At 50.7% G+C, this 62,369-nt stretch overlaps 1 long non-coding RNA gene across 1 annotated transcript; it reads left to right on the top strand.

Annotated features, from left to right (window-relative positions):
* The first annotated feature begins 42,510 nt into the window (after positions 1 to 42,510).
* LOC144320148 (uncharacterized) lies at positions 42,511 to 48,595 on the top strand. The gene is made up of 4 exons (XR_013385717.1): positions 42,511 to 42,644; positions 44,586 to 44,727; positions 46,413 to 46,543; positions 47,965 to 48,595. It is a non-coding gene; the product is annotated as an uncharacterized LOC144320148 (long non-coding RNA).
* The last annotated feature ends 13,774 nt before the right edge of the window (positions 48,596 to 62,369 follow it).

The following is a 62,369-nucleotide window of genomic DNA, read 5'->3' as shown; positions in this document are numbered from 1 at the left end:
TCATTCCTAATAGAGAAGTTCTTTCAAATCAGGATGGCTGTGCTCACAGTGCTGGAGGGAGAAAATGTGAGGAGTGTAACATTGGGGAAGAAACCAACTGATTTTACGGAATGATGCCAAGGGGTAAATTGTAACTTTCTATGACTCGGAGAAGGTGAAGGGCAGCCGGAAGAAGGAGGAGGTGACGAAAAGGAAGACCATCTACTGCCAAGCAAAATTTCCTCATTAGGGCCAATTTGCTTAGTTGGAGCAGATTCAAATGGGCAGCAATTTTGAAACTAGCTGGATGAGCTTCAACGATTTCTGCAGTCACACCCAAGAAATCTGAGGGTCCTCCCTGTAGGTGGGAGGTGAGGGAGCATAACGAGCTCCCATAACTTCCTATTAACTTTCTCCCTCTCTGCTCCTGGTGGTTTGAAGGCCTTGGTGAGATCGAAGAGTTGGTTTTGTTTCCCTGTTTCTTCCAACATCAACAAATGCACATTTCCTTTCATTCCTTGGATCCTAGCTAAACTAGCCATTCAAGCAAAGAGACTCATTTCTTGCCCCAGGAGCAAAGGATGGGTCTTTCCAGAGACTCTTTTCCTTAACTCCTTAATGAAAGCCAACCAGCTGGTCCACCAGAGAGACTCATCCACAAGCAAGAATGTTTTTTACCTATGGGATCACAAAAGCATCATTTTAAAGCAATGGCTTTCAAACTTTACAAAAAGAGCCCCAAAGAGTCTTTCTTCAGGTGGAAACGTACACAGAAGTTTTGTCATATGAAACAGCCAAAGAGTAGCTTTTCTGGTTTAGGCAAGTGGGTCCTTCACCCCCACCATAGGAAATCCACTGGCCACCTCTATAGAATCCCTAGTTCTCCGTGGAGCACACTTTGAAAATCAAAAGGGTTTCTCCAAAATCAGTGTTCTCTAAACAGTATCGAGTCAACCAACTTGACCAAGCCTCCAAGATTAAGAAAGGGAGCAATAGACACATTTCTGAGGGTTGTCTGGGCAACAACTCTTTTTGGAGTCCCCAGGACCATGCGGGAGGAAGTGATGGTTAAAAAGTAGCAACCTGCCCAAACACTCCTGCTTTTTGTATCCACATCTTTTGCCATTCAGAATGAGAGGCCAACCCTACTTAGGTGGCTGGTCTTGCAGCACCCCTGTGACCGAGAACCAAAGTCCTCACCACAGCCAGTGCTGCATGGGGTTCTAGGCACCAGGATGTACACAGGTGGATTTCCTATCAAGGATGAAGACCGTTACTGAGAGTATTAACATTGGTAAAGTGGTCTCTCTCCTGAACTACTCGATGATATTAAACAGTATTTAATAATGTCACTTTCATTCGCTTGTGTAGGACATGCTTTCTTGAGTGGGAGCACAAGGGGTGAATCAAGACACTAACTAATGCTTTGTGAATTATAAGGAACAGTCTGTGTGCCAATGGGAGAATGTCTCTAGGTAAACGTGTCCTGTTGCAAGTACCTGGGGGGCGGGGGGGAGCAACTGAGAGGTTTTGGCAAAATAAGGAAGAGCGGACGCGCTCAAATCTTCACTCTGCCTATAATCAGCTTCATGACTCTGGGACACGTTTCCTCCCTGTTCAGTTTCCTTAAACCCTTACAATGGTTTGTTGCAGGGTAGTGTGTATACAGTACTGTGCGTCATGCCTGGCACGTAGTATTTGGTCAGCAGACTCTGGTCCCACTCCATGCTTTCGTAAACTGAGATCCTGACCTCAACTCTGAGAAGGGGAAGGCTGCCTCCCACGGTGATCTTCCTATGACATATCGTCCACATTATGCTCAGCCCCTGGAGGGGAGAGTACAACCGAGGCATTAGCCAGTGGCTGACTTTGTCCACTGTGACAACCCATATATGTTCAATTTTCCCGCTCCTTCTCCGTCCCATCTTATCTCCAAATCCCCGTGGATGTGGAGCAGCATCTTCTTGGCGATATTTGCAGCATGGCTCCTTAGGGTCCGGCCACCCTCTGCCCACCTCACCATTAGCTCCCTAACCTCATAACCCAAGTGCCGAATGCCTGGCCCATCATGGTGAGCTGCAGATGCTCGTGCAAGATTATGGTCAAGCCACACAGGACCACTCATGAGAGATTCGCTTGGGCGTGCTCTGAGTCTCTGTTGTGATTTAAACATGGAACCCCATGCTGACCTAACAGCTCACTGGGATCTGAGTTCTTCAAGCGGACTTAGAAGAATGGCCATTCCTGCAGCTTCAGGCTTATTCCATCCTTGGAAATCCTCCCTTCTCCTACACACCTATTAATAACACCAGGTGTTGCCCAGACACCCCTCGGAAGTATGCATGTTACTTCCATTTCTTAATCTTGGAGTTAGAGTCATCAATATGTAAAAATCCAAACACTGGCCATTTTTTCCCTCAAAGAATCTTTCAGGGGTAATGGAGAGACAAGGAGTTTTTAATCTCCCACAGCTGAGCTCACCTCACTTCACTGCTGTGGCAGAGAGGAAGCTAACTACCTTGAGGTCCCCTTTACACCCCAGCCTCCTCTCTCTGGGGACCCTTTAATGCAGCCACATTGAATAGCATCAGACAACAGCCCAAGCAGAGCGGCATACAAGCCCTGAGCCCACCTGTCTGGCCGCTGGGCAGCTAAGACATCTGGGATGTGTTGGGACCATCTCTGGTTGTAGGAACGTACAGTGCAATGAAAACACAGGGTTGGCTTCCCTAATGTGTCCTTTTATGATTCTACGACCAACAGCGTGAGAGAGCTCCCTGCCCAATGTCTGTAAGAGGAACCAGGTGGCAGCCTCTCTAAGCGCGGGTGGCAGCTGTCTGTCTGTAAGTTGCCTTGCCATTTTGCCATTTCAAAGCCCTCACTGGATAGTGTCTCAGGGATCTTGTTAGCTCAGGATCAGAGGCAGAATAGTGCCTTCCATCTGGCAAGGGGGAAATAAATAAAGTCAATCCACCCTCTGTGTGACACTCCTGGGTCCCTTCTTAGTGGGGGGGCTTATGGAATGAAAAGATAGTGAAGATTAATAGCACGTCCTTGGAGTTTGAGATGGAACAGCCCCAAAAGGTAAGCAAGGGCCTGGTCTCAGTGGGACAGGGCAATAGCACATCTTTATCATCTGTTAAGTCTTGTTATCCTCAGTGTCCACGAACACAACAGAGCCCCAGGATAAAGCAGTGGCAGAGCAGTGAGCTTGGTGAGGTGCCTAACACAGCGATATAGGCAAAAAAGAAAGACTCTCAACCCCCTGCCCCACATTGTCACCTCTGCCCTCAGGAGAGTTGTTAATCCCGTGGTCAGCGCCCAGGACATGCTCCGGGCCATGCTCTCCCAGAGGCAGGGCCGCTCCGTGTTAAAGCTAGGCACGCCTGCCCAGGACCCTTTCCTGCCCTCTCCATCTCCAGAGCTTCCGGCCTCTTACAGGCAGCTCTCCCTCTTTATTCTTCGACTTGCTCTGTCTGCAACCGAGCAGGTCAGGGGCTGCTGCAAAGGTCAGCGCATCTTGGAGTCAGTGGGGGAGGAAGCAGGGAGCAGGAGTGAAGAGCAAGCAGGCACAGGAGGAAACCCAGGGGTACCCACAGGAGCCCTACAAAGGTACACTAGCTTCGAGATGTGCCCCCGGGACAGGACTGGCACCCTCTCACGTGATCCCAAACACGGAGCATAGCAACAGGATGGTGCAACTGGGCTGCGAGCTGCCAGCAGGGCACTCTCGACCTGCTGTGCTCCCCCAGGGAAGGGAACAGGAGCAATCTTTGGAGGCCTCGAGGCAGGGCAGCAGGACCCTCAGGTGGCTAAAAACTAGCCCCGCCCCCATCCTGCCCACAGGGCCACCTGAGGGGCACCTTTACCCTCTTCATTTCTCTTTTTCTATGAAGTCCCTTGTAGACAGGCAGAAAATAAGGAGCTGCAGAGTTCTGAAGGCCCCGGATCCAGCCGCAGCTGAGGATAGGATCTGCAGACAAGTGGGGCTTTGGGGCTTCTGCTTCTGTGAGATGCTTGTCTTGCACTCCCAGGGGCTCGGCAAATACAGCCCATGCTACCTTGCTTCCTGGATCTTTTCTCACACCTTTCCTCCTCCTCCCTCCTCCTGCCTACCGTGCCCCTGGCCTACCTCCTCACCATCTCTTCCAGGGAAGCCATCCCTTCCCCAGTCTGCCCACGTAGACAGGCCTGGCCTCCCTCCTCCCCTGGCCACTTCCACAAGTGGTTCCAAGAGAGGGTGATTGTGCGTCCATCACCTCTGCCTGGGTTGGGCCCCAGGCTCTGGACGTGGCTTTCCATCCGTGTATGAGCTACTCAAACCTCGGAGTCTCTGGGCCATGGAGATAATGGTTGTATGGACTCTCTCCGGGGGTGGCTCTGAGGATGTTGTCTACAACTAGACAAGGTATATAGAACTCTCGGTCTCATGCCTGGCCTAGAGTAATCGCCCAATAAGTGTTTATTATTTCTTCACCCCTCAAAAAGCACTCGCTTGTGTTTAAAGGTATAATGCCAGAGTTTTACTCTGTACGTTCCCCACGCTGGAGGAATTTTGCCTCTATGTCCCTTTCACACCTGGCAGCACCAGTACCAGCCCTGGCAACAGTTTCGGAGGGCATCAACAGGGCCGGTCTAAACCAATTTGTTCTGCACAGAGCAGAGTGCCCGATGATCATGGGCACTTGCATCTTCTTGGATGATAGAATTATTATTATAATCAAGACCTAGCACCTGTTTCGGCTTTGCAGAAGGAAGACTGTGCCTCGATATCCATCAGCAATGGTCCTATCCTACCATCATGTGTGGGATTCTAGGGGGTTGGTTCAGAGCAGTGGTTCTCAAACTGGGTTCCACAGACCAGCAGTATCGCCATTGCCTGGGAACTTGTTGAAAATGCTAAGTCTTGGGCCCAGGCCAGGCTCGGGGTGGCGGGGGTAGCAATCTGTATTTTAACAAGGAGTCAAGTCATCCAGAAGGTCTGGATGCATGCACAGGTTTTGAAACCACTACTTTAAAGGTTTCTCAAACATTAAGTATTATAAGTCTATCTTCTTGCAGACCCTGTCTCCAGACCCTTGTCTTCAAACAAGCCCAGACAAAAGGACTTTTGAAAACAGTCATAACTAATTTTTAATAAGAATACATTTTAGGGGCAAAAAACCCTTTACTGATCATATAGGCTGCATTTCACAGTGTGTCTTATTGAACACAAGGAGATCACCTTTCTGTTTTTAAGATTTCATTTTTTTTCCTTTTATCTTTCAACTTCTGATTGAAGTACACATACAGAAATGCTCACGTATCTAAGGGTACAGTTCACTGAATTTTCATAAAATGAACACATCTAGGTACCCAGCACTCAGATCAAGACAACAAACACTGCTGGCAATCTGATGTTCCCCCTTCCTGTCACTATCCGCGCCCTCTTGCATTTATTTATTTTTTATTGTAGGGATATTTAAACAAGGAAAATTATTTTAAGGAAGGAGTCCGCAATCACCTTGCTTACACTATTATTTTAATTGTGCTCATTCCCTTCTGCACATATATTTTATGTACTTTTGCATACATGTATGTATTACATAGTTATATGTACACAGATTCCATGTGGTTAATACTTTTCATAAGCATCATTTAAAAGGACCCCACAAGGCAGCCCAGGTGGCTCAGCAGTTTAGTGTCACCTTCAGCCTAGGGCCAGGTCCTGAAGACCCGGGATCGAGTTCCACGTCAGGCTCCCTGCATGGAGCCTGCTTCTCCTTCTGCCTGTGTCTCTGCCTCTCTCTCTGTCTGTATCTCTCATGAATAAATAAATAAAATCTTTAAAAAAAAAAAGTAAAATAAAAGGACCCCACATCACACCATTGCACCAAAGCGCCCACCTGTTTCACTCTGCCCCCATATTTATGCTGCTTCTCATTGTCCACCTCTGCGGTGAACCTCTCTGAACCTCATGCTTCCTTCTTCTTCCCTGGAATAATCTCCTTAGAATCAGTTCTCGGAAGTGAAATTCCTGAGTCAAAGGCCCTGCACGGTTTATTAGACCTCTTTATTACTTACACTGTTTTTCAAACTCATCTGCCATCACATCTTGTTAATATTTTGTGCATCTCTGAGCTCTTCCCAGCATCTTAGAATCCTGGAATCCCATCCTCCTGTGAGCCCAGAAAAATACTTCTGGCTTCTTTGGGTAGAGGTGGAGAATGCTAGTAAATTAGCCACATGAGCTGGGCTGCAGCATGGCCAGACAACAGGAAGGAGCCAGGAGTTGGGACAACTTTCCCCTGGGGTTGGGGGTGGTTTGAGAATGTAAACCTTCCCCAGAGATCCCCAGAAGCAGCTCTTAATGGCCAGCCAAAGGCTCAACAAAGCCCCTCTTGTCTTCAGGAGAAATGAGAATTGTGGTGGAGGGGTGCAGTGTGGATAAGAGAGTAAGAGTGAGTTCAAACCCACAGAGTCCAGCTGCCCAGAGCCATCGAGAGGCCATGTGCTGATGGGGCAGGATAGGAGTGGCTATTTACTCACGCACTGCTTGTTCTCCATTCTCCAGGGGACTTGCCATTTCCCCTTGAAAGCTGGGCAGGGCCAGGAGGGTAAGATGAGTCTGCAGCGAGCTCAGAGTTGGGAGGTCTGGGGTGGGAGCACTCGCATGGGGCTGTTTGAGACTAGAAGAAATCAGGCTGTGGGGTTTACACGAAAATGTTTTTCTGCATCCTGGAGACATGGTCTAGCCATGGTAGGGGGCACAGTTTCCAGAGCTAGTTTGTCTCAGTTATCTTGTCTATAAAATGTGAGAAATACTGTACCTAGCTCCTAGGATTATTGTACAGATTAAGTGAGTTAATACAAGGAAACACTTAAGAGAATCACATTCAATAAACCTGCCCCTGCACACTCTGTGGGAACCAGTGTTTTGGCTTGAAGACACAGCCAGGTGGAGAAAGGGTACAAAGGGTCTGCTCATGCCCTTGTGCCATCGCTCACAAATATAGTGAGTGCCCAATCGGAAATCCCTGTCCCCAACTCCGCCACCCGTTTGTTCATCTGTCGCCTGTGGAGAAGGTGGCAAGAGACTCTGGAATAGGTCAAGTCAATGACAGCCACTCCCACAACTTGGACTTCTGGCTCCTAGGGCTACAGCTGGGCCTTGGGGGAACCACGAAGAGCCACTGAGGTCCTGGCCCGTTCCTGCCAGTCCTCTGAGGTGGGGGACCGGCATCCAGAGGAGAGGGCCTTGGACCTCTGAACACGGTTGGTCCGTCGTCTGGGTCTAGGGAGGAGGGAAAGAGCACACCTGCTACTCACCAAGGGTCATTCCCAGTCCAACAGGACGTTGGGGGCTGAGGGAGGCCTTTGTTGATGGGGAAGACATGGAACTAACACTGAGTAATTGCCTCTCAGGTGCTGGCCCCTGTACTAGGTACTCGGATGCATGGTCTCATATTTGCAAAAATATGTCCCCATTTTACGGGGGAGGATACTGAGACTCTGAGAAGCCCCTAATGGAGCATCTATTAGCTCCTGGCATTGTGCTGGCCACTGAGGGGTTGGCAGACAGAACAGAAGACCTGATCATACTCCCTAAGAAGAGCTCCTGGCATTGTGCTGGCCACTGAGGGGTTGGCAGACAGATCAGAAGACCTGATCATACTCCCTGCCGGAGCGGCTGGTGTGAGAATCACCTGCAGTGCTCCAGGCTGAGACAGACCCGAGTGCCCTGTGAGCTGGCTCAATGGGGTGCAGTGCGAGTGGGCCAGAAGGGGAGTGGGAGGCTTGGACTGGACCACGAGGGCTAGCAACCGTGGAGGGGGGAGGAGTGGGGAGTGAGGCAAACATTGCAGTCACTAAGGGGAAAGGGGTGAGGGCACACCAGGCCCTACCCAGGCACACACTCTGCCTTCTGGGTCGCCAGCCGCCTCTGGGGAGCAGCACCTCCACGCCTGGTAGGGTCTCTACTGCCTCAGACTGCAGAGAAGGCTGCCCGGGAAGGAGACACACCCAGAAGGAAGAGGTGCCCCTAGGATCAGGTCCTTCGAGGGGAGGCCCTGCAGAATAATACAAATGTTGCTTTCAAATTCTCTCCTCCGTGGCCTCTGCAGATAAAGCACAGGATCTCCCTGCACAGACACCCCTACGCTTCCACCCCCATGACCCATGCCGCAGGTCCTCATGGGGCATCCCCCAGGGGTCTCCCACCTGAGGCAGCTGAGCACAGAACAAGGGACCGTGTGATAACATCTCCTGTTTGGTCCACTCTGTGCAGTGGGTGGAACCCCTCACCCCCGTGACCTTGGTATTCCCATCTCTAAGGTGGGACTGATGCACTTTACCTCCCCACTTCAGAAGGCAGGGTATGTCCCTGGGAAAAGCCTGCTGCTGCCGGAACCTGGCTCCACCCAGTGAGCACCTGCTGTGTGCCCGCTGCTGCGCTCAGCAGTGGGGGAGCGAAGACACCTAGCAAACGACCCGGCTGTCAGCAAGCCCAGGGCCTCATAGCAGAGGCTAGCAAAGTACCAAAGGTGACAGGTGCATGGAGAGATGGGGTGAGAATGGGGGTCCTGGAGGCCACAGAGAGGCAGGAGAGGAGTCACAGAGGAGCTTGCCAGGGAGGCATCCTGGGCTCGAGGATGGGGCGCTTTCAATGGGAGATCAGGGCACCCAGATACACGGGCAGGGGAGCAAGACCAACTACGGAGAATTCGCCCGGGGGGGAGGGTCAGGGAGGTAGAGACATCAGCTTGGAGCCAGACTGCCGCACTCTGCACAAGTGAGGTACCTCTCTGAACCCCCTCCGAGGGGCCACTGTGCCTCTGGGTCCTACTGCGGTGGGAGCAAAGGAAGGCACCACATCCAGCACTTAGAACAGTATCTGGCCGGACCGTTAGAGACGCTGCTGCTCAAGATGCCAAACCCGTCCTCGCAGCCGCAGAGGCAGCCCGAACCCCCTCCCTCCTCCAGCCTCACGGTTGGAAATAGCTGGTGAGGCCAAGATCCGCCGTGCGAACCTTCAAACAGGCCCAGCGAGCCGCAGATCCTAGGCCCTTCAGGGGCCCGCGCGGCTTCAGCATCACGCGAGGGAGAACAGTAGCGGGGTGGGGGCTGCGAAAAGGGCCGCTCTCCGTCCGCCCTGTCCCCTCCTTGCAGCGGGCACCGGGGACCGACCCTGGCATCCCCGGGGGCAGGCGAGCAGGTGCTCCCTGCCCGGCGCTCTCTGCAGGGCCGCGGCACGCTCGCCGGGAAGGCCGCCGAGGGAGGCAGCTTCTCCCCCGGACCGCACGCAGGGAGCAGGCCCACGGCCGAGGGCGCCTCGGAACCGAGCCCGGGTGCGACCTGGGCGGGCCGCCCGGCAGCAGTGTCCCCCGCCCCCGCCCGCGCGGCCGGGCCGGGCCGAGCGCCACCAGAGGGCGCGCTGGGTCTCGGAGAGCGCGGAGCTCGGCGGGCGCGGGGCGGGCGCGCAGGTGCGCGGGGCGGGTGGGCAGGTGCGCGGACCCGAGCGAGCGCCCGCATCCCCGGAGTCAGCGCCACGCGAGGGGGAGGGGTTTCCAGCCATCCCGCTCCGAGCAAGCAGGGCGGGGGACTCGCCAGTGATCCTAATAAAATACTAACCTTACCCATTTGTCACCACGTGCCACGCACTGGAGTTGGTCCTCACCACGGCGCCACCAGGTCGGCTGTTACTGCCCCATTTCACAGTCGGAGGAACTGAGCCTCAGTGTGCCCAAGGCCACGCAGCTGGCAAGAGCCGGCGCTGGGGTCTGAACCCCAGAGCCTGTGCCCTGGTCCCGCCCTCTATGATAATCCCTCTCCAGGGGTGCATTCTCTTCCTTCCCCCTGAGGGTTAATCATCCCTCACTAGCAGACCTCTCCGGTTAAAGCAGCTCAGCCCTTCCCTGCAGAAAAGTGTGTAGCTACATTTTCACTCAGCAGGTTGGCATCGCTCCAGCTGTAAAACTCAAAGACCAAACCACAGCCGCTGACAGACCCCCATTCGATCAGCAGGCACGGACTACGGACTACTTACTATGGGCCCGAACTGAGCTGTCGCATTCACAAAGTTTCTCCAGCAATACTCCCAATAACGTGTCAGTTATGTGTGCTCCTTCCGATTTCCATTTTACATGGGAGGAGACAAAGTCAGGGAGGTAAGTGATTTTCCTTGGGTCGCACAGTTATAACCTGACAGCTTCTGGAGCTCCCACCACCAAACCCATTCATTCATTCATTCATTCACTCAGCAAACTTTTGCACCGGGCACTGGTTAGATGCTGGGGATTCACAATTGACAGGACAGCTAAAAACCCTTCCTTTCTTAGAGCTTATATTCTTCATCGGTTTAGAGGGAGGGCCCTGCTGACTTTAGCCCTATTCCTGTTTCTGGATAGCTTATGAGAAGAGGCCGTGTGTACAGAGCAGAAAGGAAAACCAGCGTTTTGCATATGACTCCATACAGGAGATAACATTCCTGTCCTTCACCTGGAAGATAAGATATAGTCTTTATGGGTAGGATTGTGTCCCCTAAAATTTGTGAAGTCTTAACCCCTCGTACTGTGGATGTGACCTCTTTAGGAAAGATGGTCTTTGCAGATGTAATGAGTTAAGATGAGGTCATAGAGAGTAGGGTGGGCCCTAATCCAATGTGACTAGCGTCCTTATAAGACCAGAACACACACACACACACACACACACACACACACGTGTGCCTCTGTGTGTGTGTGTGTAGGGGAGAGAACATCATGTGACCATGGAAGCAGAAATTAGAGAGCTGCATCTGTAAGCCAAGGAACTCCAGGGATTTCCAGCTACTGTCAGAAGCTAGGAAGAAGCAAGGAAGGATTTTCCCCAACTGTTTCAGAGAAAGCATGGCCCTGCTGATACCTTGCTTTCAGACTTCTAGGCTCCAGAGCTTGGAGACAACAAGTTTCTGTCATTTTAAAACACCCAGTGCGTGGCACTTTGTTAGAGCTGCCCTAGGAAACTACTATAATGGTATTAACTTTAATTTTTTTTCTCATGAATGAGGAAGAACCTGGCCTATCCACCCATGGTTTCTCTCACCCCATGGCCGCAGTGGTCATGGTCAAGGGGATTGCCACGGCCATGCCATGGTACAAAGCTCACTGGCTGCGATGGCATCCGTCCCAAGCCTGTGGTCTCATCGCTGTCCTCTACCTGTCTGAACTAGCCCATGGTTCCCCGTCAGGATGACAAAGGTGCATCTAGTTGGCAGAAGCAGGGCAGCCAGCAGGCAGGTGTGCCCAGGCCCCCCCACCTCACCTGTCAGTTTCCCTTTGCCAGCCTCACTCGGCATTGCCAAAGCCCCGTGTCGCTGATGTACTGTTCGTGGGTTCCTGGAGAGGGGAGGGGCAGAGGGAGAGGCAGCATCATGCCAGTCCATCCAGCTGTGTCCAGGTGGCCCACCACAGTGGCAAACAGAGGGCATCAGCCCCACGGGGAGTCATGCTTGGCCTGGTCTCTCTCACTCAGCAGTTACCCCTAAAAAGTGCCTTGATACATCTGTCATCGTGCCTGGTTCATCTGAGGGCTCCAGGTTCTGGAAGGCAGACTACTGACTCACTTGGCTTAGGATATTCCAGTTTGGAAGTACACAAAGTGCCAAATCTGTGGCACTGTGGAATGACCCAGTCCTTCGCTGTGGAGCTGCGGGTACATATGGCTGGTGGCTTCTACGATCCCTGCCGTGCTCACTTTGAAATCCTGAGCAGGCTTGCAAGCCTCTCTGTAAGCCCCTCAGCTAGCTAACTGGAATTCTGGGCATCCGGGCTTTTCATATGCAGGTCCCCTGTCTCTCTAGGAAGACAGCAAACTTTGCCGGGGCTGGGGCTCTTCTGGATTAGCTCTCGGTCTAGCACAGAGCCTTCCATGCAATCAAGGAAGCTGGGCACATGGCCTGCCCTCCCCGCAGCCTCAGCTGGCTTGAAGGGGGACAGGCTTTTGGGAGAAGCAGACGTTCCTTCTGGATTGTCCGGCCCAGTTTTACGAAGGAGGGAAAAAAGCAGATTCCATTTAGATGTCCCGTCTGGGATTGGAGACAACTCTCGACAGAAATCTCTTTTGGAGTGGATATTTCAGAAACTGGAGCAGGTTGGTAGGTGGCAGTAAGGGTGTGGGGGAAGAAAAGAAACCTCCGGTATCATTCACAAAGAGAATATCTGTCTTCCCTGTGAACAGGTGCCTGAGAAATGGGTGAGAAGGGATGGGTGGTAGAGAGAACAGTGTCGCTCTCACTAAGCTTCCCTGGTTTACATTAGACCTGCCCCAGGTGCATGGGTTCCCCGCCCCCCACTCTCCTCCCTCCCTCCCTCTCTTTTTTCTCCATTCTCTTATCATTTAACAAATCTTTTTTTTTAAAGATTTTATTTATTTATTCATGAGAGACACACAGAGAGAAAGGCAGAGACAGAGGCAGAGGGAGAAGCAGGCTTCACGCAGGGAACCCGATGTGGGACTCGATCCCAGAAGCACAGGATCATGACCTGAGCTGAAGGCAGATGCTCAACTGCTGAGCCACCCAGGCGCCCTTCATTTAACAAATCTTTAATGAGCTCTACTGAGCCAGGTGTTGTTCTAGATGCGCGGGACCTAGCAGGGAGAAAACACACTGAAGCCCTGCCTTTGTGGACTTACAGTCCAGTAGACCCATTTCGCTCTTGCCTTTTAATACCTCATTTCTTTCTGCTCTTCTCTAGCCACCCGCCCAGCTATCAATAGCTAGGATAAACCAAATAGAGAGTCTAAATCTCAATCATTCATTCAAAGCAGTCAATTAGGTGCCTACAATGTGCTGGACACATTCTAGCTTCTGGACATCTCAGGCACCTATCATAAGGGCATGCCTTCCTGGGTGAAAAGCAAGTCTAAGAGAATTATCCCTGGCCACCAGACTAGTCTATCTCACTGGGCATAGAGAAATCATAGGAAACTTTTGTTTGTTTGTGAATACTGTATAGAGAATCCAAAGGAAAATGGAAATAGCCAATATGAAGCCAAAGTGTTGAGCTTGTCTGGAAAGCTACCTCCCTCCTTCTCTCCACCTACCCGCCTAGACCCAGACCACCCCTCTCATGACCACAGCCCCTCCTGTGCCCTTTGCAGCCCAGCAGACCCCAGCCAGAAGCCCTGGCCCGCACTGGACCCCTTTCCCGATGGGAGTCATCTCCTGACCAGCGGCCAGGCCGCCCCAGACTCCAGCTGCCCCGCCAGCCCTTGCACTTTAATTAACTCAGCCCGGATGCGCTGACTCACTCGTGGGCTCCGTGACCCGCCTGGTCGCAGAGGACACCTCCTCAGACACAATTACATTTGAGGATGAAGCATTTCCTCTGGGCACAGAACAAGCCAATGAAAGCTTTTCTGGGGGAGCAGGGAGGGGCCTGGTTTGGAGATGACTCATGGAATAGGCATTGAGGTTGGTGGTTCCCCAAGGGCAGGTGCGGCTCCCTCAACCCTTATCTGTCCCTGGGCCTTATTACCCTGTGACATTTCTCTTCTTGGGGAAGGAAGAAAATGTGCCCACCTCCCAGAGAAAAGGAGCCTAATACATGCATTGACATGGGGCACATCAGGCCCTGGTAAAAGCGCCCATGCTTAGAATTCTGGAAGCTCCAGGTGGCAACCCAAAGCTCTACAATCGATCACGTACATGCATTTAACACACTCTATGTGCCTGTCAAGACACAGAAGAAATGAAATATGACCCTTTATCCTAGCCTTGGGGGGAACTCAAAGACCCCCAAGCCCCATAATGTCCCTGTGAGACAGATGTTCTTAGTCTCATTTTATGGATCAGGAAATCACAGCGACCTGCTTTCTCAGGAAACACACTGCCTTCTAGAATGAAATTAGTCAGGTGCCTGGGTGGCTCAGTCCATTAAGGATCTGCCTTCAGCTCAGGTCATGATCCCAGAGTCCTAGGATGGAGCCCCATGTTAGGATCCCTGCTCAGTGGGGAGTTTGCTTCTCCCTCTCCCTCTGACCCTCCACCTGCTCATGCTCTCTCTGTCAAATAAATATAAATAAATAAAACCTAAAAGAAAAAAAGAATGAAATTAGTCAAAAGTGATGCTAAGGTCTCGCATAGGAGTCTGGGGAACAGCCCAGAAAAGATGGAAGCCTCGGTCCCCTTTCCTGACCTATGTTTTGAAGATACAAGGAGAGGGGAGTAAGGAATCAGCCAATGGTGGCTGTGATGCAGCAGCACCCGAGTGGGGAAGGGCCTGCCATCTGCTGAGTCCAGCCCCAGCAAGTCTCATGGGAAAGGGGCAGTGGCATCAAGCCTCAGCCACCCACTCCTGGGCTGGTTCCGGCCCTGAACCCAGGGATAAAAGGTCATGGTGTTGCCTCTTCTGGGAGCCAGCATCTCTGTTTCAATTGAAGCAAAGGAATGTGTATTTTAATGATGATTTTCCTAGGTTTGTGCCACCTTGAAGTGGCTATTATTAGGAAACTGGACAAGAGAGGTTCAATGGGAAATGTGGCATATATTTTAAAATGCACCCAGACAGTTTTCTTATGAAGCTGGTAGGGATATATCCCTCCTTCCATCCATCCATCCATCCATCCATCCATCCATCCATCCAGGTACTTCCTTGTCCAATTATCAGGTATAGGAAGAACAGCGAGCTGGGCACACATGCTGCACACCCTCAGAACCTCAGTCTGGGGTGTGTCCTATAAGTGATAAAGATGCTCTATACAAAAAGACAAACATCTTCTAAGCTCCACCCCCGACCCCCACCAGCGCTGAGCAACAGGATAAGGGTTTAAGCTTTACAAGGAGGATAAATGTCCATCCAAGCAGCCCCTGCATGGGCAGGAGAGAGAAAGGAAGGGCCTGCTGCCTTAGCAACTGGACTGTTTGGTGGCTCAATGGAAGGGGGAAGAAGCTCCTTTTGAATTGTTTGCCTGGAGTCCTTGACCTCCAAGTGGGTCTACTGGAGATACCCTGGACCTTAGGACCAGACGGAGCTGGATTTGAGTGTAGGCTCCATCACTGCATAGTTGTGCAACTTGAACAAATTGCTTCACCCCCTCTGAGCCTGGAGTTCTTTATAGGCAAAATGGAGCCATACCCACCTGGAACAGTCGTCGGGCAGGCTGGTGGGCCAGCTCAGCATCTATGGTCGGCTGCACTCAGGCCGTGACCCATAGCACCACGAGGATAGCTGATGGCGGCTGGCCTTCCACACCATGCTGGGTGCTCTCAAGAGTTCTCAGTGAATTCTCCCATTATAGGCCCCCTCCCCCCCCACGTGTGCATTCATGAATGCTGTTATTACTTCATCCTACAGATAAGGAAACTCAGACAAGGAACACATAACCAGCCCAGGGTCCATAGGTATCAAGAGACCTTGCTGGGATTTAAGCCACATCTCTCTGGCAGCAGAGCCCATGCACAATACTAACCTTTCCTCACTGCCTATGTGCGTAGGTATAGGCCGGCGATGGGCTAGTCTGGGGTCAGGGACTCCCCTGTAAGCCCACAGAGAATAACTCCAAGTTGGATGCAGAAAAACGAAGGCTCAGTGAAGCAATCTCCCTATAGAGTGGGGCAGCAGCCCAGACGACTAGGCCCCTTGGTCATTCCAGAGGTCAGGGCCGGGGAGAAAGGCATGTGGGGAGCCTCACCCCACGCTACCTCCCAGCAGCAGGGTCTGCAGACCCAGCAGGGCCCCGCTCTGCGGGCAGTGTTTGCACCAGCACATGCCTGTGCGCGTGTGTGTTGGGGCGATGTTATTCACAGCCGCTGGCCAACAGTAAATAAGACAGTGGGGCTTGATTCATGAGGTCTGACAGGAAATCTATAGCATGTGGTGTCTATAATCCACACGCTACGACGTGGCAAAATGAAAGAACAACAGTCCAATTATGGGATCCTGGTTGATCCTGGGCATACTCCTCAGATGTTGCAGGGCCTTGGCTCAGCCCGGCTAGAGACAGCCTGTCGGAAGCATCTGGGGGCCGACACCCCCCAGGGCTGTGTGGGCACAGGGCCCCAGAGGTGGCGGGCCAGCAGGGGTGTGCGGGCAAAGGGGGCTGCCCGGGAAACAGGAAGGAGCGGCCGGCCACCCACTCCGCCAGGCTCCTGCCAGCGCACCTGCCACCCGGCCCCCCTGGGCCTCCCTGCTGGGGGTCTGGAGGCCTAGCCCCACAGGAGGTCCCCCTGGCTGACAAAACACTCCCATCCTCTCTATCTCTTGGTTTCAAACCCAGGAAACCAGGTGTGCCACCCTGGCTGGGGAGGGTCACTTCAGGGTCTGGAGGGTCTTGAGGTGTTTAGGGAAGGCCAGGTTCTGGGCAGCTCAGCGGGTGAGGGCTGTTCACTTCCCCACGGGGCACATCCTTTCCTACCAGTTCTGACAGCAGCCGATGTCGTGGTTTTCCTGAACCTTAAGGGCAGGACCTGCAGCGATTCAATCCCCTTGGCCCCAAGGACGGCGTTGCCAGTGAGCTGGATTGGATCCTCTCCCACCCAAGTTCACGTCCACCCCGTGAATGCGACCATTGCAGACGTAACCAAGGTAGGATGAAGTCATCCCGGACTTGGGAATGTCCTTAGAAGAGGAGGGAACCTTGGGCACGGACACACAGACACACAGAGATGAAGGCCACCTGGACACACAGGCAGAGACCCAAGGGGCGCATCGGCGAGCCGAGGGGTACCAAGCCTTTCCGGCAGCCTCGGGAAGCTAAGAGAAGAGGCCCGGAACCCATCCTTCCTTAAAGCCTTTGGAGGGAGCACGGCCCCGCCACACAGCTTGATTTGGGACTCTAGCCTCCAGGATGGCGGGAGAATTCATTTCTGATGTTTTAAGACACCCAACTGGTGGTCGTTTGTCACAGCGGCCCCAGGAGACTCACACTGGCAAGTATCTTGCACGCCGTAAACAGCTAGTCACCTCCAAGTGTGCAGAGCACCCGGAGGGTCTGCGTTGAGGTCTTGGCCCTACCATCTAAGCCGGCCTCCCTGGTCCTACCCTAGCGGCCCTATGATGCCTCCCCTACCGGGCAGCCGGCACAAGCGCTCCCAAGCATTAATCTAATAGCAACAGAGAAGGTTTTGAGCACGTGAGATGTGCCAGGCACAGTTCCAGTCCTTTACGAGAATTAAATGGATTTCCTCACGACAACCCTGTGAGGCAGGTACCATCACTAATCCCATTCACAGATGAGGAGACTGAGCCCAGAGAAGTTATGAAACATATCCAAAGTCACACAGCTCACGAGCAGCGCAGGCGCCACCGAAACGCAGGCAGCCTAATTCAAGAATCCGCGTTATCCCCCACTACACTCGCCATCACCTCCTATTTAAAATCATCCAGGGCAGCCCGGGTGGCTCAGCGGTTTAGCGCCGTCTTCAGCCCAGGGCCTGATCCTGGGGACCCGGGATCGAGTCCCACATCAGGCTCCTTGCATGGAGCCTGCTTCTCCCCTGCCTGTGTCTCTGCCTCTCTCTCTCTCTCTGTGTCTCTCATGAATAAATAGATAAAATCTTTTAAAATAAATAAATAAAATCATCCAATAACTTTCCACTGCTAAAAACTCCTTGGCACGCCCGACGAGGTTCTGCGTGACCTGTCTGACCTAACCTCTGACCTACCTCTCCCAACTCCTTAGTATGTGGCTACAAATTCTTCACTACGTCTCCTGTTTTGAAATGGTACCTATTGCTGTGCCCTTGAGTTTGGGCTGGCCCTGGCGACTAGCTTAAATGGATAGAGGCAGAAGGGATGAGGCAGGATTTCTAAGGCTGGACCAGAAGAAGCCATGCAGCCTGGAACATTCACCTTTGGAACCCAGCCACTAGGCTATGAGAAAGCCCAGGCCCACCTGGGGAGGAAGGAGGTCCGTGGCTGCCAGCCCCCCTCGCCCGAGCTCCCGGTTATACCAGCACCACCTGCCAGACGTGGGGGTCAGCCACGGACTCCTGCTCTGCCCCAGCCTGACGCTAACTGAGCAGAGAGGGACCACCCTCCCCAAGCTGCCCCCACATTCCAGATTTGTGAGCAAAATTAATGATTTTTGTTGCTTTAAGACACAAGTTCTGGGCAGGTATGTTTCCACAGGACTCAAATCCAGACAACCTGGCTCCAGTCCCATGCCTTCAAGCACCTGCAAAATGCCCTCACTGCGCTACTCGAAACCATGCAAGGACTTTGCGTCATGCTTAGAGTAAACTATGACTTACTAGGCCCTGCCTGGTCTGTCTGTCCAACTTCTCCCGGGACCATCTCTCCCTGAAGACCACCCTCCTCCTTACTGGGCTCTCTCATTTCTGTTCCTCGAATATTCTAAAGACCCCCAGCTTTGCACTTGCTCTTTCTCCTACCTGAGCTGCTCTTGGCATGACTGAATCATTCTTACACTTCAGGCCTGAGGCCAGGAAGATCTGAGAGGCCTTCCCTGAGCATCTCAAATAGAAGATTCCCTCATCATCACCACCCCCACTACCCTCTCCACCACCCTGTCTTTCCTTCATCACTGCTTATTCCACTTTGTAATGATCTCATTCTTTGTTTACTTGGTCACTGCCCATCTCCCCACTAGCACATAAGTGCCTCAAGAGTAGGACTTGGCTGTCATCTGCTGCTGTGATCCCAGGATGTGGCACCATGCCTGGCATGGGGTAGGTGCTTGACAAGTATTTTTCTCCATGAATGAACAAATGAACAAACAAGCGAATGAATGGATGGATGGATGGATGGATGGATGGATGGATGAGGAATCCAAGCAGTTACTATTCATCAAGTTTTTACTCTGTGCCAGGAAACACACTTAGTGATGGCCGTCTGACAACTCTGTCGATTAAGTATCACTATTCCCATTTTAAAGATGAGAAAATCAAGGCTCAGGTGGACCGAATTCAAACCAGAACTCATAGGCTCCACAGCTCATGTTCTTCCTTGCAACCCCCACCCCACCCCACACCCAGTCTCCCCCGCTCCTACAGAAGCCTCTTCACTTGCCTCGGTTTCCAAATCTGAACTAATGGGGTTGATCTTACCACCTACCCCTCAGGGTGGCTGGTGCCTGGGGAAGAATGCAAGTGGAAGTATGTGTAATGTGTTACGTGTCCGGTGAAGGAACACCTTTACAGGGATCAGCAGCATCTCCCTGGAAAGGTCCCAGAGCTCGGGGGGCATTGCCTGCAGCCTTGCCCAGGGCTCTCACCAGGTTCCCTGCTGACCCTCCACCTTTGTTCATCATGATCCCTCTTCCCTTCTAGAATGACACCTCTTCTGGAAGGTGTGCAATCTAGACAGGCAGAGGAGAGAAGGTAGCTCAGCACCCACCCCACGGTGCCCACTCCTTTCTGTGAGCTCTCATGATACCACCCATGAGCCCTTCGTTGTTCTCGTGCAGGGTCTTGTGTGTTAGCTCTGTGTCCCCACCCACAGCCTGATGTCTTTAAGGTGGGGCTGTTTCCCAACCTTCTGCACACCCCCATCTCCATCTCCACTGCCTGTCCTCCCATGTCCCAACCAGCCTGGCATTCTGAAACTCCTCCCTGGGGTCTCCATTGGCCCAAGTCCAGGGTCGTCCAGGCCAGTGGCCTCAGGGGTACTCTCAGGGACACGGTAACTCTTGCCTCCCAGAGTACTGTGTTCCCATACCATTCTCCCAACAGATCATGTGCTGTCAGCTTGGAGACATGTGAGCGTGGGCTTATCAATGCTTCTCATGAGAGTTCTCCAGGGACATGCTCGACTCCCCCTCTAGCCTATGCTGCCCAATCTCATTCTGGTTTGAATGCTCTCACTTTCCTAAGTAGTTTAAAGACTACCAGCTTAACCACTAGAACTAGGTTCCAGTTATGGCTCTGGGAGATAGTGGGTGAGTTGGTTTATCTCTCTAAGTGGGATGGAGATCTCTGTCTAGCAAGGCTGTTTTGACAGATTCAATGATTCATAAAGAACTAGCACTTAGCCTTCATTTCCCCATTCTACCCCTGGAACCCTACCACCCCCCCACCCAGGGCCTGAGCTTCCTTGCTAGGACTTGGTCCTTGACCCTAGAGGCCAGAAGCATTTAAAGCCTTCAAGCCAGGGCACCTGGGTGGCACAATTGGTTAAGTATCTGACTCTTGGTTTGGGCTCAGGTCGTGATCTCAAGGTTGTGACATTGAGCCCCATGTCCAGCTCTGGGCTCAGTGTGGAGTCTACTTAGGACCCTCTCTCTCCCTCTGTCCCTCTGCCCCCCAGTCTCTGTCTTTCTCTCTCCAGTAAACAAATAAATCTTTAAAAAATAATAATGAAGTGTTCAAGTGAAGTCCCTCCCTCAAGAGAAACACTGGCCTCTGGAGCCAGGGACCAAGGGCTCTGATGGAGTCAGAAGAGCCAGGAAGCTTTAGGGGCCAGGAAGCCATGGCGAGCCATCACAGAAACTGGTTATTGGAGGCTCAGCCAAACAGGTAAGCTTCTGAGGTATCTCTGCAAGAGGTTGGAGTGTGGGGGCCGGGGAGGGGACAGCAGGACACAAGGCCCCGGCCCAAGAACTGGTGAACAAAGAGCCAGGAAGGTGACCAGACAGGGTTAGCACCATGCAGGCTTCCCTGGGAGAAATGACAGGTCCCAACCCCTGGAGAAAGAGAGAAGGGAACATTCCACGTGCGGGAGGCTGGAGCACGTGTGTTAGAGCTGCGTCTGGGGCAGCCCCGTCTTGCTTAACCCACTGAGCAGCCACCTGGGTACAGGGCTGAGCCTGGTCTGTGTACTTCGTGTGCCCCTGCATGTGCCGGCCCCGAAAGGGATGATCACACCCCTGCCGCCCGTGAGGAGCCGGAGGCTCAGAGTGAATGCCTCAACTCATTGGGTTCCTAACAGAGCACACACATTCCAGTTCAGGCCCATGCCTCTGCGCGTGCTCTCTCCGTCACCTCTAAGCCAGAGGATGTCACTCGAGTCAGAGTCTGTCAACCTGCTGCTCTGGGCCTCATTTGCCACTCCTGGGCCCATTGTCTCTCATGATTGGTCCACACTGCTGAGCAGAAAACTCACCCCAGAAAGGCAGGAGCCATTATCTTTAGCGTTTGATGACCTAAACTGTCCCCCAAATCCCTAAATAAAACTGTTCACCAGCTAGACAGGATGGAGGGAAAGGCAGGGAAGGAGAACATACATTTCTGCACACACCTCATTTCACTTCATGGCCTCAGCAATCCTATGAGTAGGTGGGACTGTTCCCCTTCACCAGGGAAGGCAACTGAGCCCAGAGAGGTTAAGCTACCCAACTAAGGTCACACAAATTGGTCGACAGGGAGCCAAGCCATAGGATTCAAACTTAGAACTGCCTTGCTCTTTCTACTACGTCATTCAAAACACTGAGCAAAACTGAAATTCAGAGCTAAAGGAAAGAAAGAAGTGCGTGTCAGGAACTGGGGCCAGGGGATCCTATAGCTGTCCATCTTACTGACCTGACCATTCTCCACACCGCATCCCTGCAATCACTCTGAGGGCTCTTATCTGAGGCCTCATCCCCTGCCCCTGGGCATCAGAGCCAGAGCGATTCCTTCCAGGTTGCTTAGGAAGGACGTGCTCCTTGGGTGAATGGCCACTCTCTGGGCCCTGCTGTCCTTTCCCTGCCTCCTGGGCTCCCCACCCTGCCCCCCAATTGTTATCTGTCAGTACACAGTAATTAGAGATGTGGCACGCTTGATAAAGATTGCCGCCTGCCCCAAGATGGAACTGCCCTCTCGGACGTGTCTAATTAAAGTCCTGATTGATAAGATGAAGAAATCCCACCCGGATGCATGTGTGCCGGCCTAGCCCCTCCTCTGTGCTCTCAGCCTCTTCATTACAGCAGCGAGGGAGCGAGATATAAAGGACCCCAGGAAATGCTCCTACAAACCAATCAATATGTCCTTTTGTGCGACGTGATGGGGCATGCGGCATAGCCTTTTGAACCCTTCCTGGGGCCACGGAGGCGGCTGTGCAGCTGGAAGAGCCCCTTGCCTCAGGCTGGCCAGCAGCTGGGGGCTGCTCCTCTGCACCAGCCTGGGTCGGCCCAGGGGATGCGGGGCTGAGGGGCCAGACTGGCCAGCTTCTCCCACCCAGCCTGCTTTCTCCATACGGTGAACCGTAGAATTCCAGGACTCCTTGACAAGCTGGGTCTGTCTGGACTTTGCACACCGTGCATCCTTAGCAGCCTACAGCTGGGCAGGCGTGACCGTGTACAGTTGACATGGAGCCCAGGAGCCACCTCGAGGTGCACGTGGAGGGGGGAGAGAGGATGGCCGTGTGTGCATGTCACCCGTGCCAGGCGCTTTGCTATGTGCTTTACTCATTTTATCTTCGCAACACATCCTAAGGGGGTAGTGCTATTATTACACCCATTTCAGAGGTAGGGAGACTGAGGCATTGAGAAGTTAGGTCACTTGCCCAAGGGCCCAGAGCTACAACCTGCAGCTTGATGCCAGAGTCCCCACTGATACCTGTGATGCTGCAGAGTGGAGGTGGGCAACTGTACCCAATAGATTGTACCATCCTCGGATATATGTTATTTAAAAAGAATTTTTCAGGGCCTAGAAAAATACACAATAAATTCATAATACTTGTCACTGGAGAGGGGAGAGGAATAATGCAACTGGGGAACGGGTGCAAAGGAGTCTCTAACTTGCAGGCACTATTAGCTCTGTTATTAAAACGTGAAACAGACATAACAACATATCATCACTTGTCAGTTTGGGGTGATAGATACATACTATTTTCTGTAGTTGTTTTTTTCCTTAAAAATACTATTTTCTTGGGCAGCCCGGGTGGCTCAGCGGTTTGGTGCTGCCTTCAGCCCAGCCTGATCCTGGAGACCTGGGATCGAGTCCCACATCGGGCTGCCTGCATGGAGCCTGCTTCTCCCTCTGCCTGTGTCTCTGCCCATCTGTGTGTGTGTGTGTGTGTGTGTGTGTGTTTCTCATGAATAAATAAATAACATCTTTTTTAAAAAGTACTATTTTCTTAAAACAAACTGGGATCCCTGGGTGGCTCAGCGGTTTAGCACCACCTTCAGCCCAGGGCGTGATCCTGGGGACCCGGGATCAAGTCTCACGTTGGGCTCCCTGCATGGAGCCTGCTTCTCCCTCTGCCTGTGTCTCTGCCTCTCTCTGTTTCTCCTGGAATAAATAATCTTTAAAACAAACAAACAAACAAACAAACAAACCTATTTCCCAAAGGAAAACAAAATAGTCTATATTCTTTTTCTCCCCAGGTAGGGGAGAGTGTGCGTGTTCTTATAAAATCCACCACGATCCCTTGCCAGCTCTGCGGAGGACAGGCAGGCCGGGACTGAGACGCGCCCTGTGGCTAGGAGAGCACACAGGTCCCAGGTCCCCGTGTGGAGCCGTAGGGACGACTGCAGCCACAGCTCGTCCCTGCTCTGGCGGGCAGGACAGGTGCAAAGATGTCAGTTGGGGAGCAGAGAGGCTGGGCCGCGGGCAGCGGGCGGCCCAGCCCCCGGATGCTCTGGTCGCGCCCTCCCCAGCCGGAGCCGGGACCAGGACTTGATAGAATGACACACTGCTGTACCAGCTAATAAATAGAAGTAATTTGATTAGCTTTCTCTAACTGGCGATAAGATCCTGACAAACCCTTTGTAATGCGTTTCTGGAGCAGGATGAAATTGTTTCATTCGGAGAGTAGGGCCCCCCCGGGAGGCGCCTTGAAGCTCCTTTAGTGAGAGGTAAAAATATGCCAATCATTAATGAGGGGAGAATTACGGAGACTTTAATACAATCAGAAAGAGGAGCCCTCAGGCAGCTCGGGAATAAAACCTGCCCTTAAATCAGAGAGAGGCGGCTGGAGGCAGGAAGGAGGAGACAGCAGAAGCCCAGAAAGCAGAAGCCTCAGGCTCCGGGCAAAAGAGCCTTAGCCCTGTGGCTTGTCCCCACCAGACCCGAAGTGCCATTAGGACTCCCACCAAGGCTGTGAGCAGGAGGCCGCGTCCACTGAGCCAGTCCCTCCGGTCAGCCCCACCTCAGAACAATGACCGGGGCCTCCTAAATTCCTAGAAAAGTCAGGGATGGACTGTGGCCCTCCTTCCTCGGGAAGCGGCTATGGGAACAAGAGCTTTGGGAAGTCCTTCTCTGGAGCAAAGAGAAAGGTAATTCCCACTGTAAAGAGTTCTGGGTGATGGGGCTTCAGCCGGATGAAACACCAAGCACCTGCCTCCCACCCCGTCACGCACGCAGTACCTACTCTCTAGAAAGTTCTATGGATTCCCCCGCAGAGCCAAGGCAAGCGAGAGGAGGATGAGGGGGTGTGAGTGGACCAGGCTGTTCCTGGAATTCCCTTGGTGACGAGGCAGGGCTTGGAAAGAATAGGAACATCTTCCACGGTATGTGCTTTTTCACTGCCAGCTAGTTTCCACAAACCCCTCGTATGGATCCTGAGCCAAGCAGGGCAGCTCAGAGAGACTTGATGGAAGGCCTCTGCCTCCACCGGGTTTGATGCCAGATGCCTTCCTCTCTCGCTGGGGCACGAAGCCTCAGCCCCAGCAGAGTTTGGGCCAAGGTGAGTGATTTCTCTTTCTCTCTGGCACCTGTGGTCCGTGGCATCAGAGGGTGTCCACCTTGAGACGCTCATATCTCACTGCATCTTCCTTCTGTTCCACACCAGCCACTGGCCTCCTTGTTGTGCCTTTGGACGCGCTGGACCTGTTTCTACCTCAGGACCTTTGCACCTCCTGCGCATTCCCGATGCCTGAATGGCTCTTCTCCAGACCTTTGCAGGGCTCCCCCCCTCATTTCCTTCACATCTTTCCTCAACTGTAGTGAGGCTCCCCCGCTCCCTGTTCTTATCTCTCCATGACACTTACCCATCTAATATGCGAAATTAGCATCATATTATCATCCTAGGTTTTGTTTTGTCTTATTTTTATCTGCCGGCCACCCTCCAACACACAAATGAATGTAAGCTCCATGAGGCCAGAAACTGGTCTATGGCGTCCACTGTTGAATCCCCCGACACCCAGGACATGCTAGCACATATGTCGGAATGAATGCAAGAGTGAGGAGAGCCCTTGGGGCAGATTCAGCTTGTGGGGGGCAGCTGTCTCAATTCCCACCCCTGCCCTGGGTGGCTCTGGGGAGAAGCGCAGGTGCTGCCACCTGCCACCTCGGGGAGAAAACAATGGAAAGGAAGGGGAAGTGCCTGCTGTGCAGAAGGGCAGGAGGCCATGGGTCCCAGATTGCCCAGGAATGAGGGTCCCTGGAGTTTCAAGGACTGCCAGGAGGCAGGTGCAGGCTCAGGAAGTCAGGGGCCGCTTCTAAGCCTTTCTGCCCTCTTCACATGAGACCAGCTGTCTGCTGCCCAGTCACTACGAACCCACATGAAACCTGCTCAGGAGGTCAGCCTGGGGCTGTAGATAGCCTGGTTGGGAAAGCCCCTCGGTCAGGACTTACTTTGGAGACCCTGGATCAGTCCCTTCCCATCTCTGGGCCTTGGCTGCTTTGGCTGAAACATGAGAGGGATGCAGGAGGGGACCTCTGAGGGCCCCAGCAATTCCATGCTTTCCTGGGCCATGTATTCAGCGATGGCTCCCTGTCAACTAAAAGGTAGAGAATTTCTGTAAATGGGGTGAAAATAGGTCTTTCTGACCTGTTTTCTACGTGCTAGGATGCAGCTGCAGAATCCTCCGGCATGGTTCAGGGTACAGACTCTGAGGCCGGACTGCTTGGGTTTATATCTCAGTTCTGCCCATTGCTTATTGTGCAACCTCAGACAAGTGACTTAAACTCTCTGCACCCAATTCTCCTCTTTGATAGAAGAGATGACGTAATAGTACCTATTCCACGGGGTTGTTGCAAAGATTAAAGGTTGTATAACCTGTATTACCTGTAGTGGCCAAGTGTTTAGCCCCTGACACGTACCAGGCACCTAATAAAGGTTAGTGGTTGCTACTACTAACTTATTACACCTGAGATCAGAGCTAGTCAGAATCAGGATAGGGACTTCCTGGTGGCAAATGGCTAAAAAGCCCAACCTAGGAACCGGCCTTACAAACATAAAGCAAGGGGGAAAGAAAGCAGCACAGTCAGAGAATTAGCCACCTTGGAACCAACCAGCCAGCAAGCATTTATGGAGCACCTGCTGTGTGTAAGACCCAAGGGAGGGATGTAAAAAGAAACTCCGGGCACCTGTTGGTTTGTTTAATCTCTGCCTAACTGTGAGTTCTGTGAAGGTGGAGACTCCGTGGTCTTCGCCACTGTTGCTGCAGCACCTGGCACAGTGCCTGGCATGCAGGAAGTCCTTCATAAAGGTTAGTGGAACAAACAGCATGACGCATTTGCGTGTACTGGTCCCTGCGCTCCTAGAGCTTCTTACGGCCCCTGCTACAGTACTTTCCATACAGTGTAAAGGTTTGTGGGTTGTTTGCCTTCCCCACCATACCGAGCCTGCAGACATAGCCCCAGATACATACTGGGTGCCCAGAGATCGGAAGAGTGGACAGAGTGATGGTCGGAGGGCAGCAGAGGTGCCAAGAGTGGTGCAGACGTGGTTGGAAAGGAGACAGATTGCTTGCTGTTGCGATCGGCTGGTTAGGGAAGGCTCCCAGAGATGGGATTCGAGCTGGGCCCTCAGAGACATCAGAAAGATTAAAAGAGAACATTCCAGGTTGACTCAGTGCAAAGCCAGTCCCCAAACAGGGTGGGCCAGGACTCAGCAGCCCACAGAATGTGATCCGATTGGGAATGAAGGTGCCGCTTCCATCAGAAGAGGCCAGCTCATCACCAGCGACCAGCAAGGTGAGGTCAGCTCAGAAGTACCCGGCTGGCTCTGGGGTACCCCAACCCGAAGCCGCACAGAGGACTGGAAGAAAGAAGAATGACTCCAGGCCTCAGGGAGATGGGCAGGGAGAAGCCTCTTCTGTGGCCACCATCTCCACGGGGCCCCTCGCCACTGCCAGGCTTCTTCGTCCCTGCTGTGGAACAGCCAAAACCCTCAGGGGGATGGTCAAGTGTCTGCTACCCCCAGCTTACCAGTTCTGACCTGTGGGCACCCATGGGTGGGTGCTTCCCCAACCTGGTAGGTAGCTCCCTTCTGGAAGAGAGTCACTGCTCAGAGACAATGACTTGCATGGCTGTGGCAGGGCCCTGGGGCTGGGCCCATAGCCAGATTCTCTCTGAAGTTGGGGGCCAGAATGAGGACTGTCTTAGGGGCTGGGAAGCAGCTCCCCCTCCCTCCAGGCAGACCCTTGGGGTGGGGGGGTTGGCAGCCAGCAGGGGCTGCCTCACTGCAAATGACTCCCTTTGTCATTCTGTTTTGTTATGATTAAAAATGCATGTCGCAGGCGAGGCCCTGGAGTGGAACCCGGTTGAAAATTGAATCATTAATATTCCCCCTCCAGCTGATGCCCTGGCCTCTCAGTAGGCTGTGAGGGGGAGGAATGCAACAGTTTCGGAGGCAGAGCAAGATGGGGAAGACTGAGGGGTGCCCCAGGCCCCCCACCCAGGACTCACACCCCATCCCTTGGGAGGGCAACAGGTGTCAGACAAAGTCCTGGCCCCCTAGAATTTTTCTTTCTGGTTTCTCAGGCTCTGCTCTTGGAGCTGAAAAGGAACCCTTTTCAAGGCTGGGTATGATGGGTGCCACCCTACAGGCCTCCTCTGTGCCCCCTCACCACCCCTGCTTTGTGTACCCCCCACCTTCCTGCTCTTCCTTCTATTCTCTGTCGTCCGCCATGACTGCTTTTCCTTCAGAGATGTATTATTCTTATTTTTCTAATTCTTCTTATTAATAGCTAACATTTAAATAGCACTTTCTACCTGCCAGGCACTATTTTAGCTGTTTATGAGTTTATTTCATTCTCACAACAGCTCTAAGTGGTGGGTTCTATCGCTAACCGTTTTACAGATAGAGAAACTAAGGCACAGGGGAATGGGGAGACTGGGTGATGGGCACTGAGGGGGGCACTTGACGGGATGAGCACTGGGTGTTATGCTATATGTTGGCAAATCAAACTCCAATAAAAAAATATACAAAAAAAAAAAGAATAAGAAAAAAAGAAACCAAGGCACAGGGTGGTTCAGCAACTTGCCCAAGGTCACACAGCAAGTGGTGGTGCTCTGACTTCTAGCCTCACGCTGTCAGATACAGTGGCCGCTGAGCACTTGAAATGCTGCTAGTCTGAGTTGCAAAGTGCTGAGTGTAAAACAGACACCAGCTCAAAGATTTAGTAAAAGAAAAAGAAGGTACAATATCTTAATAATTTTTATATTGAGTCCAGGTTGAAATAATATTTTGATACATTGGGTTAAGTTAAATATATTATTAAAGTTAGTTTTCCCTGTTTCTTTTGACTTTTTAAAACTGTGGCTACTAGATAATGTAAAATTACCCAAGTGGTTCCCATTTGGGGCTTGCATTATATTATAGTTCCACAGGGCGGCATTCCTCTGGCCCCTATGGCTCCTAAATCGGCTCTCTCCCAGTCATTCAGGCTGAAGCTCACGTGTCACTCCCTCCCCAGAGAGAAGGGGATCACCAACTCGTCCCCTCATTCACTTGTTCGCACTGGGTTCTCTTGCTCACCACATAATAGACGCTCCCTACATAACTGTTGAAAGGCTGTTGTAGAAGGATCTATAAATCGAGGGGTGGATGAAGAAGAAAGCTGACTTGGTTTTCTGGACTCTGAAGCTAGTGTGAGAGGCAGGGATCAAAGCCCTGAGGAAATGTCCTTTGAGAGAGCTGGGGGCTGGGCACCAGGCCTCCCAAACTCAGGCCAGGGCCAGGAGGACCCCCCCCAAGTCAGCATAGCCACCCTCTTCCCCCCATGACTCACAGGTGCAGGGCTCAGGAACCAGCCCCAGGCCTCCCCACCCCCACCCCAGAACCACACAGACAGGGGCAGGGCTGGGCCTCAGCCCCCAACCCCTGATCAATGTAGAGACCCCCAGGTTAGCCCCAGACCAGAGGACAGGCTACAGCGCGGCCCCTCCCAGCGTTCTTCAACCTGAGAACCTTAGAGGATCCAAGTGCAGCCTCCCTCGTCCCACCTCAGAGATGAGGAAAACAACAGGTAGAAGAAGGAGCAGTGAATCCCCCCTCCCAGACCCCTCACATGCACTCCCCTCCCCGTTCTGAGTCTTTAAGAGCAGGAACTAGCACAGTGTGTTAACCCATGTGGGGTAGGGACTCCTCACCCCCATTTCACAGATGAGGGCACGAGGCAAAGTGGTGAGTTAGCTGCTAAAGCCAGGATCTGATCACAGGTCTGCTGATTCTAGAGCCCTCCATCCCAATCACCACGCACCAAGGCCCCAAGGAAATGTTCAGAGCTCAGAGCCAGGCTGTGAGGAGTCAGGCAAGGGCTATTCATCTCTCATGTCCCAAGACAAGTACCCCATGGCAGGGACTGGAGATTGCAGCTGCAGAGGGTGAGGGCGGAGGCTGGGGAACTGACCCCTTTCCCTCTGGTCCCCTGGAAGTCCCTGCTCTGGTCCAGGCCTTTTCTTTTGTACGTAAACTACGCCCAACATGGGGCTCAAATTCAAGACTCCAAGATCAAAAGTCCCATGTTCTACCAACTGAGCCAGCCAGGTGTCCCCTGTCCACGCCTTTCCTGAACAAGGGCTACTGCCGTGGAAAGCCCAGGGTTTACCCTAATGCCTTCCCTCTGGGGCAGAGCAAGTCCAATCAAGGGCTCTCCAGCAGGGGCTGTGGCTATGGATTTGGGGGCACAAGAAATAAAGACTGAGCCCTCAGCCCACCAGTCGGTCCAGGGGCTGGCCTCACTGTCCATTCCCAAATCCGAGTCCTTGGCAAGCCCTGCCCCCCATCCCCGCCCCCCAGGACCTGCCTCCTTCTACCCCAATCCCAGAATTCACCCTCCACCTTTGCCCCTTCAGCCCCACCCCAAGACATCTTCCCTCCCCACCTCTGTACCTGCATTTCAGTTTTGGATGGAGGCTCAGCTGGAGTCCCAACCCTCCACAGAGCCACCTGAGGGCCCAGCCCATGGGTCTTGGGGATGTCACCCATACCATTCTGCCAGTGCAAGTGCGAGGTGGCCCCTTGAGGCATTCTAACTGGTGACCCTCTGCCACTGTGCCCAGGTGGGATGACAGGCAAGGTCTAGGAGTTGACAGGCCTTGAGCCCTTGGTAGGATAGAGGGCAGCCTCCTTGGACCCCACCACAGGGCCCTGACCCTGACTTCTTCTAGATCTCAGCCCCTCAGGCCCCGAGGGTAACCAGAACCCAGAGCCCAGAGCCAGGAGCCTCCTCCAGAACTCAGGGCTCCCCCCCTCCCCGCACCAGGGAAATTCTGGACTTCTTGCCACTTGGCGGCCGCCGCAGAGGGCTGGCGAGGCCAGTCACTCACCCGCGGTGGGAGTGGGTGCAGCCAGGGGGCGGCAGGGGAGCCAGCAGGTGCCCTTTCATTCGCTCTTCTGTTTCCCACCCCTTTGCCCCAGACTCTCACCTCGCCCCACCCTCAGCCACTCGGCCCCCCCCCTCCCCTCCTTCCCCCCCCCCCCCACCTCCCCAAGGACAAGCAAAGTTATTACAATAATGAATTAGCCAGCCCGCTTACTGCCGCCACTGGCGAAGACAATTATCCCCCCGCACATCCCTAGCCGCTGCTGGCTCCCTCATAAAGACAGGCTTTTGGGGCCGCTTTGTGCTTTGATTGGAAATGAAGAGATTGCTAATTAGGGAACACCTGCTGGGACCCGGGCTGGCAGGAACAACGGCAGGACGGACTGAGTGGCCATTTGAGGCGGGGCCTGTGCAGGAGAGCGCGCCCTGGTCTGCGCGCCCACAAGGCTGGGGGCAGGCCGGGGAAGGAAGGAGAGCCAGCGCCACATGGGCACCCCAGTGATTTAATCCAAGGCTCTGTCACCCCCACCTAGAAGCCGTAAACAAAACCCAGACATTTTATGGAGCTTTTCACCTTTTAAAGGATGCTAATTTGTTTATGGGTGGCTATAATTCTGCTTGTGTTTGCATAGGTCAGTGCCTGGCTTGTGATGTGAAGCATCTGTGCTGTGCACAGCTGTTTCCAGCTGGGCCAGCCAGTGTTGGGGTGCACAGAGCCTCCAGCTCCCTGCAGAGGCCCAGGATAGGGAGCTGGCATGCAGAGGTGACCTGCCTGGCACCTGGACCACCTGGTGGCAGTGACAGTCAGGGACATGAGGTCAAAGGGGAAATAAACCTGAGGTTGACTTGATTATTTATTCTTGGGCCAGACACCACCCTCTTGTCCCTACTCCTTCCTGGGCCCTAGGAAAACCAGTTCGTTAGGGGCCCCTTTCCCAGAATGAAAATTTAATTTCACACTAGAGTTAGTGGGGCGTAGTGGCCAAAAAGATACCCAATTGCTTTCTCCTAAAGAACAAAAAGTCCTGGCTGATGAGCCCATTCCTCACTCTCCTACCCTCAGCCCATGCTAAGTGCTTAGCTCTCCTGACTTTTTAGCCACCGTTCCCTTTCTGAACTGGATTCACAAGTATATTGAGCAACTATTATGTGCACTGAGGATTATACACACACACGTGCACACATACACACACGTTCTTGAGGGCATTCTTTTGAATATTTGCAACACGATTCTTGGCTCAAGAGATCTCAGTCCTGGGAGAAAGATACACACAGGACTGTAACTTGGGGGCCACTGTGGAGGGGGCTGAGAGTACATGGGTAGACCAGGGCAGGAGAGATGAGTTCTACAAGAGCGGGTGCAGTGAAGGCGGCTCTGAGAAGTGGATAACCTCGCGAGTCATAAAGGCATCTGTGTGAGCCGGGACACAGGAGTGCCACCCATCCTGGCCCTTGTTCAGGAAAAGAGTGTCTCAGCATAGCTGGAGCATGGGACGCAAGGACAGTGAAGGACAGGGAAGAGTAGAGGTGGGCATGGAGCGCAGGGGGAGCTCTGGCCGTGGAGAAGCTCGAGTCTGTGATCACATACATGCTTCTTAAAGTTGCCCGCTGCACTTGTGTGTGGATTAGAGGCATCACCCACAGTCACCCAGAAGAGGGTGGTCCCAGAGCCTGGCTCGAGGGATTTAACTGGCCTCCCAAACCAGCACACCTCACTCCTGGGCCAGCTCCAGTTGCTTCCTCACTCCCTCTCATCTTCTACACTTTAGGTTTCCAAAGCACATGAGAGCATTTACCCACAGAATGGGACATTTGCTAAAATGCGGGAAGAGCATCCCACTGACCCCTCAGTTCACTCTAGGAGGTGAGGACCCTCACAGTATCCTGTATGGGCATGAGCACTGGACTGAGAGTGCTATGCCCACTGGCCTCCATTTTTCCAGCTACAGGATGGGGACGTGCTCCTTACTTGTTTGGGATCTCCTGCAGCTTTGATATTCCAAAAGTCTACTGAGCATTACAGAGTTTTGAGATGCAATGCAAGAAAGCGATTAAAGGTATGGGTGTTACCAAAAAGAAACCCTTGCATGATTTTTGACTAGGGTTTTGAGACCAATTAAGGAGTGTACAGTCTTTTCAACAAATGGTGTTGGGGAATCTGAATATCCATAGGCAGCAAAATGAAGTTGGACCCTTACCTAGCACTACACAAAATGTGTCAAGTCCTAAGTGTAAGAACCAAAATGATAAAACTCAGGGCACCTGGGTGGCTTAGTGGTTGAGCATCTGCCTTTGGCTCAGGTCATGGTCCCAGGATCCTGGGATAGAGTCCTGCATCGGGCTCCCTGTGGGGAGCCTACTTCTCCCTCTGCCTGTGTCTCTGCCTCTCTCTGTGTATCTCTCATGAATAAGTAGATAAAATCTTAAATAAAAAATAAAACGATAAAACTCTTAGAAGAAAACATAGGGCAAAGCTTCATGACATTGGATTTGGCACTGACCTCTTTACTATGACACCAAGGGAGGGCACAGACAAGAGAAAAAACTTTATAAAAACTTCTGTGCGTTAAAAGACACCATCAACAGAGTGAAAGGCAACCTATGGAATGAAAGAAACTATTTGCAAATCATACCTCTGATAAGAGATTACGATCTAGGATCTAGAGAAAACTCCTAAAACTCAACAGCCTCAAAAATCAAACAACCGATTAGAAAGTGGCCAAAGGACTTGAAATGATATTTCCCCAAAGAAGATAAATGAATGGCCAATAAGCACATGGAAAGATGCTCAATATCGCTGATCATCAGGGAAGTATGAGACAAAGCCACAAACACCACCTCACACCCATCAGGATGGCCACCATCAAAACACTAGAAAACAACAAGTATTGGTGAGGATGTGGAGAAATTGGACCCTCGTTCACTCCTGGCAGGAATGTAACATGGTGCAGCCATGGTGGGAAACCAGTACAGCGGTTCCTTGAAAAATGAGGGATAGATTTGTCATATAATCGAGCAATTCCACTGTATGTAACCGAAAAGGATTGAGAGCAGAGTCAAAAAGAGATACTTCCACACCCATGTCCATCGCAGCATTATTCAAAAAGCTATAATGTACACACAACCCAATTGTTCGTTGGCAGATGACTAGGTAAGCAAAATGTGGTATTATGCACACAATGGAATATTATCCAGCCCTAAAAAGGAAGGAAGTTCTCACCCCTGCTACAACTTGGGTGAGCCCTAAGGACATTACGCTCAGCGAAAAAAGCCAGTTATAATAAGGCGAACACTGTAGGATTCCACTCATATGGGGTACTTAGAGCCATCACATTCATAGAGACGGAGATAGAATGATGGCTATCCAGGCTGCGGGCAGGCAGGATGGCGAGTTAGTGTTTAATGGGGACAGAGTTTCTGTTTCATGAGACGAGAAGAATCCTGGCCATGGATGCTGATGACAGCTGCACCACAGTACGAAGGAACTTAGTACCACTGAACTCCACCCTTAAAAATGGTTAAAATGGTAAATTTTGTGTTATGTGTGTTTTACCACAATAAAAAACCCTGGCAAACAAAACAAAAACCTGCAACATCAGCTGTCAACCACTTAATTTTTAGAAATTCTTTAAGTTTTTGAGTATATATTTGTGGTTCAAATATTAAAATATATATAAAAGTATGTAAAAAAAGAGTGTATATTAGAGAGAGAGAGAGAGACACCCAGGTTCAAATCCCCTGTGGCCACTCAGCAGTTGTGTGGCCTAGGGCAAATCATTTAACCCTTCTGGCCCTCAGCTTTCTCACCTGTAAAATGGGGGAAATCACAGCACCTATTTCCTATGGTTGCTGAGTATGAGCAGGAACAACAGGAACAGGGCACCAAACGTGATGCCTGCCTCATTGTGTGTGCTGGGGCATGGTGCTGCCTCCTCTTCTTGCTCCTCCTCCTCCTCCTCCTCCTCCCCCCCTCCTCCCCCCCCCCTCAGTCCCCCTCCTCCCCCCCTTCATTATAAGCCATTCACTCTTCCACAGAGTCAGGGTAGAGAACTCATACCTTACTTAGTGTCAGTATCTTTTCACTACAATTTAACAAGTGTCTCTGTTTTCAGAACCACCTGCATGATTTTCCCCCTTGTCTCATATGAAACTAGATATCTTTCAAGGAGTTTCCAGACCTGTCAAAGAGAAATGGAAAAGCTGGCAAAGCCCTACCCCCATTTGGGGTCCCCATGCCTCTGGTGGGACAAGCAGGTGGCCACGGATGCAAGAGACACAGGGCCTCTTGGTTGAAAATCCTTTGCCAACTGCTGGCACAGGCCAGGCAATGTGAGCCTCTGGTATTGAAGGACAGTGGGCCTTCTGCCCGGCAGCCGGGATGGGCCCCTGAGAGAGACAGAGGCACAAGGCCCCGGGGAGCTGAAGGCACAGCTGCGAGGTCATCCAGCCCAGGCCTGGGCTCCCCTGACCCAGGCAGCTGCCAAAAGCTGGGGATGGGGTCCTCCCGGAGGCTGGGCTGGTGCTGGGCCCAGGCATGGCGGCTCCAGCAGATGGTGGCCTGGGCACCCCAGAGCCTCCCTATACCCAGGGAAGCAAACATGCCAGACACCGGGAAAGGCTGTTGGCAGGAAGGTGCTTTCTTCACCACTCTGTGCCTGCCACAGCCAGAAAAGAAAGCGGTGTGGCTTTTTCGAGTGTCCCGGGGTCCTGAATGTGGAGGAGGAGTGGACAATTATGTGGCACCAAATGTCTTCCAAAGCAAACCTCATTCCCACCCTCTTCCCATGCCTACTGTCAAATTCTTGAGTCAGCAACTTTTTTTTTTTTAAGATGTTATTTATTCATGAGAGACACAGAGAGTGACGCAGAGACCCAGGCAGAGGGAGAAGCAGGCTCCTCTGAGGAAGCCCGATGTGGGACTCGATCCCAGGACCCCGGGATCACGCCCTGAGCGGAAGGCAGAGGCTCAACCGCTGAATCACCCATGCGTCCCAAGCAACGTTTTAAATTAGACTAATATTGTCATCATCAGAACCCCACTCCCTGCCCCCCACCCCCCCGAGTTTGTACTCCTAAAAACTCCATGATGCTCCTTGTCTCTGAGTTTTAACCACCTCTGTCACAAGGACAGCAGAGTTCCTGAGCCCAGCCCCGACCTTGTGCTTCCTCCTGCCTCATCTCACTTGCTCCTCACAACCACCCGGGAGCCTGGACGTGACCACCCCCTTTGCACAGGAGAGAATACTGAGCGTAGAGGGACCGATTATCGTCCCGGGACCATGAAGCGGGTAAGCAGCAGAGCCGGAATCTGAAGCAGATTTGTCTTAGTCTGAGGTCAGGATGTTTGCCGTCCCTGCGCCCGCATCAGGCCACAAGGCTCCCGTGTGCGCGTGTAGGTTCTTTGAGTACGGGGACAGCATGGTGCTTTGAAGTCACTCTGTAGTTCGTTTCGACAGTGCAGAGCGCAGGGCAGGTGTTGAGGACAGACCTGCGAGTGGCAGCCCGAGTGGGTGTGCGAGGAAGCTCTGAGCAGCTGGCACACCAAGCCTGACCGCGCAGCTCCAGGGGCACGGGTGGGAACGGCTGTGTGCTCGGGGCTCGTGGGTGCTGGACATGCAGGATGGGGGCTATATCTCACCAGGGCAGCGTCAGGATGTGGTTTGGCCTGGGCCTGGGGAAGGGAGCCTGATGGCTGGGCGTTACAGGTGGGTGGTTGGGAGGAGGGGCTTCAGTAGGGTGAGGAGCAGACTCTGGGAGAAGTATCAAGCCCTGGGGCACAGGGATGACTGTGGTAATCTGGACACACAGTTCAGCGTGCCCTCAAGGACCTGCCCCGAGTGTTCCCAGAATTTAGTACCCAGACCCTCCTGGATTTGTGCTAAGATGACATGGAGTTATGGAGGCAATAAGGCTGGAGTTGAAAGCTCATTTTTACCATTTTGTAGGCGTGAAATGCCCCCAGGTAGACTGATGGGGGAGCCTCTGTTCCCTCGGCCATAAATCTGAGATACTAAGCCCCTCAGGGCTTGCAGTGGTCCTCAGAAGCAATAATGCAGTCTTTGGGCATTGGCATCTTCAGAGGCCCTGTCTTTGCAACCTGCCATCTTCAGCACCCACGGTCCTGATGCTTGATAATGGCTCTTCCCTGGGCTCAACCCAGAGAGTGATGGGAGCTCATCATCAAATTCCAGAGTGGCTCACATAGAAGCCCACACCAGGCCCCTGCCTCCTATAACCTCTGTGTAGTAGCTATTGGTAGCGCTCTGCTCAGTTCCCTTTGCCACCCATCCCCAGCTCTGAAGGGCTGCAGCCTTCTCCTGAGAACTTTCCTTGACCAGTGGGAGCCCCTTTGGGGAGGTTACCGAGGGCAGTTTGCAGCCAATGACTGATTGATACGAGGGTACAGCGGCCTAGTATGCTTGTCCCACATCAAGGCAGGACCACTCTGCGGTGGCATTTATGCTCCAGAACTCCCCATGGGAACCCTCATCCTTCTTTAGCCCCCTCCCCCGCCCAGTCCCTCTTTCCTTGCTCTTGACAGGTTTCTTCAGACAGCACTCCCTCGATGCGTCTCTTACCCAGAATCCCTGTTTCAGGCTCTGCTTCTAGGGACATTGACCAGGGCCACTCCCTCCCCCACCTCTCAGGAGTCTCCCCGAAACAGCCAGGATTAAACACACAAACGAGAGAAATGCCAGAACCATCTAGCAGAGACACTTGCATGCCCATCAGATGAAAAGGCAAAGATTTAGCCATAGGCTCACTCAATCTGGGGGGCATGTCTGCTTCTATCTGCAAAGGCCCCAAGAATGGGGGAGAACATCTGGTCTCCTCTGGGTCACTCCTATCTGGAGAACAAGGGCCAGGGTCAAGGCCACAGCTCAGGAAACCAACATATCCTACAGGTCACCCGAATCTCCTGTCTGATGCTGCCGTGGACCCAGTGGCCTCCACTGAGAGCACCCGTAGTCACATCAAACAGGCCTTCCCTCTCACCCTGGAGAGTTTTCATATTCTCCCCACAAAAAGAGAGATGGGAGACCGGAGACCCTAAGAATCTTAGACATGGTGGGAAACAAAGTCCCCAAGGAATATGAGTCCTTCAGAGACAGAAAATCTCCCCGCTAAATGATGTAAGGAACTTGAATGACCAGATAGAGGTTGTCCGTGCCACACTGTGGCTCAGGGATATGAGGGAAAGACAAAACATTGGGAATTGTACCAGCTACAATCAGATATTAGTGTTTCACTGCAAAGGCCAGGCCAGGGGCCCTGGCTGCCCCACCACTGCAGTCAGGAGGCAGACTGCAAACGGTGAGGGCCCCCTAAGAGTCAGGAAAGCCAGAGGAAAGACAGAAACCTGAGGAACCTCTCCCCAGGGAAGGTCACGAACAGGGAGATGACAAACACTCTCCCAAAGAGTGAGCGCATGCTGGACTTCATCCAAGGTGGGGAAATATTATAACTGTCCTCAGGGATGTGATTAGCATCCCAAGAGCCCAGATGGGTGGATCAGGAGGAGACAAAGGTCACAGGAGATTGGGCAAGGAGACCAGCCGTCAGAGGCAGTGGCATTGGCAAGAAACCACTCCTTCCTCGCCTTGCTCCCTCAATAAGAAAACCGTGTGGTGGATTATGGTTGGTGGAGAAACACAAAATAGGAAACAAAGGGAACAAGAAAACAGTGCTACTGGTTGAATGAAGGGAGGATGGGACATCAGAAGGGGAATGGAAGGAGCAGCCATAGTAAAGCAGGAGAAAACAGGGATGTGCTTCTGTAAGAGGACCCTATATCCCGGGAGCTCTTAAAGTCTACCCATTGTAGCCATGGGCCTCCATTTTACCAATATGGTCACTGGCTCCTCTGAAGAGAACTTTATTTTTTTTAACTTTTAAAAATATTTTATTTATTTATTTGACAAAGAGAAAGAGCACAAGTGCAGGGTGGGGAGCAGCAGAGGGAGAGGGAGAAGCAGTCTCCCCGCTGAGCAGGGAGCCTGATGTGGGGTTCTATCCCAGGACCTGGGATCATGACCTGAACCCAAGTCAGATGCTTAAACCAACTGAGCCACCCAGGTGTCCCTCTGGAGAGAATTTTAAATATTTATTTAGGAGGCCCAAGACGGTTAGCAGGGGCAAAGGAGAGATTTGATTAACAGGAGGCTCCCTGGAAGTGTGTGTGGTGGTACCTAACAAGGATGCAGAGACTTGGCGGATGGAAGCAAAAGCTGTAGGAACTCTCTTATGGTCTGTAAGATTGGGCCAAAGTTGGAAATGTTGGGTCAAAGTCAATGTTTATGTAAATGCTACCAAAGAGTACTGTTTCTTTTTTTTTTTTTTTTTAATTGGTTGCCTTCTTGCACTTAGCTCTGTAGTATATTGTGGAAGATGGTGTCATGATAATACTACCTACCACCTGGGTGACTTCAGCAAGGTCCCTAGCCTCTGTGTCTCTATTTCTTTTTCTGTAAAATAGGAATAATAATAATAATAATAATAATAATAATAATAATAATATTTTGGTTGTTATAAGGATCGGGGACGATAAACTGTGTAAAATTTCCAGCACATAACATGATCTTGATACATGCCTCCCTCTTTTTCCCACGCTCAGAAGAGTAGTAGTTGCAGAGGTAGGACACATGAAAACATCATGAAACTAGGCAAGCACTAAGCAACAACATAAAACACAATGGTAAAGAAGTGTCTCGAGGAGGGTATTAATATGCTGAATGAAATACAAAGACAAATACTGTAGGATTTCACTTCGCATATCAAACCTTAAAAAACAAAACAAATAAGCCAACGACAGAAGCCGACCCATAAATACACAGACCAAGCTGATGGCTGCTAGAGGGGAGGGCAGTGAGGGATGGGTAAAGGAGGGAAGGGATTAGGAGGTACCAACTTGTGGTTATAAAATAAATAAGTGAAGGAGGTGAAAAGTCCAGCACAGGGAATGCAGTCAGTAATACTGTAATGATGTCTGGTGACAGATGGTAGCTACACATACCGTGGTGAGCACCGCAGAGTGTATAGAATTGTCGAATTACTGCATCGTGCACCTGAAACTAACACAACATCGTATGTCAGCTATATGTCCAAAATAAAAATTGTTTTTTAAAATTGCAAGCCAAACATGTTTTGTATTGATGTTGTGGAATATTATTTAACAATAAAAAGGAATGAAGTACTGAAAAATAAAGCAGCAATGTCTCAAGGAGATATCACGCTTCGGTATCCGGTAATAGTACGGTTAACGTGTGCTGAGATTATTGTCAGGGGAGAAAAGTGGAATCTTTCACAACAGAGCACAAAAGAGAGATACTGAAGATTTTTTTAAGGCTTTCAATTCCTAATGTGGTTCATCCGCAGTGTGAAAGGTGCTAGTTGAAGGAAATATGAGGTTTTAGGCAGTAGAGAACAAAGCATGTCCCCAGGCTCAGTATGGAAATGATAGAGATCCAAGACCACCTGAGCAGTGAAAGTCCAATTGTAAGAGCCGTTCTTCTGGGAAATTGGGGGGTGGGGGTGGGGGCTAGGAAAGGGCTAGGATCAAGGGTCCAACATATAAAGGAATCCCTTTCTAAGTTTATGAAATGGCAAATACAGAAGTGAGAAGTGGCACAAGGGCTCAATCGAAGTAGAGGTAAGGACTTATGGGAGAATATTCTAGAAATAAGTTAGATGCAGTAAAAAGAATTGTCACACAGTGATTAATGATAGAAATCAAGGCCATTTAGTAAAAAATAAGAAAAAAAATCTTTACAGGGAAGCACATAGGGACCCAGAAAATGGATAAGGACACTTTGTGCTCCGAGATCTCTTTATTTAGCAAGCCTCCAAATGTAATATTTTTAAATTAATAGGATATGATAGAGAGAGGGGGGAAAAGAACAGAAACAGACAGTAGAATCGACAAGTAGAGAAGTAGTTGTGGCAGATGGGAAATAATGTCCTTCCTAAAAGGTGTTTTCGGTGGGTTGGTTTTAGGCAGCTCAATTTACATATTGCAAAAAGATTTTCCAATTTACACCATGGAGGCATGAACCACCAGTGAGGGGGACACAGAAAGTAGACACTGGAGCCATTAAGGATAATGGCATTTCTGAAACAGCCAAGTCGATACTGAGTTGGGTGGGGGTTGGGGGGCTGGCATTTACTTAAGTCCTTTATTTCATTAGAACATTCAAAGTCATGTTGAGAGACTCATGCTGAGGGATTGCCCTGGGGGATAGGACCACCAGTCCCTGCTCAGAGCCTTCATTCTGGAGGGGAAACCAGGAAACCACCCTGCAAACAGTTGTGAGACTGTTGTGAAGATGATCACTGCCTGGGTGGGACACAGAAGTTCAGCACCCAGAAGAGGTCAGCTAGTCTACTCATTCCTTTCATAGGTAAAGAGAAACAGAGGCAGCGAGAGATCAAGTGGCTTGGACAAAGCTATCAGGCAGTGTGAGAGCTAGGCCTAGAACAAGGGCCTTCTGGAAGTTCTTCTAAAGGCTTGCTCAATATGCTGCCATAAAAATCAGTTATGTTTCCGTAAACAGTTTGGTAGCCTCCACAACAGTGTCCAACTACATCAGTAGAGTGTCCTATTTCAAGGTAATATTTCTGATATTTTTAGCAAATAGATTCCACAGGTTTCATTATCAAGCATCCGCTTGCCTTCCCTCTACCCCCATTCCCGACCGTCATTGATGAGGCAAAATCATCCCCAAAAATAAATGGGGGAAGAAAGCAGGAGAGGAGGCTAAGGAAGCCAAAGAAGGACGCACACTTGGCAACTGGGCATAGAGAATGCACTCATGAGAGACAGAGAGAGAGACAGAAAGAGAGAGAGAAGCAGGCTCCCTGCAAGGAGCCTGATGTGGGACCTGATCCCAGATCCCAGGATCACGCCCTGGGCCAAAGGCAGCCGCTCAGCCACTGAGCCACTCAGGCGTCCCAAGAATGCACTCTAATAGGCTCTCAGCCTTCCTCTCCTGGAGTTGGTGTTTCTCACTCTCGTGTATGGCAATGTCTGACCCCTAGGCAATGCCGAGCATCTCTGCACGTTTCAACTTTATATAAATGCTACAGTCCTGTCTCTAGAATCTTTCTGAATGCCCTTCCCTTATCAATGCTGCTGACTGTCCAAATCCACCAACGCTGCCCATTAGACTAACAGTTGCTTCTGCTTTGAAGCTTCTATCACTAAGTGCAGAAATCTGAGTGAAAATTTTGCCCGAGAAGGATGCTACCACCATATTTCTGTTGCTCAAGAGTAAAGCCTGAACTCACAGGGACTAAGATCCACCTAGTGATCTTTTCCCCCGGGCTAAAGAGTGGTGCTTTGTTGCCACTGGTTTCCGAAGGAGCAACAGCAGATGGGCGTCTGAAGGCAGAATTAACTCAAGAGTCATTACATGAGGGTGTTCTCAGTTGAGTGCCCTAGAGTAAATAGTAATTACATGTTCAAGATTACTCTCAGCCTGAGGTGGGGGAAAGAAGAGAGTCATGGATGGCTGACCACGGTCCCCTTAACGTGCACACGTGTGCACAGAAACACAGGCCAGTCACAAGCCTGGATTCGGAATTTGCCCCTAAGAGTGTGATATCAGTTCTACAAGTCCCCTGAAGTATACAAATCGGACTGCCTCGGAGACATCAGAAACTGTCCTTACCTACTCGCATTCTTCTTTCCTCGAGGAGTATCCCCTAGAGATGCACCCCTGAATATGTGGAAGACAAGCCATCCATGCTTGGTCACACTGTACGAAGAGGAGGAATTCACCCTGTGCAGAAACTACACTCCAGTGACGGACTCCACAACACTTAGAGACGCACATTTCCAACTTTCACTCCTGGACTCTGCGAGGGAATGGAGAGCAAGTCTCCACGAAGGCTGGAAAGCTTGGCCACATCTCTCCAGACCCAGGCAGGCACTGGGAGGATGCTCACTTGGTTCCGGGATATGGAAGCAGGGAATTGTGGAGGGCTGGGGTGGGTCTCTAAACCACCTTGCGAGGAGCACTTTCTGCTGTATCTGTAAGCCGTCATCAGCACCAACATCAACAACAATGGTTCTGAGAGCTTATCACCTAGGAGCCACCGCTCTGAAGGCCTCTGTGTAGGTCTTTAATCCTCACAATGACCCCATGGGGAAGATGCTCTCATCATGCCCATTATACAGATGATGAAGTTGGGTGTGGGGTAGAGAGGCTGGGGAAATTGCTCAGGGTCACAACTAGTACAGGGGGACGGGAGTCCAGCGTGGCTCTAAAGCCTTATGTAGTCACCACCCAGACTACTTCATGGAGTTCATCTTAGGGGACCAAGTTAGTCTAAGACTGGTAAGCACTTTCTATTTCAATGTTGTTTTGTTTTTTTCCTTTTTAGATTTTACTTATTTATTTGAGAGAGAGAGAGAAAAAAAAAAAACACAAGCAGAGAGTAGGGGCAGAGGGAGAGGGAGAAGCAGACCCCCCTCTGCCCCCTGCCAAGCAGGGAGCCCGACACGGGACTTGATCCCAGAACCCTGAGATCATGACCTGAGCCAAAGGGAGATGCTTAACCGACTGAGCCACCCAGAGGCTCCCATGTCCCATTTCAAAGGAATGTTTACACTCTGATTCTTTTTTTAGCTTCACACCAATGTCCCTGAGGCACTCAGAGCAGGTTTCTGCCCCCTTCTCCGTGGGTGAAGGCAGGGAGGGGTTAGGTACTTGGTGAGGTCGCCCTGACTAGGAAGCCTCTTCCAAATCCCAGCATGCTCCTCTATTCTGAGGCTACAGAAGGACTTTGAGCAAACCCCAAGGAGCAGGTACCCAGAACTCCTGGGGTGGAGGATTGTGGGGAAGAATGTCAGGACCTCAGAGGTGTGAAACAATAATCTCTACAAATTAAAAACAAAATAAAAAATGCAGAGTTTATAAAGTGTTCTGGGGCAAGTGGGCCTGACCAGTTTTTCACTCACCGCCCAGATGTACTTCCATACAGGGGGAGCTGAGGAGAAAGAACAAACTGAGGAAAATGATAGATAATAGGAACTGTATGAGGTTGGTCAAGGCATGAAGCCAGAGAAAAGCCATGGGCCCGTGGCCTTGCATTAAAGGGACATAGGCTGGCAGACCTGTGGTTCAGTTAAGAGCACAATATGTTGGCTCCGTCATGAACCACAGTTTTAAGGGTCAACGTTTAGAGTGGGAGGGTCCAAGAGACCTCTTCCAGTCCATCATTTTATGATCAGGGAACTGAGGTCCTGAGAGCATGTGCATCTTAATTATCACTGGTCTGAGGTGGGACCTGGGCTGGGCCACCTGGTCCCTGCCTCTGTCCACGGCACCTGTCTGCTCCTCTGCCCACCGAAGCTATAGATGCAAGCAGCCCTCAACATTTGACCTCCTTCCAACAGACTTTGTTTTTTAGCTTTTTTAAAAAAGATTTTATTTATTCATTTAAGAGAAAGAGAGAGAACGTGAGTAGGGGGGATGGGTAGAGGGAGAAGCAGACCTCCCATGAAGCAGGGAACCCAAAGCAGGACTTGATCCCAGGACCCCCCCTGAGCCAAAAGCAGATGTTTAATCAACGAGCCACTCAGGAGCCACCCCCTTCCCTTTTCAAACTTTTTTTTTTTTTTTTTTTTTTTATGATAGTCACACAGAGAGAGAGAGAGAGAGGCAGAGACATAGGCAGAGGGAGAAGCAGGCTCCATGCACCGGGAGCCCGACGTGGGATTCGATCCCGGGTCTCCAGGATCGCGCCCTGGGCCAAAGGCAGGCGCCAAACCGCTGCGCCACCCAGGGATCCCCCTTTTCAAACTTTTTATTTCAAAATAATTCTAGATTTGCCAGAAGTTGTCTGTCCCCGGCTGACCTGTACACACACGAAGTCTCAATATAACTGTGGATGTATGTGGGGTGATGGGTCAGTTCTGGGACTGACTTAGGAACAAACAATTCTTCTTTCTCAGATCTTATCTTACCCCATCACTGCCTTGAACCCTAACACACACACACACACACACACACACACTCACACACACACACACTCACACATGGCCTAATCAGCAATAGTTTCACTCCTGAATATTGCTGGAAGGATCACTAAGCCAAGCTAATCAATTGTCTCAGCCAGCTCCCAGCCCCCAGGAGTTGCCTAGACCTTTCATTGCTATCATTTAACTCTTAGCAGCCTGAGTTTTTATCTACTGTCTTCCAAAAGAGAGCAGAAATACTCTTTTGGGAAGAATCTGGTGCCTAAGATGATGTTCCTCTCTTGCCACCTTTCAAAAGCCTTGTCTATGCTAATGGAAGCAGACACTCTGGAACACTTCAGAAGGCAGGCCTCCCTCTTATGTATACCACCCGGGACCACCGTGGTTAAAGCGGGAAGAGAACGAGGGCCCCCCAGAGTGTGAGCAGCCAGAGGAGGCAGGTAAGTATAGCCCAGAAAGGGGAGAGGACAGGGCATGACAAACGAGGGGAACAGTCACAGGAGAGATACCAGTTTAGCAATTAAATCTGACATTGGCTTAGACAAAGCTTCTTTACAGAACAGAATAAAATTCCTAGGAAGGTTTGTGCACATCTAAATAAAAGACATCCCTCTTTTTTTATTTTTATTTTTTATCTGGCCAGAGGAACATGAAAGCAGGAGGGACAGAGGGGAGAGGTGCTGAGGCAAGAACCACAATCCATGGGTCACAGTTTAATGTAGTTAAGGCAGCTGGACATTTGCAACTTCCAATCACTCCTCCCACAATTAAGGGATCAGAGATGCCCCCTTGAGACAAGCAACTCCATGCAACTCACTTTGCATGTGTTGATGGAACACACACTATGTGCCAGGCACTGTCCTAGGCACCGAGGAATTTCAAAGATGCATAGTGAGGAGGCAAAGGGGAGGCAGTGATGATTCCAGGGTTTTAGTAGTGGTACCCCCAAATCTAGGAGGGAGACCAAAGAAGGGGGCAGTGAGAACAATGTGGGCACTTCGTCAGTTTGAGTGGCACCGGGATTCACAGTCTGGATCCCTGCTTCAATCAGGAAATACATGGTTTATCAGTGGGGAAAGAAAAGGAGTAGGGCTCATTGCCTCGCAGCATAGGAAGTCCCTACACAGAGAAACAGAAGGAGTGTTGAGGACTTTGGAACCGGGGGCATCCATGAGAGGACAACTCTTCAGGAACTGCGGTGGGGCCCACTCAGCAATTGGATTCACTTGTCAAGCAATCGTGTTGAGAGGAGGACAGAAAAGGCACCTGCTGCTCTCACAACACAGCCCTGTTGACTTCACAACCAGGACTGGCCTGGCCTTGCTTGGTGGATAAAGCCCAAACTGCCCTCTAAGAGTGGAGGGTAGAGAGGGGTGCAGGAGTGACCTGGGGACCTTAGAACAAAACTGCTTGTCTCAATGTGAGCAAGGCCAGGAGAGCTGACCAGACTCTGGTTCTATGGAGCAAAAAAGAGCCTGGCTTTCTTCCCCACACCTAGGACTGCTGTCCAAAGCCCAGTTTCCATCCTCTGTTCTCCCACAGTGGTTTTTTTTTTTTTTTATTTCATTTATTTATTTATGAGACACACACACACACACACACACACACACACACACAGAGGCAGAGGCAGAGACACAGGCAGAGCGGGAAGCAGGCTCCTCACAGGGAGCCCAACGTGGGACTCGATCCCTGGTCTCCAGGATCACACCCTGGGCTGAAGGCAGGCGCTAAACTGCTCAGCCACCCGGGGACCCCCTCCCACAGTGGTTTAAAGGCTCTTAGTTCTTTCCAGATTGGTGGTGGTAGTGGTGGGTGTCCTGATAGGCCTTGATCTCTGGTTTACCTGTGGAATAGTTCATTGGCGGTTGAGACTGGAAGTCTTGCTGATCCAGGATTCCACCCACCAACATTCAGGAAAATAGCCTGTTACAAACTGAATGTTTGTATTCCCTCAAAGTTCATATGTTGAAGCTCTGATGTCTAATGCGATGGTCTTAGGAGGTGGGGCGTTGGGGAGGTGTTTAGGTTTAGATGAGGTCATGAGGGTGGGGGCTCCCATGATGGGATTAGTGTCTTTCTAAGAAGAGGAAGAGACCAGTGCCTTTGCTCTCTCCACCCTGTGAAGATGAATGAGAATGCCATTGGCTTATAAAGAGGGTCCTCACCCAACCTGATCACACCACCACCCTCATCTTGGGCTTTCTGGCTCCAGAACTATGAGAACTACATTCCTGTCATCTAAGCCACCTGGCTATGGTACGTTGTCATTGCAGCCCAAGCTGATTAAGACGTAGCTCCTTAGTGGGAGGTGTGGGAGCCTGTCTTTAGTGGTATGACAACCCTGTGAGGTAGGCTCTATAATGATGCCCAGTTAGCAGATAGGAAAACTCAGGCCTTAAGGGATTAATTAGCTCAAGTCTGGGAGCTGAGAAGAGGTGTGGTGCCAGGGTTCAGACCCTGGCTGCCTGCTCAGAGTGTGTGCTCTCGACCACAGCTCTGTGCCATCCATGAGAGGCACCTGGTAGGGAAGGGGCGGGAATGATCAGTGATGAGCTGGACGTAATGACATTGTAGCTGCCCTTGGGGAGTGTCTGGTGCAATGAGGGAGACCCACAATCACACCCTAGAGATGAATGCAATACTGGAGGGAGATGTGTTGAGTGCTCCAGGAAGAGGGGGATGTCACCCATGTAAGGTAGTTTTCACAGCAAAGCTGATGTAGATGGGCTATAAATCACATTTTTTTAAAAAGAAGATTTAATTTATTTGACACAGAGAGAGAGACAGTGAGCAAGAGCACAAACAGGCGGGAGGGGCAGACAGAGGGAGAAAGAAAAGCAGACTCCCTGTTGAGCAGAGCCCGACTAGGGGCTTGATCCCGGGACCCTGGGATAATGATCTGAACTGAAGGCAGATGCTGAACTGACTGAGCCACCCAGGCGTCCTTATAAATGCCATCTTGACTCCAGCAAGGGCAAGTGCAAGAGGACTCACGGGCCACTGAGCATGAAGTACTAAGAGAAGGAGCAGTGCCCAGGGAAAAGGGGGAAACAGAAAGCCAGGGGCCTCCACTGATAGAAAGTCCGCTGTCTGGAGCCTCTGCTAATCTCATGAAGCGGGGAAAATAGGCCCAGGTGAAAGGACTAGAAAGTGCTCACTTGGTTGGTGGCAGAAAAGAAAGGCGGGTGTCCACAGAGCATTCAGAATCCTTCTGTATCAGGGGTTCCTGCTTTTCCTTCCCAAGCAGGAGACCACACACTCCAGGAGAGCCAGGGCACGTTTGGGCAGCCATATGGCTCTGACTTTCCCCTCTCCTCCGCTGTACCCCAGAGAACGAGGGGAGAGGGCAGCCAGAATGTGTGGAGAACTTAGACTCCTGACCTCAGCTTTGCCTTGACATTGCTCGACCTTGGCCAGGTTGCTCCTCGCCTTCTCTGGCTGAAGATCCCTGAGATCTCCACCTAGCTTTCTTCCGGGGCACAGTGAACCAGACGGGCTTTGAGGTCCTGGTATACAGAGAGCAGGGCACGGGGACCAGGGACTCGGACCCAACCACAGAGCAAAAGGGAAAGGAGGGGCTGGTGGAGCTGTGAATTTGCTCCAGAAGGGGGGACAGCCCACAGAGGTTCAGCCTCAGGACCGAAGTGGGGGCGAATCCTCTCCACCTGCTCCACCAGGCAGCAGGGGAACTCTCCAGTTGCTGGAAAATTGAGCCGTACTCCTGTCTCCATGTTCTCACCTCTGGACTGGCGGAGGAGAATTGATTTGGGGAGTTGGAGGCGCACATCCCCTCCAGACCCTTGGTTAACGGAGGATCCGCATCTGCTGTGCTGCTGGGGACTTTTTCTGAGCACATCAGCTGACTCTGGCTTCAGAGCTCCTGCCATAGTTTCCATTCTTGCTTTGTAGAACGATTCCCCTCTCCCCATCTTCCACTTTGCTGAAGTTGTACAGCAGCCTGAAAATGCTGATGGCTTAACTGGTTTAATTTTTTTTTTTTCCCCAGCAGCCCTGAGGGGTTTTAACTCTTTCCTCCTGCAGAAACCCTGCTTTTGGAGTTGAATGTTTAAACTCTCACTGGGAGACTCATAAATATTCGGAGTCACTCTCTCCCTCTCTGTTTGATTAGGAAATGAGCCTTTAACTCAATGTAATCCCCAAGCCATTAACAAAAAAGCCCTCAACAGCTCCACTATTAGAATTTCACTCTTAACCCGCTGAGGATTGAATTAGATTAACATAACTACCCACAATCTGAGTTTATTTTCTGTGCCAGATAGAAATGTGTTTTTCAGGGAAGGCGAGAAGGGGGAGGGAAGGGAGGAGGGAGGGAGAGAGAGAGAGAGCAGGAGGGTAATGAAATGTAAAAATAGAGATAAGAAAAAGATGGACAGATACACTGTAGAAATGAAGGGATGGGGAGAAAGAGCGGTGCATGGTCTCTGGTTTAAAAATCCTGCCAGCTGCCGTCTTTTATTTACGGGGTATTTGGAGAGGCCTGAGCTATGTGAAATTGTTTGAATTAGGGGAGCGCTTTCCAGGTATTTGCAATTCCTTCTTCCTGGAGATTGATGGTCCTGCACCTGAGCCTGCTGTATTCCAAAGCACCTGCTCATTGGCCCCACTGTCCCCAATTTGGGAGGAGATCGGGCTGGGTTTCCATGCTCAAGGGAAAGGGGGGGGGACACATAAAACAACAGTGCAGGCACACAGGCGACTGCGCGTTTACAGTCAGAGAAATAAAACAACGACAAAGATGGAACGGGTTAGATTTTGCAGACATGAAGTCACAGACAGCCCCGTGACCAATTGCATTTAAGAAATCAGTGTGGAAAAAAAAAAATGAGTTTGACGGGAGCTGGGTCCACACAAAATTAATCGTTATTGAAGCAGAAACTAAGTAATCAGAGGCTGCCTTAGGCAAATGCATTGAAGTTTCCCCCAACTGCATCTCCAGAACTAAGCCCAAAGGGAAAAACCACCCTCACCCTCCTGAAGTTGGGGGTCAAAGTGAGGCCTTCTATCACACTGCCAAACAAAGCTTCCATCCCCCCCTAAAAGCATCCACAAGTAGCAAAAGGAAGGACTGGTTCTTGCCCAAATGTTCCAACAAACATTCTCAACCACTCCTGCTGATGAGAACACAGCACTTGTTCAGAAATGCCGGACTCTCTCCTACTGCCTGTAATCGTGGGCCAGCAGGCTTCGGTGTGCATGTTGGGGGTGTGGGGCACTGGGGGTGGTTTACTCTTGCATTAAAAGATTAAAAAATGTCACACTTTCTCTAAAAAGCCTTTGAGATCTGAGAGTCCTCGGCTAGAAGTTCAGTTGTGCAAACAGCTGACTGCTGCGATTTCTGAATGCTACGTCTCAATCGCTTGATTCGCTTGAGCCTTAATTAACAACAACCCACCAAATCTCACTTCGACATTATTGTGGGGAACCTTAGCAGGATATATTTATCAAAATGGAAGCCTGGAAATAGAAAAAAGCGATCATGCTACAGACAGAGGACATTCAACTTCTGTTTATTTTTTTCTTGATTCATGGGCTTTACCTTCCACACTAGGTTTTAAATAGTGACCAATTCTCCAACCCACTTGCCCTATTTTATACCAAACTCCTTATTCTGAATTTTCCCACCAGTACATGTGGTCTTACTAGCTGAACATGTGAGGCTGACCTTCTAATTTCTTATTCTTTCCTGATTCCCATGTTCCCCTCCAAAATAATAAATGAATGGATTAAAGACATCAGTAACCCTAAATAAAATGCGGCAGAGAGTAAAGAACCAAAAGTAGAAGTTTGAGAAAGGTCCGAAGTAAAAGGAGATCAAACTGGCTCTCTAAACATATGTGTGCTCATATTATTTAACTTTTGCCAAGTTAGATTTATTGTTAAAACTATTTCATTTTTAATCAAAAATAATGCAGGCCCATCTGTTTTGTTTAATGCTTTTAAATTGTTGGAAAGATTATTATTTTTTTTGTTAGGATATTGTTTTCCCGAACAAATCTAGGAGTAGTCCCTAGCAATAAACTATATGGTCACCATTGTATTAGTAAGTAGAAATCCAGGCGTTACTAGACTACTCATTCTAAAATTTGTATATGATATACATTAAACATCATCACATCCCCCCCCCAAAGTTAGGGCTACTATTCCTTTGTAAATAACGTACAGCAAACCTCCCCAACTGCAGGATTCTTAGTTAATACTCTGCATTATCCAAAAACCAAAGTCCCAAATCTTCCACAGGAAGCTGGTGGCACGTGGGCCCTGTGGACACATGACAATGTCTGAGGACTGTCAGCCCTGGGAGCCACTGATGTGCTCACAGAGCTTACACCCCGACTGTCTGCAACTGCAACAAGCAGATTTTTGACAAGAATTGCGATATTAAGTTTCTCTCTTTGGGGGAAGGATGCAGACAGAGCACCAGGCATCAACAGCACCGCCACACCTGAGTCCGTCCTTTCGAGAGGCGCTTTCTCCCCCACCCCCACCCAGTTCCCCTTTCAGGATGAAGAAAATACACTAAACACCAAAGGTGTGAGCCAACAAAAGCCTGGAAGGCAAGACCAATCATGAGCTCTCATCTGGACTCCTCAAAGCAAACTCACTCCGTGGAGGAAAAAAAAAAAGAGAGAGAGAGAGAGAGAGAGGGAGAGAGGGAGAGAGAAAGCAAGAAAACAAGAATAAAGTCCTTTTTTTTTGAGGTGCTCTAGCAAAACTGGTCACCGGGACTGCTCCGAGTGCCCCTGAACCTGCCGGGAGCCCTCCATCATCACCTGTCCTGGGTGAACTGGGTCCTGCCTCTGTAACCTTCTCAGTTCACCCAACGCTGGAGCTGCCAGCAAATAAAAGTTTTCACGCTGGGAGACATAACCACCCCCGCGGAGCCGCATGTAAACTTTCCCTTGCCCTTTTGATTTACTTACTTTTTCTCAGCGAAAACAAATAAAAATAACCGGGAACCTACGGGATTGCGAATGAGTTTGGGTAGCAGTCCCACCCAGCCGCCCGGTCCCTCTGACCTTCCCGGGACAGCCTGCCCAGGGCAACCCTTGCCCCCACCAGCCCCGCAGGGATGCTTTCCTGTGCCCAAAACCAGAATGAAAGAGCAGGCGCGGGGAGATATTTTTATCCATAAAAAGAGAGAGAGAGAGAGAGAGAGAGAGAGAGAGAGAGAAGGAGGGAAAGGAGGGGGGTGTGGAGGGCAAAGGACAGGCCGGTGCAGGGCAGCGCTGGGGCAGAGACAAGGGAGCAGTGGCGGTACTTACATGCTCGGGGCGCGCAGAGGACCGTCTACACTCAGGTGTTTCCACGGGCTGATGACTCGGTGCTCAGCGACTCCGGCACCAGCTGACAGTCCCCTGTCTGTGTCTCTTTGTGACTAAGGACACAGTACTCCCAACCTATAAATAGATCCCGACTCCGTGATTGATATAACAGGCAGCTGACAAAAAAAAAAAAAAAAAAAAAAAATCCCACAACCATAACCAGGTCTTAAACAAAACAGCCAAGAGCCCTGGGCTTCCAGCTCCACCGAGCCCCAGGCAGGCGGCACAGCCACCGATGAGCGCTGCAAAGCGGGGAAGAGAAATGTACAGTAAAAGGGAGGCGGAAATGGGGGAGGACACACAAAGGGGGAAAGTGTAAAAGTTATTCCTCTAGGGGTGGAGCAGTCCCTTGGGGTCACAGTGAGCTGAGGAATGAGGGTCGGCAGGGAGAGCCAGGGGAGGAGCCCGGCTGGAGGTCCTGACCCTGGGAAGTAGGAAGGAGAGGCCCCATCCTGTCCTGAGCCCAAGGCCCTGTCAGGGCCCAAGTCAAAGTCCCAACTGGGGAGCTTTGGTCAGTGCAAGTGCTTTCCACGAAAGTTTCCATTCCTGCCGCCAGATGAGAGGGAAGGGAGGGAACAGAGTTTTCCTAGCTCAGGGGCCAGACTGGCTTCTTGGGGGACCTGCAGAAGGCGCCTGGAGGGTGAGGGACAATGTCCAGATGAAGGGTTGGGACAGAGCATGGAGTCACCTGTGCCTGGTGGGCCATGTCCAGCGGGCCCAGCTGCAGCACATAATGGGTTTTTAAAAGGCCAAGGAACGACATTCCTGACGTGAGAATTGCCCAAGGTTGAAAGGCCTTGGGGGTGTTGGTGTCTTTTTCCAGAAAGATTTCCTAGGAGAACACATCGAAAAAATTTCTCCTTGGGGGAAATGAATCCCACTCTTTGAGATGCGGAAGGGTCTCTTAAGAAACAAGGTTCTGCTAAAGTCCTGCAAAGGTGGATGGCCTCTCCAGGGCAGGCCGGCTCAACTCTGAGAGGGGCCACGGGGCAAAGTTTCCAGAAGACGAAGAGTCATGGTGACAGAAATGTGGGCTGTCCAACAGTTAACCGGGTGAGTTCCTGGTCACCCGATGGACTTCCATCCTGCCACGTGCAGACCCACTTGCTTTGGTCACATCTGCCTGGATGATCTGCTTAGGTGAGGTTGCCGCTTCCAGAAGGAATCGGTGCTTTATAATCCTTGAAACTTCCTGATCCCTATTTTTTTTTTAAATAAAGTTGAATTTCTTCTTAATGTCAGATCTGATCCCTTACTCTCCAAGATAACAGAAACTGAGGATGGTTAAAGTCAAAGCCCATTTAATATGTAGGACCTCAAACATGCCCACGAGTAGCCTGCCACTGGAAGGTAAGCTCCAAGAGGGGAAAGACCCTGTGTTTGTCGTATTCACCATTATTCTCCAAGTGCTGCCATGGAACCTGACACATAGTAAGACCTTCCTGAGTAGGGACTGACTGACTTATTGAATGAATGAATGAATGAATGCATGAATGTGTGATGTCTAAGACACCCACCTCAGTCCTTTGGACTAAGACACCCACTGTAGAATGTCTGTCCTTACAGAAGTGTCCCTAGGAAGGTAGAGAATTGGGGGTGGGCCTTCAGGGTTCCAGAAAAGTCCTGTGCCACCGTTGAGGTGATAGCCCCTTTAGCACACATTCACCACTAGGCTCCTTGTTAGGGAAAAACCTTTCACTTCTGAGGCAAACTGGGGACTTCCCTTCATTATTTGCTTTCTCCTCAAATTCTCCAGCCTATCCTCCCTGATTTCCGGCAAGGTCTTCTTCTCCATGGCTGTGGCCTCTCCTAGAGGCACGCGTCTAGTCTGCAGTGAGTGCTCATTGAATGGGATGAACCAAGCCACTTCTCCTGGAAGGTACCCTTCCCTAGAAAGCATGGTGGGAGCTTGGTGTTGGCTTTTTACCTCCAGGCCAATCTCTGAGTCACTTCAAAGCTTCAGTCACAATTCTTTCAACTGAACTAAGCCTTGGTGTTTGCTCCCTGTAAGTGGCCCTGGGAGCCTGTGGTGGGGACCAGCCAATCACCAGTGGGCATCCCTCTGCTCACACAGGCCTCCCTTGGAATGCTGGTCATCATCTTGGGAGAACAGACGCCTTTGTTTTCAGGAGCCTTCAAGGGCCCCTGGAAACACAGACAGGTGCCCACACACATCCCTAGCGGTTCAAGCACAGACTCTGGACCAGGTCTCCCTGGGTTGGAATCTTGCCCCTTCCATGGAAACTAGCAAAACCCCCTAACTTCTCTGTGTGGCAGATTGCCCATCTACAATGTGGAAATTCCCAGGGTCTACCTCCTAAGACTGGCAGGAGGATAAAATGGCCCAATGTAAAGCCATGCTCAGGGCAGCCCGGATGGCTCAGCGGTTTAGCGCCACCTTCGGCCCAGGACCTGATCTTGGAGACCCGGGATTGAGTTCCACGTCGGGCTCCCTGCATGGAGCCTGCTTCTCCTTCTGCCTATGTCTCTGCCTCTTTCTCTCTGTGCCTCTCATGAATAAATAAATAAAATCTTAAAGAAAAAAAAAAAAAGAAAAAGCCACACTCGGAACAGTGCCTAGCACATGGAGAGTCCTCCAGCATGTGGCTGGAGATGCCACATGCTGCAGGTGGCATCTCCAGCCCCCATGCATGCCCCCACACTCATCCTCATGTACCCCCTACTCTCACCCCTCACTGCCCACCTTAGTTAGCCACACTACTGGAGCTTGCTTTGGTTCTTCCCCCAAAGCTAGAGCTTCCTGACCTCAAGATTTGATGACTCTTTGTGAGCACACACCCATTTGTGTGCCAGCTGCTTCCATAAACCCATGGGAGGATTATCATTGCCCTGTACTCGTTGGCTGGGACTGCCACAACAAAGTACCAAGAACTGGGTGGCTTAGAACAACACAAGTTTATTTTCTCACAGTGCGAGAAGCTGGAAGCCCAAGATGTTGGAAGAGTTGGTTCCTTCTAAGGCAATGAGGGAGAATCTGTTCCAGGCCTCTCTCCTGGGTTTTGGTGGTTTTCTGGGAAACTGGTATCCCTTGGCTTATAGAAGCATCACCCCAATCTCTGCCCTTCAACTTTGCATGGTGTTCTCGTGTGTGTGTGTGTGTGTGCGTGTGTGTGTGTGTGTGTGTGTCTAAATTTCTCTCTTTATAAGAACATAGTCATATTGGATTAGGGCCTACCCTAATGACCTCTTTTTAAGTTGACCACTGGCAAAGACCCTATTTCCTTTTTTTTTTTTTTTTTCAAAGACCCTATTTCCAAATAAATTCACATCCATAGGTACTGGGGGCTAGGATTTCAATATCCTTTGGTAAGGGGGACGCAATTTACCCATAACATCCCCTTTTACAGGGGAGGCAACTGAATGTTCGGGAGGTCTTGCACTCAGTACGAACCACAGCTGAGTGAGTGTCACCGTGGAAAAGACAGCCCTAGGTAGGTGAAGTGCTGACAGCCCCTCTCCCTGCCGTAGGGACACCGGCTCCTGCACTGGCTGGGTGCCACCAGACTCCACTCGGCTTGCTCCGGCGTCATTAGTGCCGCACATCAAGGTGACTTTACAATGTTTACAAGGGCCACTGAAGGTACAGCCATCCCCGCCCCCACTAGCTTATCAACTCACTTACCTTTCAGAGTTCCGTAACAGACTGCAACCGAGAGGGGTGGGCAGGGACCCGCACACAGCCCAGGAAGGGCTTGCGTTCGTTTTATCTGGAAAGAAAAATCTATCTGCTTGGGAATAGAACTAAATACAACACATCGGTGCAGCTAGGCCATTAATCATCTCCTGCCAGGATGCAGGAGACCTGAGAGTGGCCATCGTGGGCACTGGCTTTACACAGGAGGGTCAGCTGGAGTCAGGGACACTGCCGGCTCTTCCCTCGGGAGGGCACCCTATAGGGATTGGGGAGGGGTGGTGTAATACTGCTCAAAAGGTGGTGACATCTTGCTTGGGTAGAGGAGGTGGGAGGGGCCGTCCAACTCCATCCTAGATGGTTGGGCCTGAAAGTAGGTTCCTACCAAAGCAAATACCACCCTCCCACTCAACCAGGAACTCAGTCTACCGGGAACTGCCATGTCCGGTAGTGTGACACCTGTTGCAACTCCCCCCTCCCACCAGGGGAGGAGCCTATACTGTTCTTAGGGGAAGGAGAAGTGCCAGAAAATGGGAATTATAGGAGACCTATGGTGGGGGCAAGCCAACAAATCAAAGGCCCCAGACTCCCAAGCCTGATTTCTTCCATCCCTTTACTCCCAAGAGACCTCACCTACAGGTCTCTGCCCAACCAGCCTACACAGAGCCCCATAAACCTGCTGCCCTGCTGGGTGCATTCCTGGCTCTACTGCCTGTCCTCTGTCTCCCCTACTTTCTACTCATTCTTCATGGGGCACCTCGAGCATGGTCCCTTCCCGGGTGCTCCCTGCCCACAGAGGCCCTGACTGTAGGGCTCCTCCGCTGTCTATAGAACAGCTCACCTGAGCCATCAACACACACCCCATTTTGCCCCCAGTCACGTGCTGACTTCTCTTGCGTGTTTGCCTCATGCTACAACGAGGCAGTCAGAAGGGAAATAGGTGACATTGTACTGAGCGCCCACCTTGTGTCAGAGTCTGGGTAAGGCCCATGATCTACATTGCCTTATTTAATCCTTACAAATACCCTAATGGGCAAGGATTATTCTTCCCCATTCATCCTCTGGGAAGCTGGCAGTCAGAGGGGTGAAGTGACTTGCCCAAGACCGGGCAGCGGGTTAGTGGGGCGGGGGGTGGTGGGGCGGCGGTCAAGATTTGGGCTCACATCTGCCTGAGTCGAGAGCCTATGCTCCTATTCACGGTTTAACCAGCTCTGCTATGACATGCCCCTCCCCCAACCCTCATGGCTCTCTATGTTCCATGGCATAAAACCCAATGCCTCACTCTAGCTTATATTTAAGAAATCTGTTCGCGACTATATTCCTGGCCACACCTCTCATCATGGCCTGCCATTGGAGCCTTTCCTTGGCAACGCTGCAGTCTCTTCCATACTTTGGCCTGGAATGTACCATTTGGACATCGTGACCCAATTCCACTGTCCCCTCCTCTGAGAGCCTTTCCCTACTTCAGTCACAACTTCCCCTGAACCCTTACAGGATTGCGTGACACACTCTGCTATGGCACTTGTCACACAGTGCTATAAATATTGGCTCACGTATCTGTCTCTATCCTTGGGATGTCACTCCTGGAGGATGAGGACTTACTTTTTTCATGTTTTGGTCACCCTCCATCCCACTGCCAACCAATGCCTATCCTGGCAGGTATTGGTGACCAATAAACTATTTGTTACTAATGAATGAAAGCTAACAAATTAGGAGATAGAAAGTAAGAGGGTAAAGAGTGAGGTAAGAGATGAGTATAAGGTGAGTGGGAAATGGTTTAGAGAGTTGCTGGTTATGAAGGTTGTGCACTATACAACTCCAGGAGTGGTTCCTGTGACAGCCCCCAGGAACTCCCCAGAAACCACACCAATGACAACCTGCATGGGGGTGTGAAGGCACAGGCCCTCTTCTGGCCAGTTACTCTGACCTGGAGGGGACTTGGGAGAAGGGAACGTAGATGAGAAGTATAGAAGAGGTGCCTGAGCAAGTGTGGCACATATTACAGGTTGTCTACCCTACAGTCTTTCTGTACCACATTTTCTGGGCCTGTCACAAGCTGTAGAGGCTGAAAACACTCCTTGTTTCCCAGCCTTCTTTGCAATTAGAGGCTGCCATGCATCCCGGTCAGACAGAGACTTAAGGGGCAGTCTGCCAGAAGAGAAGGGCATTTGGGCAATGTTGTCCTCCATGACAGAGAGATAGACTTGAGGAAAGAGCTGCAGAAACCACCTGGTAACTATGACACAAGAAGCTTGGAGGAGAAAAGCCAATATGCAGAGGATGGCGGAGCACAAGAAGGGAACAGGCATGGGTCCTCGATGGCATTGGTGAGCTGCTGAACTAAAACCAGCCCTGCACCCATATACTTCTTGTTGTAGGAGATGATGTGTGTGCTCATTGCTTACCTCACTATTAGTTATGTTTTCATTAATTACATTCCAAAGCATCCTAACCGATGTATTAGAGAGTAGGGATCATGCCAAATATGACAATGCAAGCTGGGAGCCAGCCAACTAATGTAAATCAGTAGGAAATCAGACCTCCTGGATTAAGAGAGTCTAAATGCAAACGTTGGTAGACTAATGCCAATGGTGTGAACTCTTTTTCATATTTTTGGTTATTCCATTTCTCCAACTTATATGTGATACATTGGCACTATCTCCCCTTAGCTGTAATCCAAGCCTTGCCCTTAAAAAATGTTTAGTCTTTGGGACAGAAAAAATAAAAAATAAAGCAAAACTCCCCTGCATATTTTTTGGAGCACTTTACAAAATGATTTTCCATTGGTTAAGTCACAATAGCCCCCAGACAGATGGGACAGGGGTGAGGAAACCAGCCAAGGGATAGGGGACAACAACAAAGATCACCCTTCTTTCTCTAAATTGACTAAACCTCGTGAGCTTCTTGAGAGCTCCTCGTGCACCTGAGCACTTCCTTTGTGTCCTGTTCTAAATATTTTGTATGTGTTAAGTCATCTAATTCTCAAAGCAAGCCTATGAAGTGAAGATACCTTCCTCATCCCTATTCTAGATACAGAAACTGAGGCAGAGAGAGACCCTGTAATAGTCCCACCCTGAAAGAGGCAGAGCTGGGATATGAACCAAGTCAGTCCCACTCTATACCTACACTTGCCCCCAACAACGATGCCACAATGATGGTGGCAACTCCCTCCTGAAAAAAAAAGAAAGTGGTTCTATGTTTATTAATCCGTGTCCTTCCAGGAAGAACCTAAAGCGTTGGGAGGAGCTGAGCAGCCCTGTGTCTTGGCTGGCCTTTATTTAAGGGTTCTGCAGTTCTTCGGCTGGATACCTCCAAGATCGAAACTTTTCTAATTGGGCTTCCCTCCCAGGGCTAACACCCACAGGGTGGGGGTGAGGGGTTGGGTCACCATCAACGCCGTGAGGGCTACATAAGCCTTACTTAATAAATAATCTGGAACTCCATAATCTTTCCCCATAGATTGCTTGGTATTTGCCTTCAGTAGATTTAGAAGTAATTAAATTACTGCACAACCAGCCTCCAAGTCTTAGGAAAAGACCTGAAGTAAAGCCTTACTAATTCAGACAGACAGGGGGAGTGGTGGGGGAAAACCAGAGGGAACTGTGGCTTTCCTTTTAGAAGAACCACATTTTTTACATTTCTGGTACTTACAGTAAATCACACTAAACATTAATAGCAGCCAAATGGAGTTCTTGCTGAGTTTGTGTGAATGAATAAATAAAACTAATTTTAATTAGCACATTCCTTGTATACAAATATCTTCTATTAAAACTCTTTTGAGAGCTTGTTGTTTGAAGGTTAAACATTCATTCATTCGTCCAAGAAGCATCATGGAGAATCATTATTGAGAATCTACAACGTGCTGCTATGTGCTCTGTGCTAGAAGCGAAGGATAAAGAGATAAACAAGATTCAGAGGATGCCTTGGAAGAATCTATATATGCAAACAAATAAACTATGAATATGAGAAGACTTACTAGAAATATATAAGCAAGGTGTTGAGCCACCACAATCGGGAGCAACTGACTCTCCCTAGGAGGAAGTAAAGGAAAGCTTCACGGGGAAGGTGGTATTTGAGCTGGGTTTTGAGGGATGAATAAGAGTCTGACAGTAAGAGAAAAGGTTAAAGGCAAGGATGGCCACAAGACAAGGGCCACAGAGTCCCTTGATGATGCTCCAAAGTGGCTATTCATCATTCATATGTGCTCTGGCTCATGTTACAAATTATGAATTGTTGGAGTAGAAGTTTCCAATTAGATGACTTAATGCAGAAAACATTTTTAATACAGAAAAGTGCAAAAGGTAATAAATACCCATGTACTTGCCAAAACGAATCAATGGTAACCTTGTGTCATTAGCTATTTATTTATTTGAGAGAGAGCATGTACAAGTGGAGGTAGGGGCAGAGGGAGAGAGAGAGAAGCAGACGCCCCACTGAGCATGGAGCCCAATGAAGGGCTCCATCCTAGGACCCTGAGATCATAACCTGAGCCAAGGGCAGATGCCTAATCGACGGAGCCACCCACGTACCCCCTAGATTTTTTTTTTTTAAGAAACAAAAGTTTACATCAAGACATTGACCCTGTTCATTACGTGATCTGTCACCTCCTCTGATGGTGCTTTCCCTGGCTGCCCTTTCCAGAGCAGATCCCTCTCCTTTCCTTTCTGTCAGGGGTCTCTGCTTATTTCCCTTAAAGAATTTCCCACAATTTTTGGTCACCCTGTTGATTTGTTGATTCGCACCCCACTGTAATGTCATCTCCATAAAAGAGATACCGGATGTCTTGTTTATCATGGGCCCCTCCGTCACTGACATATATTAGGTGCCCAATACATATTTGTAGAAGAAATGGGGGAAGGGAAGGAGGGAAAGCAGATAGGTTAGCATGGACTTTTCTAAGGAAACGAAAACAGTCTTCAGAGGAAGGAATCTCAGCAGAGGGAGGGACAGTGATTTGATTTAACTCTGCAAATACTCTCTGAGCATCTCCAAAGTACAAGACTCTGCAAGAGCACAGGACAAGTCCTGCCCCCAAGGATCTTACTCTCAAGGGACACCCAGTGCTACTAAATGCTGCCCCTGTGGTGAGGGTGGGTTGAGGGGGGTGTCTGGTGGATTTAGGAGGTCTAGCCCTGGTCAGGCACCTGGGGCTAGAGACGAGGGTGTCAAAGCCCCTGTCAGTCAAAGTGGAGCGGAGGTGGCTAAGCCAGTGACAGGTCTGCAGTGGGACTGGAACTGTAACCAAGGAGATCAAGCAAGGTGAAAGTGTTATGGACAAATAAAAGAAATTGACATTCAGGAAAGGTGACAAGTTACACATTAAACCATGGAATGGGAGAGGGCCAAACCTCCCCCACGGCGTAGCCCCAAAGACCTGCCTTTGTGCTCAACATGTAGAAGAAAGTCTCTCCCTTTCAGACATTACTAACATATCCCTTCCTGGTATTATAGGGGATGAGCCTTTGGGCGGGATGTGAGGACTTGGTAGCAAGTGATTTGGAAAGAGGAGCCAACCCTGGCTCACATTCTGACTAACTGCCCTTCCCTGACAAGCCCCCCTGATATCATTCACTGAGCAAATGTTTACTGAGCTGCTACTATAAGCCAGGCATTGGACTAAGGACCGGGGATGCAGAGATGAACAAGCCCTCCTAAGAAGGCAAAGATAGAAAGACAAGATCTAATACAACATAGCAGAGGTTGGACCAAGTGCCTTGAATGCTCAGAGGACTCCAGTAAAATTGTGGAAAGAGAGTTTATGAGATGGGATATTTGAGTGAGGCTTTGAAGCCTGAAGAGGAGGTTGTGGGCAAGAGCTGTTTTCCATGTAGACAAACAAGAAGCATACAAGGTCCTGGCAAGCCTGGAGAAGGAGGGGGGGAGAGGAAAGAGTGGCAGGAGGTAGTCCCTGTGCCTATAATGTTCAACCCTGCCTGGCAGGCTCCTTCTTGTCACTCAGATCTTAGCTTCATGGTCACCTCTGAGGGGCCTTCCCTGGCCACCCAATCGGTCAGAGTGTCTGTAATCTACCTTAAAAGACACCAGCATGTAAGTGTGAGATTATGTATGTGTGGCTTAGGTTAAGCTATAACACAGGGGCTGCTAGCATTTCAATCAAGAATGCACAGCACAGGGTGAGGCTTGGTAATTAGCCAGGAGGCCCCTGTCTGGAGCGTCTGGTATTTGTGTCTAGATCAGTGAGCAACACTTGGCTAAGTAGCCTAGTGAATGCCAGAAATGAATTATTACTGGTAAATTAGAGGTAAGTTCTGTGAAATTTTCAAGATCTATGTGAAATGGTGCTATGTGGGTGCCCCACCCCAAGATCCCTCACCATCTAGGTTCAACTGCTTCTGAGATGGTCAGTATTCAACAGCTTGGCCACCTCCCACCTCAAGCATCCATCTTTTCTTTCTTTCTGCCTGACTTTACTCAGCCACTACTGGAGCTTGCTCTGCTAAAAAACAGGTCTAACCGGGAGAGCTAATACCCCCGGGAGCAATCTTCAACTGATAGGAGATAGGAGTCATTGGACAAATACCCCCAGTCTCCCAGTCTGTTGGTGGAAAGATTCCACAGTTTGCTTCACATGGTGTCTGAGAGGGTTCCCAGATGCATTAAGGCACAGTCACTCTCCTTAGCAAACCTTCTGATTTCTCCCTTTGCTGTCTTCTTTCTTTCCTGTTTCATTTTCTCTACTCCTTCATTTGTACTTCCTGAAATCATCCCTGAAATAACATAGTTATACCCATGATCTTGTCTCAGGGTCTGCCTGTGTGAGATCCCAAGGTGAGACATTAGATGGGCCAGCTGAAATGTGTTGGAAACATTCTCCTGCCCTTTGTATGCACAGAGTATGAGAAACCAATGGATTCCATAGGCTTTACCCACTGGGGTGATGCTCTAAGCCAATTCCCAAGAATTGGCTATCATCAGCCAGCTATAAACTCTGGAAGATTCTGGTTGCTGGTGGGTTATCAAGGTAGTAAGAATCCTGCCTCTGGAATCTTGGTGTTTGTTGGAGTACTTAAAAGGACAGAGAGAGCTGGGATTTCCTTGAGCCTACTGAACAGGTGTATGAACTGGT

This window comes from Canis aureus, chromosome 9, assembly GCF_053574225.1.
Source record: "Canis aureus isolate CA01 chromosome 9, VMU_Caureus_v.1.0, whole genome shotgun sequence".
NCBI classification, from domain to species: Eukaryota; Metazoa; Chordata; class Mammalia; order Carnivora; family Canidae; genus Canis; species Canis aureus.
The sequence above is the reverse complement of the archived record's forward strand: the minus strand, read 5'-3'. Positions and strand labels throughout refer to the sequence as shown.